This window comes from Schistocerca gregaria, chromosome 4, assembly GCF_023897955.1.
Source record: "Schistocerca gregaria isolate iqSchGreg1 chromosome 4, iqSchGreg1.2, whole genome shotgun sequence".
NCBI lineage: Eukaryota > Metazoa > Arthropoda > Insecta > Orthoptera > Acrididae > Schistocerca > Schistocerca gregaria.
The window spans coordinates 224,289,908-224,361,996 of NC_064923.1; the positions used below are offsets into that span (position 1 = coordinate 224,289,908).

Sequence of the window (72,089 nt, forward strand, 5' to 3'; positions counted from 1 at the left end):
CCCTTTCGAAAGCGTAGAGTGCCCTCTACTAGACTCCCTGTAAGGCTCCCTGTAACAGTACCTTATTTGCCTCATCAGTCTGCGTCAGTTCATACGTATAAACATTAATTTTTCTAATCTTGTCCACAAAGTCCTCTATGGGTCATTAGACCTCTCAGTAATTACGCTTGACTGCTCATGGAAAAACTGCTCACTATTCTGCTTCTTACATCCACCAACCCTTGCCTGAGCTACTCAAAATTTTCCGCCTTGCCGAGTGTCTCTGTGCAACATACAAAGGACTTGGCTTCTCCAGAAAGCTGCAGTCATACTATTTGCAGCAACCGCTTGTCTGACCATCCCCATACGTGAGACCATTGTCTCTGGAAATGGTAACAAATTCTTGGACAACTTGCCAGATGAATCTATCCCTAGACTCTGTGATTTAGACAACGCCAGGCCATCATCCCTTTTTGCAAGCTTACAATTCACAGATGTACTCTCTGCTCTTAACCGCAATACTTGATCAACTATTCATTCCATTGCTTGCTGACCAGCGACACTTTGTGTGTCTGATTTTGCCATTGTCTCACCTTCACTCATATTTACGAATTCCACAATAATAATGCAACAATAAAGAGAACATGATATGTGTTAGTTAATAACACTAGTACACTGACTTCTGATCATGATCCACCTGGACATCCTTCGTTGCCTCTCCATATGGCCAAAAGACGACTTGTAAAACAAACAACTGTCATATATTCGGCACAAGGGGCAGAACACCAAAGTAAATTACACTGTGCACGTGGTATGGACTCTTTTCAAAGATCCTAAACCTTAAACTGGGAAACATCCACTGATTCCTCGAGCCTCACAAAAATAAATTTGTAATTGTGTTCTCATTCACCTGACAATGAAGACACCACAGATTGCGGTTCAGACATTGTGCTGTGGGTGGGCTGGTACACGCTCCGCTGTCCACTGGTAGCATCATCAGCTCTGTTCACACCACTCTGTAGGAGTGTTGACGACTTCAGGTGCGACGCCGTGGGGTGAGCGATGGAATGATGAGTTGGTGGCGTCCAGTGACAGACTGCTTGTCTACAGAGATATTTTATTAGATTTCACTTACAATCTTGTCACTGATAATGCGGGGAAAACATGCCCCACACACAGCAGATGACTGGCTTCTGCCCCAGAACAGAGGTACACGCATCAGTGCTTTGCGATGCTGATGTCAGGCTTGCAGCAATCCAGTGGTGCATCAGTCAGACAAGGTCCTGGAATCAGCAGTGCACTCTTCCTTGTGCTGTGATTGCATCCTGTGGCAGACGCCCACAGACCAGGCGATTCAGTCTAGGCTTTCTTCCACCATGGTGATAATGGAAGACAGCGAGATATGAGCACAACATGCCGCTCCCCGGCTGGAGTCTGTGATGACAGGTGCAGCTGGCGGGTCAGCAGGGCTGTGACACCAAGTCCCACAGGGTAGACCTGGTGCGATAGGAAACCATCCTGACCCAGTCTCGAAACCATAGCTGCTGGTGGTCATGCACAGTCATTTCAACATATAGCATAGCGTTGGCATGGGGGTGGAGGGGGGTGGTGGTGGTGGGTTCTACCGTACTCTAAATGCACCTGTCTCAAAATTCAAAGCTATTTATGTGGGTATGGGGCACATTTGTTGTATTATTACCCAGCCCCCCAGTCACATAGCTCACTACACATTGTTGCCATGGGGTGGTGTCACTGTCCTGCCCACTCTGGATGATACCACTAAGCAGTGCGAGTTTTCTTGAGAACAGCTACCCCTCTCATGATCCTTTTGTATACATGTTGCTATAATATATATTTTGCCACACTGCACTTATTGGCCAGCGGTAGCTGATACAATACGTACTGTGGCTTTCTTACAAATTCCCACAAGTTTCCCTTAAAACAAGGCAACAACAATACACCACCAAACGAAATAGGTTTCAAAAAGTACCTGAAATGCCTGGAAGACAGTGAAGAAATTAAGGGTGAAAATGAGGGCAAAGAGGAAAACATTAGACAGGCTGTTCAAGACGATTATATTTTAGTAGAGTTTTCTGGCAACAACACAGTTCAGCATGTATCTAAAGTGAAAAGTAAAAAAATTTAAATTTTTTCGGAAAAACTAAATATGTACTTTGTTAAGTATTTAATTGTAGTTTGTATTCCGAAACAGTTTAAGAATACAAGTTACACTAACATGACTGTAATTCTTCATGCTTACTACACTGTACCACAGTGTGGGTAACATTCTGCCATTCACTGGGGCTCATTGTAACAATTTACATTCATATGTAATATTAAATACCCTAGTTTCGAAGCCACACAGTCTATGAGCTTGAAATGATTAAGGGACCATTAAGGGAAAAAAAAGAACAATATCTTCACAAACATATATTTAAAAATGTAAGAAAATAATTTTATCTGTTACAGTGCGCCCAACATTCCTCTATTCTTCCTTCCTGTCTTAAATCATAAATACACATTAACCTACTTGACACTTAAAACATACATAATAATCGAATATCATGTACAAAACTAAAGACTAATAGCGTGTACTTGCTTATAATTCTTTTGTTATAAGTTAATTCAATATAGAACTATCAAATTAACATGAAATCGTAGTAATCTTTAAGAACATGTAATGTAGTATCCACAACTACAACACTGTTTATACAGTACTGCCTCACTATTTTTATTACAGTATACAGAATAATTAAATCATTGTAGTATACCAAGTAGCTGTCACAATATTTAAAATGGTATTCACTGGCATAACATTTCTCTGTGCAGCACAGTCTGACATCAGTTGTTTCAAATAATGCTCATCCAGCAGTCACTGCATGTAAATCATTTGTCAAATTTCTCCTATAAATAACTAACCGATGTGTTATTTGAAATTATTTCACAATAGAATGTCTAAAATAGCGCTTGTACAATTATGAAAATGTTTTCAAAAAATGTTGTTGCATAGATCCATTAAATAGTAAAGACAATGTTGTAGGCGACTTGCCTACAACAAATAATTGTATAGCCGTCCGGTATAATGAGTTAACGAAAAAAGATTTATTCGTGAACACTCACAATGAGAAGAAACTAAAAAAAAACAGAGAGGTAACAAACTAGGAGATTCTATAGTCTAACAGAAAAGATGAAAAACACATGACAAAAAAACCTCTCGCGCACTTTTGTTATCACTTTGCACCAGACATGAAGAATATCACTGGCACAATGTAATTGCCGTTCCACAGAGCTCACATAAACTGTATTATTCACGCTTCATGAACTTATGTAATATTTATATCAAGGTGATAACAACTCTGGCATACATTACATTTAGCATAGGTATTTTTTTTTTTTTTGTCAGCCGTTACATTAGTGCACAAATGTCCCTGTGATCGAGGTCCCGAGGTGAGAATGTGCCACTGTTAACTCCAAAGCCAGAAGAGTGTCTGTTGTACCTTACTATTCTGAGAAATGTGAAATCCAACAGCAGACATCAGTCACGAAAAATTGGCATTAAGATTTTCGAGGTAAATATCACAAGATGATAATTTTGTCTTCATGCACAGGTGTTTATCTTATTTTGGTTCGTTATTACGTGTGTTACAAATACGGTACAAATCCATTCTTCTTCTAATACTGGGCCTTCCTATAGGCCGACACCACCCTAGAATGCCTCACAAAACCACTAACGTCTCGTAGCTGGTATGTGTAATTAACACAAAAGAAATGTGAAAACAAACAATTGAATTTGAATCTCATGGTTCAAAGTAAGTAAAGGTGCCACATTTTAATACATAAAATATTTAATAGTGGCTTGTTTCTGGTTTTACTTTCAGTATGAGTCCACCTTTATACGAGTAGAATTCTACAGTTACATAGCCACACAAGAGAAGTTGGAAGATATTTTTGAAAAATACTGCATATTTCTTAAATTGTACCACAGTGGAGACAAGTAGTGTGTCGTTCATGTGCATGTATTAGAATAGTACGTAAAGCTGTGGCAAACATGTGGATTTTATTTGTATTGTTTGTTCCGTGTGATTCACGCCTTTCATTGTCAGTGTAACCTAGGGAAGACTGATACTTGACACGGATACACAGGTAAGCATTTACGTGGAAGATATGAACTTCTAAAGGTGGTGCCTCTGAAATGGAAGGAATTTATCCATTCAACAACCAAGACCATTGCTTCGCCCAATAAAACTCGACTAGCTTACTCTTCTAAAACCACCTACACAAGGTAATGGATGGAAGAGGGTGTTCCAGCCCAGGTACCACCCGATGAAAATCCTACAGTTAGTTGTAATGATACGTTTGCGTAATACTTGCAAATCATAAGAGCAAAGAAATTTCCGCTAACTGCTCTCGTGAATCAAAACCAGAAGCATTCAAGAGATAGCTCATGTGTGAAGATGTATAGGTATCGCCATTTTAAAATTACTAAAGTGTGCATAGGAGGCAGTGGTCGAGGTGGTTGCTTGAAAAGGTCATACACGTTCCAAGAGGGTGTGGGCCTATCTTGAACCATTGTCACAAACGTTCTCAGGTGGAGGCAGCAGATGCCATTTTAACTAACGTAACTGAGCTGTGTAGACGGGAAAAACATACGCTGATGTTTCCCCATGCGAAGGGTTGGAAATGATAGTCGAGCGATACTTTCATTTTCGTGGTACTAGACGCTCCGTTATTAACTGAGTCTTCCGTCGTTTCACCCAAATTTCCTTTTTCTCGTTTTTTTTTTACCCAGAGGGAATAGCTCTCAATTTGTTTTTAAGTCTATTAAGAATTATATTTTATGGAATAAGTACGTTCTTGAAGCTCATCTTCTTGAAAACTAGCTTTGTTATAGTTCCTTTCGTTAAGTCAAATCTTGAATGTTGACAACGTTTCAGTTTCCATACCGTAGCAACAACCAACGATAATAATTTATTGCGCTTCCTCCAGCGGCTACAGTTCGATTCAAGCGTGCTTCAGAATGTGTTCTTAATCCGTTAGTCTTCTCTAGAAAATTAGTTTAATCTTGAAGTGCTCGTGGTTGAAGAAGATCCATCAAAGACTCCTCATCTCAAGGTTAACATCACGAAATACATCTCATGGAATGGGAAGATACGTTTCGGTTGGTTAAGCCAGGACCAGACGAGAGTTGAGCACTTTTTCCTTTGTGTAGGAAACATTTTAGTAAGTCTCATGGTAGACAAACAGACACGAAGCAACATACGCACACAATACAAAAGATATCACATTAACGAAAAGTGTTATTCTTTTAGTGCAAATAAACTATTGAGCTATTTAGTTGCTTAAGCAATAAAGTAGCGTTTCTTTTATCAACGTACTGCTTGTGACCTTGATTTAGTGTGTCTTGCAGTGGAACATAAACTACGTTATTCGTATCTGGACGGGAAACATAAACCTGTGTCCCATTTTTTAATGAGTCTATAATTGCTTCCAAACTTTCATACGCACGCACTGAAGCGGAAATGGTTGTGTAGAACGTGTTGCTTTTGAAAGTGGTGATGACTTTCTGTCTGTTTTAATGTATCCCAAAAAGACAAACTTTTTCTCATCGGCAAGCGATAAATTAAATAAAGGAAATCGAAAAATGTTCCCCGGTTGCATCCTGTACTTCAACTCTTTAAATAGAGTGCAAAATATTCTTCAGATTTTGTTGAAAGTACTGAAGAAACATCTATGTCAGTAACTGATGTGGTACTGCGAAGCTTAAAAAACACAATTTATATGTTAATTTGTCTCCTTACGGTGCAGACAATGCCAATATGAACTTTCTAAAATAAATAAATAAATCCCTATTTTATTAGCTGAGAAAGAAAGATCTCTAGCTTCCTGAAAGGTAACTGTTATAATCATGCCATGCATCACACAATTAAATCTGCAACTGACAGATTAGGTACTGATGAAAACGTAGTCTTTAAGAGATATAATGACTTCTCTCTCCCAGCCAAAAGAAGAGAAGAATTAAAATGTCCTTTGAATTTGTGATGTGGAGTGGACTGAAATTTTGAGGCATGGTCCCACAAGGTAGCTCTTCAGGAAGGGCTTGAGTTATAAGATTTTGAAAAATTTGTAGAACTTTTTCCCTTAGTGAAAATATTTGCTTAGATGACTTACGTGGGGAGTTCAGTAGTCATTGAGATTGTTTTAGCAACAGTATAAACAAAGATTGTGATTATGTTGCGAAGTGGCTTAAAAATCTTTCCTTTTTTTCGTACCTGAACCAGGTATATCAAATATTTCCAAAGTTGTAGGATTTTTGCTCAGTAATCCTGGCCACAGTGCCTTTTTGGAGCGAATCTTTTCATCCGTGAGGAATAAGAGTTGTGACGCAAGAAACAAGTACTCAACAGGTGTAGTGAAGGCAGCACTTCAGCTGACAGACAACTATGGAAGCATGCCTTGTTCAGAATTTTTGAAATTGGAAAAGAGAAACACTCAGCTGTTAAAAAGCGCCAAAATTTCAGTGAAATACAATTAGAACCGATTTGAATCTGATTGACTAGTCCTTGAAAATGATAAATAAGTACTTTTTGTGTTTTTTAGATGCTTGGTTCTGCACTATTAGTATTTCATGCACTCTATTAAATATATGGCAGAGCTATGTAATTTTTTGTGTGATATAATATTGTATATTTGTGTATTTTAGTTCTAAAAATATTGTTATAAACAAGTAATAAGCCATCATTCCTTTTTTTTAATTTTTCAAAATCTGGCAACCACATCTTATTTGCATAATAATAACCACTGGTCGAGGGAGCACCTTTGTTGGGTTAAAATCACACCAGGTAGCTACTTATTACCTATGAAATATGCAATGCCTGTAACAAAGTAAATAACTTGAAGTATGCAAAAATTTGTTTATTATTCGTAATGGACTATTTTATGCGTAATATTTCGTACTACGTCTTGTAACAGTTATTACGGTTATGTTCATTACGTAAGGTTCTCGTTTCAAGAAATAAATCTCTAGCCTTATCATGAAACTCGAATAAAAATAGACAACGTAAATCTCTTACGTTGATCAGCTGATTGCATAAAGCATTTCAAGTGAAATATGGCGTTTTGGTAAATGTTTATCTAATGCATTATTTTTGTAAGGATTGATACTCGCAGCAAGAGCTCATATGTCCTGTAATTGCGCTACACATGTGCCCCCCTCCTATCCATATACATTCTGCTTATCACCATTGTTACTGGTTTGCTCTGCACTTGATTGTAACCTAATGGTAAAAAGTGACGCACAAATAAATTAAACTGTCGCAACTGAAGCTGACGTTCTTCTACTTATGCAAATATTTTCTCACTGGAGAGTCCATACTCTATTCTGTCTCAAAATTAGTGCATAATTAATCTTCTACTGGAAGAATCTCAAAAGTATTCGGTTCGATATCGTAATAATATGGGGGTGAACATTTTCTTTAGTTCGTTACTCCTTCTGACATTTTATTCCACTCCATAAAACAATAAGTTCTTAGAAAGAGAAAAGGGGATTAATTTTGGAACTTGGCATATAATGCGCACATCTAGCTCATTTGCTTCGCATCTGCTGTGTTTTTATTCACTAATTTATATTACAATATGCTTGATGCACACGCTGAAATTATTCAAAATAGGTAGAGACATTCCAGCAAATTCCAGCAACAAAACGTGCGTCTCTTCACCTTTGTTAATCCTTTATGGGTCAGAAAGATCAGCAGTGGGACAACTTTCTCCCCTGAGGCCTACGACGATGATTCGCCAAACTCATTGTTTGCGCAGCTAACACAAGCTAAGAACGGTTCAAGGTAAGAGCCCAGCGGTTAAAAGCGAAAGAACGCCTCACTGCGGTTCTCAGTCCAGCTCACGCACCCACATGGCCAAGCTACTGGTGAGCGTCCATTTTGTTACCTATTTCATGTTATGCTGCTTCTTTCCCAAGTGTGTTTTTCTAATTTAGTCGAAAATTTGAGGATTCGGTTTATATGAACGTTTTTTTTAATTTAACTTTTCCCTGCAGTTTTTTGAAATAGCATAGGAAACACTAACTTATTTCCTTTAAATTCGTGTGTCTACCCGCCACCCGAACCTTCCTTCCCTCCCTCCCCCTTCCTCCCTCCTATGGCGTGCACTAGTCCTCTCGCTCGACGACGTTTATTACAACTTTACGTCAACTAGTGTCACACAATTGATTTCAGTTTACTTACTATTCGTCTATCTGTTTTGATATGAGTTGATTCTGCTCTTGGCTACTTTTATTATTTGGCTTTAAGGCTACATCTGCTATTGAGTCAGTAATAATTATAGCCGCACAGGTTTAACATAAATATTGAATTTAAGTAGATTGATAGAACAAGCTTAGCATTATCAATAGTACAATATACTAGGGAGATAAATTATACGGCCGGCCGTGGTGGCCGAGCGGTTCTAGGCGCAACAGTCGGGAACCACGCGACCACTACGGTCGCAGGATAGAATACTGCCTCGGGCATGGATGTGTGTGATGTCCTTAGGTTAGTTAGATTTAAGTAGTTCCAAGTTCTAGGAGACTGATGACCTTAGAAGTCCCATAGCGCTCAGAGGCAATTGAACCATTAATTATACTCCGGATTACACTTCGAATAAGTTTATTTTTAGAAGGGTTTCGCAAGGAGTATGTGACACTAGCTAGTATCAAATAAAAGTTTACAAGCTTACAGTAGTTCGAGTTGTCACATATAAATAAAAGTTTTTAATGTTTTAAAATATATACAAAGATGCACCGCATTATTCCAGATGCTGAGCTGTTTCCGTAAGATTACTATCAAATCCTTAGGGTAAAGAGTCAACACTGGTAGGAAGAAGAAAACCTCTTGCTACCATTTTGATATGAGGAACAAGGGCTTACTTGAACTTTGTGCATGCGGTACTAAACGATTCAGCTCGGCTTCATCGGCCAGATCCTCATTACAGCTTCCAGAGATTAGAATTTTTATTCGTTGTAAATGTGCTGGGTGGCATGTGAGTCCTAGCTTCGTATGAATAATGGACGGTCACGTGATGCTTAGCTTCACATAATCGAACTAAAGTAGCAGGAGACAGCAATTCGTTTGCCTCACCCGATACTGTTACTGAAATAATGAAATATTAGAACGGTAAGGGGAAAACAAAACGTCGACCAGTTTCATAAACAAAAAAAGATCCGTGGGATGTATAGTTGTCTTAAAGTTGAAATACCAAATTTCCCTGAAGCAACTTTTGTTATATGTGATGGTAAACGTTATTAGTCTTCAAGAATCAAGTTTCCCAGGATCGCTAGTAACTCTTTTTATCACTCTTACCAGTTTCGATAGATCTACACTGCCATCATCGGATGTTGGCAGCGTGGATCTGTCGAAACCTGCAATAGTAATATTACGAGTTACTTGGGATCTGGGCAAACTTGATTTTTTACATCGCCACCAGGGACTGACGCAATCTCAAATACATTTATCAGCTGCCACATGACTTATTAGTGATCATTCGAAGTTCAGCTAGTTTCGAAAATAAAGTATTTGTGACACATGTTTTTCTGTTGTTGAAGAAATACTGATCAAATGGTTCAAATAGCTCTGAGCACTATGGGACTTAACTGCTGAGGTCATCAGTCCCCTAGAACTTAGAACTACTTAAACCTAACTAACCTAAGGACATCACAAACATCCATGTCCGAGGCAGCATTCGAACCTGCGACCGTATCGGTCGCGTGGTTCCAGACTGTAGCGCCTAGAAACACTCGGTCATCCTGGCCGGCAAATGCTGATCAGTCATGATATTTCGTAATACGTATATTGCTGATTAATTTAAAATATTTTATTGTAAACTTCATTTACACTGAGAAAACAAGTACTCCATACACATTTTACATTAGTTTACGATTCTTGATAAATTTAGTCTGAAGTCAGTTCAGAGTTATATGTACAGTGTTACAGCACTCAAAACACGGTAAATCGCGAATAGGAATTATTGCAGTGACGTATCCACCACTCTTTGTTTATGCTCAGTTATCATAACACTCTGTACCTATGTAAGTGAAAAAAAAAGAATTAGTATCCAAGTCCTCAGACCTTAGCACGACAAATCAAATTTTTAAGGCAAATTAAATTTCTGTAGTGTCATACCTGCGAGCAGATGCGAAACACATTACACTGTTTCTTCCGTACTGAGCGGTCATTGACTAAAAGTACTAAACGAAACAGTAAATGCGTTACAAAAGACTCATTGCAGCAATTATTATAGTAATGTAATTTCACTTGTTAGTTCCTCTAAGATATTTATACTCTCTTCTATGTCTCATTATGTGCTAAACCTAATTTTTCGTTGCTTCCAACTTGATTTTTTTCTTGGATTTTCTTCTGTCTTTTCGGATACTTGGTAAAACTTCGTTGCCTTCAAATCTTTTACTTCTAGTAGTATGAATGCCTTTTTCCACTCCTTCTGTGTCACAGTAGTCTGTTTTTAATGACGACGCTCCGTATTCATGTCGACATCACACGTGTCCTTGCTTAAGAACAGAGGCAACCCTATGAAATACATTTTGCTGCAGAAATACGTCGGAAGAGTGGTAAACAAAGCCTCGCGATGTACGTCCGTGAAAATAACGTATTAGCAGCACCTAACTCCGCTTTAGTTCTTCAGTGTGATTATGAAACTTGCTCCATTAGAAAAACAGAGTAGAAAATGATCATTAAGTAGATTTCTTGAGTTACGCTGCTAGAGAGGTTTGTGGCGAAATTATTAGCTGGAGACCAGAAAGGTGAAGAAGAAACGATAGCTTATTTACTGTTTCATCAACAGTTCCTTAAATTACACGACCTCGTGTCATTGTGAAACAACTTCAAGTGTGCGAGAAATCTTCGGAGGAATACGCTTCAAACAAATGTCACTGGAATGTAATGTAACAAACTTTGATAGCAGTTATGCTTCATGTTTCAAATGGGACCGTTTTCCCTCTACAGACATTGTTAACGTGAAACATGATATTACCGGAAGTTGTCATAATACTACTTTGCACTAAAAATAGTTAATAAGAACCGAAAACTGAATATTCAAAGCCGATCTAGAAAACATAAGTGTTTAAAAATGGATTCGTATTTGTATATTTTCTTGTGCACTTTGCTTTTTTGCGAATGATGAATTCACACATACATGACAAATTCTCACGTCCGAGTTACACTCCTTTGTACTCACAACTATGAAATGCCAGGAGCACGAGAACCCAAGGACAATAAAGAAGATTATAGAGGTTGGCGAGCGACTCCACAAGCAACTGTCCCTAAGCAAAATCGCAGGGGTATCTGTAACAAAATGACTTGGAACGTTTCTGTCCGTCAACTGGCAGATCGGCTCCAGCCAGAGTCTCTGAATACCTCGAGCTTTTCGGTTTTCTCTGATATTTCCCTGACTTATCAAATACATTCTATTTCTCTTGAATTTCCAATTTTCTAAGTTTTTCAGATAAGTCACCTGTCGATTATCTCTTGGAAACTGTCTTAGTAGAAGCTCAGGTAAACATTTTAGCGGCCTCGAATGTGTTGTTCAATGCTTGACGGCGGGGCTAGAATAAACATAGGACTCAGCTTGGATATGAGGAATCTTTCTTCCGGTGGTGCTTTTCAGAATGAATTAAGCACAGCTTTTGGTAGAGCTAACAGTCACGTAAATGTACGTAGAGTGTAGATGTACAATCGGCGTAGAAGTCGAATCTAAATGAGTCTACAAATTACCACAGAGTGAACAAGAAACGCTACAGAACAATTAGTGTCACTTGCAAGTTTCTGGAGCAAAGAAAGTACTTATACCTTTCCTCATGTCGCACTACTTGACAAGTGGTCGAATTATCTCATACGACAAATGAATCCAGAGATTGCGGTGCCATTGTCTTCATCCCATTAGAGCACGATGCGTCCAAACACTGAGATTCAGCCTAAAAGATCGTAGCGTATAATCAGTCCTGTTACCTTCTGGTATATTTCACATGTGCAGCTGGTGGCAGTCCAGGCTCTGTATAAGATTGCAGACCCCATACAAGAGAACAGTCGCATTCGCTACAACACTTCACTGATGTCCTTGTTTACAGTACAAGGTACACGGTAGAGGTAAACAAATTTTATATCAATGTCCACTCCTGAGGTATGCGTCATTTTTACTTTCGATGATACAACAAACTAAGGTCAGTAGTTCAGCAATTCTGAAGTTTATAACAGTCTTACTGTTTATATACTTTTTAAACTTCATTCGTTTTCCAATGGCTTTTTGTAAAAATACACACTGCTTGACAAAAAAAGTGCATCCTGAAGAGGAGGAGAGAAAGAAATGAAACTCATCGGGTTGATAGAGCCTATCCTCTCATTTCGATTATTACAAACTCGGCTCAGTTTACAAAGAAACAGGCAGTGCGAACACACTTATCAGTATAACGTTGCACATCTCTGGTTTGGATGTATGCACTGATCCGGCTGGTAAGGGCGTTATACAGCCGTTGTGTTCACCCCGAGGCAAGCTTGTCCACAAGTGTTGGAAGTGATTCTTGACATGCAGCATGGCACGGTTCGCATGTAAAAGTTTCCGACGCGGCGCCGTTATTTCTGCGTCACTCAGATTTTGAGGGCCTAGTGACTCACCACCAGTTACGTGTCTGCGATTACGCAATGGGTTCATTCCTCCAGCCGCTCACGTTCTCACAAAGACAGCGTTCTCTGAAGGCAAGTTTTCAGGTCTGCCATCCAGTCGGCAGGCAGAAGCAAATTGTCAAGACTAATCATTATAAAGAATACTCTGCACTGAGTCCGAGATTCTGGTCTCACATAAGGTCGGTCAAATGTGTCCAAGCATCCAACGTGCAAGCGATCTTGACTCGGATTAAAAAGGATAGCTGAAGGGTTAATTCTGACCCTTCTGCAATACTCTCAGATCTATCACTCATTAAATAGACTTTTCCCTCTCTGATCAAAAAACATGAATCGGGGCTACAACAGTCAGTAGCATAATCAGCAACAGCTTGCAAAACGGCTACTTGATTATACTTGTATAGAACTAACATGATTGCGAAAAGATACTAACCGCGCGGTATTAAGGTACCATGGATTCCAATATTAAAGTCAGTACGATTAAAGGCCACTATGACGTAATATGACACGGAGTCCTCGAGCTTTAAGACCCTTCAAAATGCCAATTTCAGATTTTGGTTTGTACAGTTAGTTTCTCATCCTTGAAGCTGTTACCGATTGAAGCATTTTGTTAGATTACATTAGTAACAAAATTGAGTAATAAATGTTTCCTTTTTACAGTAAAGTGTACACAAACATAATTGCAAACTAAACGAACAACCGGCCTTTTGAAAACGGCGGCTTACAATTAGCAGACAAATATTACGGATAACAAAATTGTTTGTTCTTACATGTGCCAGCTACATACGACCGTCGCCTCTTCAGAAACGACTTTATTATGCGAGACACGATAGCAGAAAGGTAAACATAAACAAAGCATCCTAGGATGTACAACCCGTTTTCGTCAAGTTCTATTCGTATTTAGGAACGCACATTTCTTTATAGCCACGACATGGTTAGGTATTACGACACACAGATTAACGAGAAGAGAAATCAGAGTGTGTGAATGCATTCACAGGAACCAAAGACCCAAGCTGTGATAAGCGACAATCGTACATGTTCACAGAGATTAAACTCCTCTATGTGATGTACCTTTTATAGTACGAGAGCTAATTCGATTTCAAAATACATTGTGAAATTTGGAACCAAAATAAGGATGCGCTTTAATAGTTCCGTATGTAAACATAAACCTCCTTGACAGCTCATGTCCGAACTTAACCTTGAATTGCCAATCTGATATTCCGTCCACTTGATCCAACATACAACACACCAAAAAGAAACACTTTTGCATAAAGAAAAAGCAATTCATCACGCGTCCACAGATTTTGAAACTGTTGAAAGTTTTGTCTTTATGCAGTGAAGAGTGCAGCTGTGGCCCCAATGCGTTCCATTACATTGTGAGAAAGCATCAATACGTATTAATTTATTTGCTGCAAAAGCCGTGTAAGAGATGATACGCAACGTTAGTGATCTTATAAATTTGAGGCAAGCTGCAAGTTAATGTCCCTAAAATCAAAACCAAGATGGAATTTTACGCAATCTCTTTAGGACAATGCGATATCATAATCTCAAGTATATAGGCTTTAGTGCTTCTATCTATGTTAAACAGGGAGTTTTCTGGCCAAATAGATACGCAGCTTAGAAGAATGAAAGTCTTTGCCCGTTGCAGTTAAATGGATTTGTATTAAGGAATTGGACGACTATATAAGTATTCCACGAAGTGTAATGAACTCGTATGAAAGGAATGATCAATTTCTGCTGTCAATACAAACGAAAGTACTGCTGAAACTTTTTATTTAAACGTGTCGAAAGATCACTAATCCAGAACCAATATATGGGGATAGATATTATTTATGCAGAACTGCTCGCTGTGATGGATATCTCAGTCGTTCCTGGACGACCAACGCGAGGAGCAATGTCGCAATACGATAAACAGCAATCCCGATACGCTACAGTCCGACCTTTATCAAAGTCGGAGACGTGATGGTACGCGTTTCTCCTCCTCACACGAGGCATCACAACAACGTTTCACCAGGCAACGCCGGGCAACTGCTGTCTGTGTATGAGAAATTGGTTTGAAACTTTCCTCATGTCAGCACGTTGTAGGTGTCGCCACCGGCGCCAACCTTGTGTGAATGCTCTGAAAAACTAATCACTTGCATATCACAGCATCTTCTTCCTGTCGGTTAAATTTCGCATCTGTAGGACGTCATCTTCGTGGTGTAGCAATTTTAATGGCCAGTAGTGTACTTTCCCACAGGCGAGTGTCGTTCAATAAATGATGCAACTAACTTGTTTCTGAAAGCAGGTTGGCTTTATTGAGAGTACCAACACGCCACATAATGACTCACTCTTTCGCGCTACAAATCTCAATTTTTTAACATATACTCCGTTCCATGCGACGGTCTTGCACGACATTACTGGGAGGGCATGTATGCCTGCATGGTACCACTCTAATGGTCGACGTCGGAACCGGGGTCGTGCTGCATCAATAAACTCCCCATCACCCACGCACTGCTTCCCGTGGAATGCATCCTTCATTGGGCCAATGGAAATCGGAAGATAAGAGATCCGGGCTGTAGGCTGAAAGAGGAGCAAGAGTCCGATAAAGTTCTGTGAGCTCTTATCAGGCTCGTAGACTTGTCTGAGGCCTTGCGTTACCATGGAGAAGGAGAAGTTCTTTTGCATTTTTGTGTTGAGGAAAACGTTGAGATCATTTTTCAATTTCCTGAAAGTAACACAATACACTTTAGAGTTGATTGTTGCATCATGTGGGAGGACATCAAACGTAATGGTCCGTTCAGAGTCGAAGAAAACCATTTCTAGGATTAGACGAGCGGTCTAGGGCGCTGCACTCATGGACTGTGCGGCTGGTCCTGGCGGAGGTTCGAGTCCTCCTTTGGGGTACGGGTGTGTGTGATTGTCCTTAGAATAATTTAGGTTAACTAGTGTGTAAGCTTAGGGACTGATGACCTCAGCAGTTAAGTCCCATAAGATTTGACTCGCATTGGAACATGTTTTGAAAACCGTTGCCATGACTTTACCGGCTGAGGGTGCAGCTTTGAACCATTTCTTCGGGGGAGAGGTGGTATGGTGCCTCTTTATGGATTGCAATTTCGTTTCCGGTTCAAAGTGATGAACCCTCGTTTCACGCATGTGACGATGTTAAACAAAAAATTGTCACGGTCAGCTTCGTAATGCGCCAGCAACTCCGCACAGATGGTCCTTCGTTGCTCTCTTTGGTCTGCTGTGTAAGGGATAGCCCAGACAGTAGGAGATTTTACTTTATTATATGAACTTTCAAACGGCAACTTAATTTTTCCATTACGGCCAAGCCACGACCGGCATTGCTAGGTGCCTGTAAATTCTTTCGTCCCACGATTTAGCAACAGGAAGTCAGCACCGAGGAAGGGCACCTTGGCCGCGCGCCTCTCTCACGTGCTGACGAGGTAACGCCGCCCCAGGCGTCGCTTAGCAGGCGGGGATCTGGAAAATTCCATCCGTCCGCACGGTTTTCTCGATCCCGACCAATCAGGGCGGAGGAAGCCGCGTGGTCCGTCGAATATACCCGGCCGCCCGTCGTGGGGCCCACTCTCTTGTATTCTCGCTTACCAGCGAGTCGGATGCGCGCCCTGTAGCATTGAACATCTCCCGCCTCCCCCGATGCTGCGGCACTGTGGCCTTAGTTTTGGCAGACAACATCTTTCGATAGCTTCGTGAACTACACTCCTGAAAATTAAAATAAGAACACCGTGAATTCATTGTCCCAGGAAGGGGAAACTTTATTGACACATTCCTGGGGTCAGATACATCACATGATCACACTGACAGAACCACAGGCACATAGACACAGGCAACAGAGCATGCACAATGTAGGCACTAGTACAGTGTATATCCACCTTTCGCAGCAATACAGGCTGCTATTCTCCCTTGGAGACGATCGTAGAGATGCTGGATGTAGTCCTGTGGAACGGCTTGCCATGCCATTTCCACCTGGCCCCTCTGTTGGACCAGCGTTCGTGCTGGACGTGCAGCCCGCGTGGGACGACGCTTCATCCAGTCCCAAACATGCTCAATGGGGGACAGATCCGGAGATCTTGCTGGCCAGGGTAGTTGACTTACACCTTCTAGAGCACGTTGGGTGGCACGGGATACATGCGGACGTGCATTGTCCTGTTGGAACAGCAAGTTCCCTTGCCGGTCTAGGAATAGTAGAACGATGGGTTCGATGACGGTTTGGATGTACCGTGCACTATTCACTGTCCCCTCGACGATCACCAGAGGTGTACGACCAGTGTAGGAGATCACTCCCCACACCATGATGCCGGGTGTTGGCCCTGTGTGCCTCGGTATGCAGTCCTGATTGTGGCGTTCACCTGCACGGGCCAAACACGCATACGACCATCATTGGCACCAAGGCAGAAGCGACTCTCATCGTTGAAGACGACACGTCTCCATTCGTCCCTCCATTCACGCCTGTCGCGACACCACTGGAGGCGGGCTGCACGATGTTGGGGCGTGAACGGAAGACGGCCTAACGGTGTGCGGGACCGTAGCCCAGCTTCATGGAGACGGTTGCGAATGGTCCTCGCAGATACCCCAGGAGCAACAGTGTCCCTAATTTGCTGGGAAGTGGCGGTGCGGTCCCCTACGTCTCTGCGTAGGATCCTACGGTCTTGGCGTGCATCCGTGCGTCGCTGCGGTGCGGTCCCAGGTCGACGGGCACGTGCACCTTCCGCCGACCACTGGCGACAACATCGATGTACTGTGGAGACCTCACGCCCCACGTGTTGAGCAATTCGGCGGTACGTCCACCCGGCCTCCCGCATGCCCACTATACGCTCTCGCTCAAAGTCCGTCAACTGCACATACGGTTCACGTCCACACTGTCGCGGCATGCTACCAATGTTAAAGACTGCGAAGGAGCTCCGTATGCCACGGCAAACTGGCTGACACTGACGGCGGCGGTGCACAAATGCTGCGCAGCTAGCGCCATTCGACGGCCAACACCGCGGTTCCTGGTGTGTCCGCTGTGCCGTGCGTGTGATCATTGCTTGTACAGCCCTCTCGCAGTGTCCGGAGCAAGTATGGTGGGTCTGACACACCGGTGTCAATGTGTTCTTTTTTCCATTTCCAGGAGTGTATGTTTCGCCAAACTCTACGCTCTGGCTCACCCTCACCTCCCTTGTCCAAGTGACCCCTTTTTAACATGCTTCCGCCAATAAATGACCTTTGTCTAAATTTTGTCCTATTCATTTCATAACGCCCACCGCCTGCCCATACGCCTATCCTGTACAGTTGTTAGGCAGTGAGGAACCCAGCGGACAAACGTCTTTGAGTGCGAAAACTGGTTGTCGAGTATGTCAACACTACCAACAGAGACATCCAGTTGAACACTGAGATGTCTGATGTGATTCGTCGATCACCTCGAACGATAGTCTCCACATTTACCAATACTGCAGGAGTCAGCTGCATGAGGCCGGCCAGCACGCTGGAGATAGGATAGATTTGCGCAACCTTGATGTGATGATGACAGACGCCTCGCCTCAGTTCTCCGCAGACATTCTGCAAGCGCCAATGAACATCTGCGATTCTCTGGTTTTCCACCAAAAGAAACCCAATGAGAGCTGTCTGCTTGGAACGCACCTCCGCTACAGACAACAGTCTGAAGGCTATGTATAGCTCCACAACGTATCGAAACTTTACGAAACTGTAGGCGCTGAAGTGGGAGTTTTCCACTATGTCCCACACCAACTTCCTCATTTTTTCAACCGGTACTGGTCGACCAGAACGTGACATTGCCTTTCATTACTTATTGAAAACCCCCGTACTTTTTAACCATTCTACACAACTGGCCATTAAAATTAGTACACCACAAAGATGAACGTGCTACAGACAGGAAATTTAACCGACAGGAAGAAGATGCTGTGATATGCAAATTATTAGCTTTTCAGAGCATTCACAAGAGGTTGGCGCCAGTGCCGTCACCTACAACGTGCTAACATGAGGAAAGTTTCCAACCGATTTCTCATACACAATCAGCATTTCACAGGTGTTGCCTGGTGAAACGTGGTTGTGATGCCTCGTGTAAGGAGGAGAAACGCGTACCATCACGTATCCGACATTGATAAAGGTCGGATTGTAGCCTAACACGATTGCGGTTTATCGTATCGCGACATTGCTGCTCGTGTTGGTCGAGATCCAACCACTGTTGGCAGAATATGGAATCGGTGGGTTCCGGAGAGTAAGACGGAATGCCACGCTGGATCCCAACGGCCTCGTATTACTAGCAGCCGAGATAGCAGGCATCTTATCCGCATGGCTGTAACGGATCGTGCAGACACGTCTCGATCCCTGAGTCAACAGAGGGAGACGTTTGCAAGACAACAACAATCTTCACTAACAATTTGACGACGTTTGCAGCAGCATGGGCTATCAGCTCGGAGATCATGGCTGTGAGTGATTTCCCTAAATCGTTTCAGGCAAATGCCGGGATGGTTCCTCTGAAAGTTCACGGCCGATTTCCTTCCCAATCCTTCCCTAACCCGCGCTTGCGCTCCATCTCTAATGACTTCGTTGTCGACGGGACGTTAAACACTAACCACCACCACCATGGCTGTGGTTAACCCTTACACTGCATCACAGAGAGGAGCGCCTGCGATGATGTACTCAGCGACGAACCTGGGTGCACGAATGGCAAAACGTCATTTTTCCGGACGAATCCATGTTCTGTTTACAGCATCATGATGGTCGCAGCCGTGTTTGGCAACATCGCGGTGAATGCACATTGGAAGCGTGTATTCGTCATCGCCATAATGGCGTACCACCCGGCGTGATGGTATGGGGTGCCATTGGTTACACGTCTCGGTCACCTCTTGTTCGCATTGACTGCACTTTCAACGGTGGACGTTACTTTTCAGATGTGTTACGACCCGTTGCTCTACCCTTCATTCGATCCCTTCGAAACATTTCATCAGGATAATGCACGACCGCATGTTGCAGGTCCTGTACTGGCCTTTCTGGATACAGAAAATGTTCGAGTGCTGCCCTGGTCAGCACATTCTCCAGATCTCTCACCAATTGGGAACGTCTGGTCAATAGTGGCTGAGCAACTGGCTCCTCACAATACGCCAGTCACTACTCTCGATGAACTGTGGGATCGCGTTGAAGCTGTATGGGCAGCCTGTACACGCCATCCAAGCTCTGTTTGACTCAATGCCCAGGCGTATCAAGGCCGTTATTACGGCCAGAGGTGTTTGTTCTGGGTACTGATGTCTCAGGATCTATGCACCCAATTGCGTGAAAATGTAATCACATGTCAGTTCAAATATTTGTCCTATGAGTACCCGTTAATCATCTTCATTTCTTCTTGGTGTAGCAGTTTTAATGGCCAGTAGTGTACTATAACCCCGCTGTCTCATAGGCTGTATGTCTATGTTTCATTTTCCAGCGTTGTCGAACATAGAGGAATACATATTTCACAGCGAGCTGAGATGATACTGATTGACAAATGAGATATTTAACAGTCACGTATCAAGCTGTCGGGCCACCATAGTGTCATAACTGCATTTGTCAATGTCTCCGAAAGCGTTAAACTGGCTGAAGATAGACTGCGTCGATCCTTCTTGATACGCAGACTGAAAAACTGGAAATTTAAGGTGTCTTTATCACAGATGACAAGCAATTTGAATCATTTTACACTGTGTTTTCCAGTATAAAGGAGGGAACGTGAAAGTCTCTATAGAGAAACATGACGTCATTTGTACCTCAAGGTTTAGTGTAGGAGTATTACTCATAATAATGGAATATGTTTATGTTTCCACTTTGTGCATGTAGCTGAACGATCTTAAACTACACCTTAGCACTACGCTACACCAGAAAATCGAACCGCTTCTTTTGATTCAATTAACGAAGATGTTCAACTTGTGTATGAAGACCAACAAAACAATGCTTAAGATAAAGTCTGCTGACTCAAAGGCATACCCAAAGTCCCTCAATAAAACACCAATTAACAACTGACAGAATCATTTCCTTACGTTGTTGTAACTAGTGCAATAAGCCCTTCCAGTTGCTCGTTTCAAGATTTTCTTTTATAGAGCGAACTGATGAGTAGGTGTAACCGTCAATTTACGGTTACTGTAAGCTTGTATATCTATTATTTTACCAAAATGTAGAAGACATATAGGGAGGGATGTGGAGAAAATTATACACTGAAGTGGCAAAGAAACTCGTATTGTCATGCGTATTCAAATATAGAGTTATGTAAACAGGCAGAATAAGGCGCTGCGGTCGGCAACGCCATTGTAAGACAAGTGTCTGGCTCAGTTGTTATATCGGTTACTGCTGCTACAATGGCAGGTTAGCAAGATTTAAGTGACTTTTAACGTGGTGTTACTGTCGGCGCACGAGCGATGGGACACAGAATTTACGAGGAAACGAGAGATAGAGATTTTCCGGTACGACCATATCACGAATATAGCGTGAATATGAGGAATCCGGTGTAATATCAAACCTCCGATATCGTAGCAGCCGGAAAAAGATCCTACAACAACGGGACAACTAAAGACAATCTTCCACAAATTTCTGCAGATTTCAATGCTGGGCCATCGACAAGTGTCAACGAAACATCACCGATATAGGCTTTCGGAGCCGAAGGCCCACTCGTGTACCCTTGATGACTGCTCGACACAAAACTTTGCACCTCGCCTGGGCCCGTCGACACCGACATTGGACTGTTGATGACTGGAAACATATTGCCTGGTCGGACGAGTCTCGCTTCAAATTGTATCGAGAATATGGGAGTGTACTGGTATGGAGACCACCTCATGAATCCATGGACACAGCACGTCTGCAGGTGATTGTTCAAGCTGATGGATGCTCTGTTATGGTGTGAGATGTGTGCAGTTGAAGTGATATGGGACCCCTCAAACGTCTAGATACGACCCTGACAGGTGACACGTACGTAAGCATTCTGTCTAACCAGCTGCATCCATTCATGTCCATTGTGCATTCCGGTGGACTTGGGAAATTCCAGCAGGACAATTCGGCATCCCACACGTCCAGAATTGCTCCAGAGTGGCTCCAGAAACACTCTTCTGAGTTTAAACACTTCCTTTGGCCACCAAACTAAAAAAATGGTTCAAATGGCTCTGAGCACTACGGGACTTAACATCTTTGGTCATCAGTCCCCTAGAACGTAGAACTACTTAAACCTAACTAACCTAAGGACATCACACACATCCATGCCCAAGGCAGGATTCGAACCTGCGACCGTAGCAGTCGCCCGGTTCCGGACTGAGCGCCTAGAACCGCTAGACCACCGCGGCCGCGCCACCAAACTCCCCAGACATTAACATTATTGAGCATAACTGTGATGCTTTGTAACGTGCTGTTCAGAAGAGATCTTCACCCCCTCGTACTGCTACGGATTTAAGGGCAGCTCTGCAGGATTCATGGTGTCAGTTCCCTCCAGCACAACTTTTAGTCGGGTCCATGCCGCGTCGTGTTGCGGCACTTCTGCATGCTCTCTGGGGCTCTACACGATATTAGGCAGGTGCACCAGTTTCTTCGGTTCTTAAAGGTGTTTGTATGATGGTATTGCTGCAATGACAATATTGTCGTAGATTGGCAAATTTCAGTTTACAATTGGAACTACATTTCATTTTAAAGAGAAAACAGGCACTGTATTACTTTTGAATCTGAGGGTGTGATCTGATTTAGCAGTCTTTCAAGAATTTCAGCATTGTTTACACCTCACTTTGTTGCAGGATTTCGATATGTGTTATGTATTAGCAGAAGGAAAAAATAAATATCCTGTGCAGTTGTAGCTGTCGTCGTAAGCTTGATGTAGAGAAATTGAAGTTCAATAAAGTGCTGGATTTTGAAATACGCGGCACTGACGTATTTATGGAATATATTCTTGTGTACTACGTATTACTCCGTGGCACTTGTGACACAGCTCCCGATCAGTAATTGGCTGATACGAAACAATTCAAGGCTTATTCACATGAAAGCAAATGATCAAACCTAATATCGTGCTCACGCATTTTTTCACCAGTCACCCATCGGATTGTTTCTATCGCACGGGGGAACACTGTTTTAGTTCATCGACGCATAAAAGCGGAGTGCACAGTTTGCAGCTTATTCTTTTCTTTCTGCAGTTCAAACGATACAGTGCACAGGTTGTTTATTTTTATTTGCGAGTAAGCCCATTATGACTACGCAAAGTACTTAGAGTTAGTCAGTGCCTTCTTTGGTGAAATGTTTCTTTCGTTCTCTTCCTGTGTGCTCCCTTTCTCTCTTCAGACCAAGTCTTTTACTTTGGATTTTCCTCTCGCTAACTTGTCACGTGTGAATTCTGGGCCTGAAGATTTTATCGTCTGGCTGTCTTCTGGAGTAATTCTTGGCAATTGTAGATCAGTTTTAATCTCGCCAACCCACTTCATCCCGTTTTCGCTTTACTTCTACTGTAAAAACAAAATAGACCATTGCCGGCCGATGTGGCCGAGCGGTTCGTTCCTTCCTCGAGCATGGATATGTGTGATGTCCTTAGGTTAGTTAGGTTTAAGTAGTTCTAAGTCTATGGGACGTCGACCTCAGGTGTTAAGTCTCATAGTGCTTAGGGCCATTTGAACCATTTGAAAATAGGCTATTTGTAAGTTAGTCTGGGTTCATTTTTGTGATCTTAGCCTGCGTTTCAAATGTCTCTATGGATATTTGTGTTTTTTTTTCTAACGGCTTCTCAGTGGGTATGTTTCGTCTATAAGTCTTGGAAATAGAATTTTTCTTACGATTGTTCGTTCTTTTTCCTCACTGTTTTCAATGTCTGTTTCCCCTTTTAGGGTAAGTGTTTTTAATCCATAGAGGCATTCTGAATTAATTTCTGTTTTGTAATGTGTTAATTTTGTGCCTGAAGATACAGCTCTTGTTGTAGATGTTTTAGCTGAGTCGATATGCAGGTTTCATCTTTTGTCAGATTACTATTGTTTCAGTTTCATTTTCTTAATGGCTGCACTGAGATATTTAAAATGTGGAAGCCTTATCACTTGCCTAAAGCATCATTCGACGGCAGCAAGGGTCCATTTGCTCTCCCTGCTATTCATGCGCTAATAGTCTTTCCTCGTATGTCATAACGTGGCGAATTAATTACTCCCTTCTCCCCGTTCTCCTCTTTCCTTATCCATTCTCTCTCGCAGCAAAATTCTCTAATAGTACCCGTAATCGAAACAGGATTTGCTGTGTACCAATAACGCACGCTCTAACGCGCACTAGCGACTTAACCCCAGAGGTTCACTAGTCATAAAAGAGTGCAGGTATTCCAGCCAAATTATGTAGAACATTTCAGTTTTTGGGTTATTTAAACATGGTTAGCTTGTGTGTGGCTGGCCTTTTACTGATTATCAAACAGCACAGCAGCTGAAATTTAATTAAAACTAACATAATAGTCTTCGCAATTTCCCATGTTACTACTGAAGCGCACTTAAATTTAACTTGAAAGTTGACACGTCGGTCTACTACACTACGCTTTTTACTGGTTCTTAATGAAACATTCATTTATAGTGGAATGAATATCCAGAAGTAAAGTGATCATACGATCTACTACCAGATTCGTTTTTTGCTATATTTTCTCTTCAGATTTGAATCACGTCGATAGCTAAAATTTTGGCTTTGACTGTGGTATCATTGAAAGAATTTATTCGTAAATTCAGTTTTTTCCCCAATTTCTTCAAAAATTATGTTACTGAATCCATAATCTCCAGATGGATAAAATATATCAAGACAGTAGAAAGGTAATATCTACATTGTTTGTTTCTTAGTTTAGAACCTTCATACTAAAAGGAAAATTAGTTTAATATAGCACCTACAGTATTTCATCTGTTGTTTCAGATGGTTATAGCGACGGTGGCATGGTTTGCCACCACCTCAAACGCACAGTTTGGAGGAGGTAAACGACCTCTAGACCCCGGATTTAGCAAGCCTGCCAAAGATCCAAACTATGACAGACCAGCCAGTGTAGGAGATCCAGGTTTCACCAGGCCTGTCAAGGACCCAGAATACAACAGACCAGCCAGTATTGGGGACCCAGGTTTCACCAGGCCTGTCAAAGATCCAAACTATGACAGACCAGCCAGTGTAGGAGATCCAGGCTTCACAAGGCCTATCAAGGACCCAGAATACAACAGACCAGCCAATGTAGGGGATCCAGGATTCACCAGGCCAATCAAGGACCCAGGATACAACAGACCAGCCAATGTAGGGGACCCAGGCTTCACCAGGCCAATCAAGGACCCAGAATACAACAGACCAGCCAGTGAAGGAGACCCAGGCTTCACCAGACCTGGAAATGTAAACTCTGGACTCTTGCGACCAATTGGTCAATGATCTGGCAGGAAAAAATTAGCTCATCATTGACTTTCTTCGCCTGCCTGCGACTAAACAATGCATATTATGTTAATTGACTGTAACTTTCATTATGTACAATAACATAATAAATATTTTGCAAAATCACTTACTCCGACTGTTTGTTTCACTGTGGTTACTTTAATCAAACTAGAAGCTCAAAAAGATAGATCACACTCCAATCTCATAGCAGCCATACTATCTTTTATAATTAAATGCAACAATACTACAAAACCCTCTTATCAAATTATTATACTTTCTCCCTTCTCCCTTTTCCTTTCCTCACTCTATACACGCATTCTACTTTAGTGCTAATATAAACTATTTGAAAGGCATCCTGATGGAAGAAATGTGGAATCTCTCCATAAAATATGGTTGAAAGCTACCAGTCCCGCAATAGTCCTGATGGAAGAAATGTGGAATCTCTCCATAAAATATGCTTGAAAGCTACCAGTCCCGCAATAGTAGTAATGAAAACACACTGAACTCAGGACAAATCGATCCCATTATGTGTTATACCTCAGTGTTAACAGCTCTGAACATAGTTTGTTCATACATAATGTAAAATACTGTTTACTGTCAGACTGGATAGTACTTTTACTTTTCTTCGTTGACAGTTTTAGTAAAGGATAGCAATCATCAGATATATGTTACATCAGTCACATTGTAAGTCGTCAGTTTTTCATGTTATATGCGTTTAATCACTGAATTCATCGTGTCATGTGTTATACAAAAGTCATAATACAATACTCATTACCAAACACAATGGAATTTCTAGTTTCCTGTTTAATTTCTTGTTGACAAGTTACAGTATCTGCAAAAGTTTTCCACGACGGTTTCTGTTACCTGAAAGGTTACTTGATTATTATGCTGTAATAAAGTAATGCCTCCTTGTTTGCTGGAATAACCTTTTTATTTTTTATATACAATTGCTAATTATTTGTCACAGAATTTTGTTAGCACTTTTTAAGCACGGACACCTATGTAGTGACCCATTAACTAAGCAGATACGAGAACAAAGAAAATGTGAATATAAAATCTTGGATCCCTAGAAACGTAGTTTAGGTAAGCCGTAGGCTACACATCTAATATTCGTACTAGCTTAATAGATTTTGCTAGGAGTCTGTTGTAATTCTGGGGTTAATAAATGATGCCACAAGAAAATTGCTTTTTATTAAAAAAAGTGAAGCACAGTAATAAAGTGTTGTAGCAATTAACAAAATACTGACGAAATAGTAGATAAAGTGACTTCTTTTTGAGACTACAAGTACTTAGGTCCCCCGAACTGTTCCATAGTTGAATACTTGCAACCTCTGAAATTACTCGTTTTCGAGTAATTGGCTGTCTTCTCATGCTCTCTCTTCCTCACACACACACACACATATATATATATATATATATTAAAGATTCCAAGACTTACCAAGCGGGAAAGCGCCGATAGATAGGCACAACTAATAAAACAGACACACAGAATTTCGAGCTTTCGCAACCGGCGGCTGCTTCGTCAGGAAAGAGGGCAGGAAAAGGAAAGATGAAAGGATGTGGGTTTTAAGGGAGAGGGTAAGGAGTCATTCCAATCCCGGGAGCGGAAAGACTTACCTTAGGGGGAAAAAAGGATAGGTACATACTCGCACACACACACACACACACACACACACACACACATATCCATCCATACATACACAGACACAAGCAGACATATTTAAAGGCAGTCTCTTTGCCTTTAAATATGTCTGCTTGTGTCTGTGTATGTATGGATGGATATATATATATATGTGTGTGTGTGTGTGTGTGTGTGTGTGTGTGTGTGTGTGTGTGTGTGTGTGCGAATATATACCTATCCTTTTTTCCCCCTAAGGTAAGTCTTTCCGCTCCTGGGATTGGAATGACTCCTTACCCTCTCCCTTAAAACCCACATCCTTTCATCTTTCCATTTCCTTCCCTCTTACCTGACGAAGCAGCCGCCGGTTGCGAAAGCTCGAAATTCTGTGTGTGTGTTTGTGTTTTATTCATTGTGCCTATCTACCGGCGCTTTCCCGCTTGGTAAGTCTGTATCATGACGAATTACCAACTATTCAGCTGCATAAGGGAACTAAAGTAATTTTTCGGCGTTCTGCTGACCAAGTGTCACGAGTCGCTGCAAAGCTGTTTCGTTCAACAGTGGACCACTCTATACAGCGATAATCGAAAATACGATATAGCAATAACGAACACACATCTCTTTCTCAATTTTCTCCACCCAAGGACTGGGTGTTGTGCTGTCATCATCATCATCATCATCTTATCATCATCATCGACTGCACGTCGACGACGTGGTGTCAAATTGAAAGACCGGCACCTGGTGAACGGTCTGCCGACGGGGGACCCTAGCCATACGATTAAATAAATAAATCTATTTCTCACATTGAAATGGTGATTGCGTTCATCTCCGCCTCATATGGGTCCAACACCGAAAACGACTCAGCTGGTGTAACCAGTGTTTCAACTGGTCAGTGAGAACTGGTTAAAGTGCTGTTAAAGTGCTGTTTACTCCATTACAGGGACAGACGTTTATAACCCTCAGCATTCAACAGAGCCGTGCTGTCGTGATCCTGTGCCCTTTGCAGAACTGCCAAGGCCGCACCTCCTCCTCCCCCTCCACCCTCAGAGAAACGTCTATTGGAATTTTTCTACATACCTTTAGGAAATTTTGTGATTTGTAGAGCACGTTTAATAAAAATTAAGAATTATTTGAAAATATTACCTAAATGAGCTGTGCGGATTAAAAGATACAGATAGCCACGTCATTGGTGCAACCACAGCGAAGGAGTATCTGTGAAGAGTCAGCACTAATTCTTGGTTCCCGAAGCGGGGCAGCAGCCTTTTCAGTAGTTACCGGGGCAACAATCAAAATGATTGCTCTGACCTTGCAACATCAGCCAACATTGTCTTGCTGTAATGCGAAAGGCTGAAAGCAAGGCAAAACTATGGACCTGACTTTATTCTCCCAAGGACAGGCTGCTGCACTTACTGTTAAATGTTGATGGCATCCTCTCGCGCAAAGTATTCTAGAGGTAGTGATTTCTCATTTGGATCTCTGGACTGGGACTCTTCAGGAGGATGTCGTCCTCAGGAAAAGCCAAGGGTCGCGCGGGGTTAGCCGAGCGGTCTAGGCGCTGCAGTCACGGACTGTGCGGCTGGTCCCGGCGGAGGTTCGAGTCCTCCCTCGGACATGGGTGTGTGTGTGTTTGTCCTTAGGATAATTTAGGTAAACTAGTGTGTAAGCTTAGGGACTGATGACCTTAGCAGTTATGTCCCATAAGATTTCACACACATTTGAACATTTTCTGAAAAGCCAAGAAATTCGATGGGTCGGAACGTAGGATATTACCTCTCTTAATAAGGCAGGTAGGTTAGAGGATTTAAAAAGGAGAACGGGAGGTTGAAGCTAGGTATAGTAAGAGTAAAGTGCAGCAGCTGGAACATCAAGTTCTTCTGGTCATTTTAGTACAAAGATATCAACACAAAATCGGACAGGAGTCTCAAGCAGGTGTAAAAATAAATAAGAAAACAGAAGTGCCGATTAGCTACTACGAACAGCATACCGAATGCATTATCGTAGCCAAGACAGTCACAAAGCCAACATACACCACAGAAGTACAAGTTTATATGGGTGCTAGTTCTGCAGATGATGAAGAAAGTTACAGAACGTACGATGAGACAAAGGAAATTGCTCAGCTAGTTGTGATAAGTGGCTGGAATTCGGTAGTAGAAAAGGAATAGATGGAAGAATAGTAGGAGAACATGGACCATCGACTGTGGGAGGGGGAGGAGGGGGGGGGGAGGGGGATGAAAGAGGAAGCTGCCTTTAGAATTCTGCACAGAGCATAAATGGATCCACACTAACGTTTAAGAATTATGTAAAACGTCGTGTAAGTGGAGGACACTTGAGGACATCGAGACGTTTCAGAAATACACTACTGGCCATTAAAATTGCTACACCAAGAAGAAATGCACATGACAAACGGGTATTCATTGGATAAATATATTATACTTGAACTGAAATGTGATTAAATTTTCACGCAATTTGGGTGTATAGATCCTGATAAATAAGTACCCAGAACAACCACCTCTGGCCGTAATAACGGCCTTGATAAGCCTGGTCATTGCTTGAAACAGAGCTTGGATGGCTTGTACCGGTACAGCTGCCCATGCAGCTTCAACACGATACAACAGTTCATCAGGAGTAGTGACTGGCGTATTGTGACGAGCCAGTTGCTCGACCACCATTGAACAGACGCTTTCAATTGGTGAGAGATCTGGAGAATGTGCTGGCCAGGGCAGCAGTCAAACATTTTCTGTATCCAGGACCTGCAACACGCGGTCGTGCACTATCCTGCTGAAATGTAGGGTTTCGCAAGGATCGAATGAAGGGTAGAGCCACGGGTCGTAACACATCTGAAATGTAACGTCCACTGTTCAAAGTGCCGTCAATGCGAACAAAAGGTGACTGGGACGTGTAACCAATGGCACCCCATACCATCACGCCGGGTGATACGCCAGTATGGCGATGACGAATACACGCTTCCAATGTGCGTTCACCGGGATGTTGCCAAACACGGATGCGACCATCATGATGCTGTAAACAGAACCTGGATTCGTCCGGAAAAATGACGTTTTGCCGTTCGTGCACCCAGGTTCGTCGTTGAGTACATCATCGCAGGCGCTCCTCTTTGTGATGCAGCGTCAAGGGACTTTCTGGGGACTCCAACCATAACTTATCGGTTATGAACTGCATTGCAAAATTGAGGAATTTTGAGGAAGGTGAGAAATTAAAGAGATGGAACCTGGCTAAGTCGAAAGAACCACAGGTTGTTAAGGGTATCAGAAGGAGCATTAGACAACGTTTGACAGAAATAGGGGAAAGGAAGACCACAGAAAACGGCTGGGTAACTTTGAGAGATGAAATAGGGTTCAAATGGTTCAAATAGCTCTGAGCACTATGCGACTTAACGTCTGCGGTCATCAGTCTCCTAGAACGTAGAACTACTTAAACATAACTAAACTAAGGACATCACACACACCCGTGACAAAGGTAGGAGGAGTCGAACCTGTGACCGTAGCGGTCGCGCGGTTCCAGACTGTAGGGCCTAGAACAGCTCGGCCACCCCTGCCGACATGAAATAGCGATGGCATCAAAGAACTACATAGGAGAAAAGACAAGGCAGTAGCAAACTTTGGATTACACATGAGATACTGAATTTAACTGACGAAAGGGGAAAATATGAAAAGCTGGCAAATGAAGCAAAAGGGAATAAAGAGAGTGTAAAAAATGAGATTGAAAGACAATGCCAGAAGATTAAGCGGGAAGGTATAGGGGATAAATGAAAGGCTGTAGAACCACACAAAACTAGACGAGAGATAGATGCTGCCTACAGGAAAATTGGAGAAAACAGAAGCCACATTATGAATCTCATGAGCTCAGATAGCAAACCAGTGCTATGCAAAGAAGGGAAAGCTGAAAAATGAGAAGATATATAGGGACTCTACAAGGGAAATGAACTTTAAGACACGGCTGGTCCCGGCGGAGGTTAGAGTCCTCCCACGGGCATGGGTATGTGTGTTTGTCCTTAGGATAATATAGATTAAGTAGTGTGTAAGCTTAGGGACTGATGACCTTAGCAGTTAAGTCCCATTAGACTTCACACATTCGAAAATTTTTCAACTTTAAGACAATATCATACAAGGGGAGAACAGAGTTTCCGTTTGAAGGCGTTACTGTAGTGTGTATGCAACGTAGCGCGACTACGATGGGGGTTCATTTGCACCAACATGTAAGCAAAGGGATCAGTGTGGTATTCAGTTCTTTCCAAGGTGCTTGCGATAAATACGAAAACGTGAACTACGATGACATTATTACCAAATATGTCCAATCAGGACCAACGTTATGTTATTCTTTTCTTAGCTGCCGAAGGACAAACACTGGTAGACAACTATCGGATGATGAAGAATGTGTATGGGGGAGGGGGTGGGGCAGCATGGCTGCCGAAAACCGCCAAGGTGGGATGGTGAGTGACAACGGGTGCTGCTGCTCCCATTCTAACTCACTGCCCCACATCGCAAATGTCGTAACGCGTAAGTTAGGCCAACTGAAGTGTGAGATACACGAACACCATCGCTATAGTCCTGATCTCTCCCCATGCGATAATCACGCCTTTGGCTCCTTAAAAAGGCCTTGATAGGTCGATAATTCCTGTTTGACGAGGATGTGCAACAGGCAGTTACGGACTTCTTCACGCAGCAGTACACCCTGTTTTACCTAACGCCTATTCTTGAGAAAGCCACCCAAAATTATTCTACCTGAGACTCGGACTTCAGACATGTGTGTTTGTAGTTATCAGTTTTCAATTTTTCAGTGGAGGTTTTGTCTTATAAAGTTGCGGGCCATTTATTTGACGGTTCCATAAGTTTCAGGGAGTGAAGAGGTGAAATGGAAGGAGAATATGTTTTTAAAGTTTTTCAAAGATCTGAATTATTATTTCTGCTTTGATGACAGAGACTCATAAGGTTTCGTGAAGGTGAGGGAAGCAAAAGTGTATGTAGAGAATGAAATATCGAATTTAAATGTTGTGAAAACGCGCTAAAATAGTTGGGATCAAGGTAAAAGATAAATGAATGGAGAAAGGATATGGTGTTCACAAGGCATTTTTGAATAGAGCAACTTGCATCCAAAATCAGTGAAGACGACCAACAAGCCGGCCGGGGTGGCAGTCTGGAACCGCGCGACCACTACAGTTGCAGGTTCGAATCCTGCCTCGGGCATGGATGTGTGTGATGTCCTTAGGTTAGTTAGGTTTAAGTAGTTCTAATTTCGAGGGGACTGATGACCTCAGAAGTAATGTCTCATAGTGCTCAGAGCCATTTGAACCAACCACGACCTACAAACGTGTTTTTCAAATTGTAAGTGACGTAAAACGTTTCGGCGACGCAGCAACAAACAGGGAGGTGGAGGTGAAGAGTTATGGATCGGGAATGGTGTTGACGATAACACTGCTTATAAGATGATCAGCAGAGATTCTCTCTACAAATAATAAGTGAAGCTTGAACGCAGGAGCGAGTAGATGTAAGAAAAAAAGGGAGAGAACGTGGGTTTGGATGAAGCAACTGAAGGTGCTGGACTGTTCTGATGCTATTTGAATTGTATGAACTCTTTTACATAGCTTCTTGAGTTTCCCATAACTTTGACTTGCAATACTTCAAGCACACTTTAATCCGGAGCAACTAGTAATAGGGAGCTAGCAATCTGAGTGCTACTTAACCCAGCGACTTACTTTATAATGGGCAGAACAGTTTTCCTTAAATATTTTAAAAGTGAAAAATAATGAAAAAATTCCAAACCTTTGGTGAATTTTTACATGTGATACGTACTTCATTCTTTTGGGATTACGGACATAAATAAATAGTAAATGTTGCCCTCATTACATTAGTGATTGTTTTTATTAAACAACACGGAACTATCTCTTGTACAGCGCAGCGAAATCGACTTTTGCAGTAGGAAAAAAAATTAATAATTCCAGTTAAAGTTATAAACAGAATGCGTGAGGACAATTTGAACTACACCATTTTTCATTGTTTCTGCACTATCTAAAAACAGCACATGACGTTTTGTACAAAGCATTTGCCTCTAAGTTGAATAGAAATGAAGAAAACTTGTTTTGTGTAACGCTTCACAAATAGAGAGCTACACTAATCAATCTGTTAAGGCAGATGCCGGGATGTCTCCTTTCGAAAGGAAATGGCTGATTTCCTTCCCCATTCTCCTTCAATACGTTTGTGGTAAGTCTCCAACAATCCCCTCAGCCATGGGACGTTAAATTCTCATTTCCTTTTAGTACCCTGAGTAGCTATTGCTATATCAGGAAGTGACGTAGTCAGGTGCTTCTAGATGGGCACAAATACGAGTATCGAAATCCACGCTGTATGAAGTGTGTTACGCAGCCGTTAAATAATGCATCGCGGAGAATTCTTACAGGTATCATGATCTTCTTTAAGGTTACACTCCGAGGCATTCTACACCCAAGAAAACAGTTTGAATTTTTTAACCTGTTCATCCAATCACACGAAGACAATTCTATGGATGTTGCAAACTGTAATATCTTCCTAAGATTGCCTATCCTCTCCAAGACAGATAATCATTACTTGGTGCCGAATGTGAATTCCGAGAACGGCTTCGTAAACAAAAGAGAGGTGTAGTCATAAAATGAACGAATAATCCTAGTGGAGGCCACTAGAGCATGCGCTAGACCTCTCTCCATCAGATGTTTTCGCGTAATAATTTAAAATAGTAATGTTTCTTTACTCTCATGAGCATGGGTCCATAGCGCATACCTCGAAGACCCCTTTTGTTTACTTGTTATCCTGGATCCAAGTGAAGTTGTTCCATGTGTTACTTGGGCTGTGGTATGTTCCAATGTAGGAAGACAGTTAGCCTTCATGTCCTATAGTAGCCGACGTTCAATTCGAACGTCAGAAGTACGTTTAGCTCTACAGCATCACAGTACTGTCATTGTGCGACGGGCGTTCATTAACTAATGCAACACACTTTTTCTGAAAGTAGGTTGGTTTTATTGGGGATTCCAATACACTATGTTGTTCCCAACTCTTTTGGCTACAAAACTCCATTTTTCAACATAATCTGCGCTCAATACGGTGGCGTTACGTCATCTTTGCTGGAGGGCCTGTATGTACCACCTGATGGTCGACCTCGTTGCCAACATCTTGCTGAATCAATAACATACCCATCATCCATGTACTGCTTCACGCGAAGTGCATACTCCATTGGGTCAAACAGATACAAGTCGGAAGGTGCGAAATCCGGGTTGTAAGAGAGAACACGAGGACCGATCCATTGTTGAGATAATGACAGATGCCTTGCACGCCGACTCACCGTGCTTTTGCTCACTGCCAGGTCTCCGTAGACATCCTGCAAGCGCCTATGAATATCTATGATTCTGTGGTTTACCAACAAAAGAAACTCAATGACAGCTCTTTTGCTTGGAAGGCATCTCCGTTATAAAAGCATTTCGAAGGCTACGTATAGCGCCGTCACCCATCGAAACCTCATGAAACTATAGGGGCTGAAGCGGAAATATTCCACAAAGTCCCAAAATAATTTCTACATTTTTCAACGGGAATTGGCCGAGTAAAAGAATAATGTGTTGGGTTACGTACTGAACGCTCCTCTTACATTCATGGCACTCTTTTATAGTACAGTAAATGCTTTCACACTTCGTTATTTAGAAATATACTGCTCCATTAGCCTCCAGGCCCACGATTTCTGTTACAAACTCAGACAAATCACTTAGTTAATCCAGAAGTGGACAAGATGTGCACAGGCAGTCCCATTGTACATCACGTAACGTTACCTTGGAATGTGAGTGAGCAGTGTACATTTTGTGAGCCGCCATTATATGCTCATAAATTTGGTTGAAGGCCATGGAGGCACTTCGCACTTTGTAACTATTTGGCTACGTATACATGTGCCTCGATATTGACTGAGTGTTCACCTACAATCGAGGTACATTTCCATCAAAGGTTCCTTTCCAAAATAAAATGAGTTACTATATCCACTGAACATTTATACTATATGCAGACAATTGATGTGAATCGGACCTTTGTTATAAATATGTTTAGTTGTTAAACTCCTCCTAACTGTTATAGAGTGAAAGATTGAATTAAATTTTCTCTGCTCCTGTCTGTAGTTTTCACAGTTGAGTTCAGTGGTTGACGCAAAACTCCACATGCGAGCTTGAAGTTGCTTTTGATTTCTCCTCGAAAATGTTGAGCCATTGAAACAACAATAAATGAACGTCCTGCATATCTGATGACTACATAACGTTAGTAAATATCTTCACAGTTTCTCATTTGGATTAGAAAACAGTAGTATCGCAGTGATGTAATGTCTGTTTCGAGCCATGTTTAAGAGCAGAATATAATCGTTTCGCAAGTGTTTCTTCATGCGTTTCTAATAACGTTGCATTATATTTTTGCACAATTAGTGACAATGTAACCGTTATACTAGCAGAGCATACAGCTACAACTTTGCCACGGTGTCACATTCACTCATGGAGCTATTGTGGTTGTCAGCTAGAAAACGTGTAATTTGTTCCTAGAATTTTGTTTAAAACTAAACAGAAACTTTGTTAACATACTTGTGTGCATTAACAAAGACTAACAAATTTTTCTGTCATTCCAGATAATCGCAGAGGTGTTCGCATTCTATGTCATTATAGTGCGTGCACAACATAATGAAGGTGATCGCCACGGAGTTTCAGAGCCAAGCGACTTTGCCACTGGAAGTGATTCGGGCTTTAGACGACACAGTGAAAAAATACATGAAGATTATTACATTTCTAAGCACATCAATCAACAAGATCTCCAGGGAGCAAGTGATGATATAGCTCCCCATTTCATCAACCATATTGTCAAAACTTCGCGCTCCAGTTCATATGGCCCATCTGCAATCTTAGACAGGAGTGCTAGATCGGCTCCTATAGCACCAAATGTACGGCCCCTTCCTGACAATCCCAGTCTGAGAATACCCTCCGACCCTAACCTTCATCCCATAACCTCAAGTCCCATTGGTAGTCGGGTCCCTTCAGACCCAAACTTGAAACCGATACCTTCAGATCCAAATCTTAGGCCTATACCCTCTGACCCTAGCTTGCGTCCCATACCCTCAGACCCCAATGTCCAGCAAATCCCATCAGATCCAAATTTAAAACCTATTCCTTCAGATTCCAATCTTAGACCGATACCCTCTGACCCTAACCTCCGCCCCATACCGTCAGATCCGAATTTAAAACCCATCCCTTCAGATCCTAATCTTAGACCTATAACCTCTGACCCTAATCTTCGTCCAATACCCTCAGATCTCAATGTCCAGCCTCTACCTTCAGATCCAAACTTAAGGCCCATCAGTTGAGATCCTGATGTATGACTAGTTTTTTCATATTCAGATTTAAGATCAGTGGTCCCCTATCCCAGTAACTTACTAATATCTAGATATCCAAATTCAAAGTTAATATCCTTCCTGTGTAATATTATAAATATAACTTTGCCCTCATCGCTCCACATCCCATATTGAGGCCTCTAGCCATAATTCTTACAAAGGACCAATTTCGTTGGCTCCCTGCGCCCATTCTACACCCCAAGCCAGTACACCTGACCATTACACTCTATACCCATGTTCGTCCATAATTTAGTGACTTCACAAACTACTGCGTTCTATGTAGACTATTTTAAACTGTGTGACACTTTTAATATTTTCAGAAATGTTGTGTGATGTACCACATTAATAATTTTAACTTTATGCCGTTTAAACAATGCTTGAGTAAATATTTTATTACACACCTCACCTTTTCCTTGAATACAGTTTAAGGTATTAGTGCAGGCCCGCCAAACAGCGCTCCATGTGTGCGAGTGTTCCGAATGTGCTCCTGCACAGCGCTCTGGGCCCAGCAGTGACGGCGGCTGAGGGGTGAGGAGGAAGAGCAAATAGCAAAATGAAGGCTGCAGCCAGTCGACACTTGAGTAAAACATTCGCCTTCTCAGACACCAATTAGTTTTCTGGCAATACTACTTAAGTAAAATTTCATTTACGTATTACTTTAGCAGTACTACGGCATCTGTGCAGTTGTCTAAAAAATAACAAGTGGAGAAGCCACATCATTCAATGCCTAATCGGAATTCCCTTACTAGACAATCTGTATTGTGACGGTCGCCAGTTGTATTGGTTAATAAAAAAGAAAAAGAGAAGAGAAAAGAAATGATTCGGAAAGAAAAGAAAAGATTGAAAATGTGGTGAGAAATCGTAAATGGAAAGGTTTTTTTTGTTTTTTGTTTTTTTTTTTGTTTTTTTAATCGTTAATGACCGTGAGAAAGGGAAAGAATGAAAAGCAAACCGGACTTCGTGATTCGGAAAAGCTATTGTTGGGGTGGTCCTTGTGGCGTTTTTGAGCAAAAGTTAAACCAATTTCCACTACATAAATTATTGAAAAAGAACAGAGAATAACAAAATTTATCTGACAGTGGGAAATGGCGTAGATAAGAGTTCATCCTTTACCAGGTTAACTTGTCTTCTTTCGTGCGGCGTCCAGGTCTTCAAAAATCTCCTTCATTTCTGGGTGAAAAGCGTGCTCCGAAATCTTGCAATCATCCAGGAACCACTAATTTATACCAATTAAAATCATCTTGATACTGTATGCAATTTAATTTACTTTGCTACTTCCATCCTCCGAATTTCTTAACAACTTCCACAATATGTCTACACATTAATATCAGATCAAGACTAGCTAATAAGTTTCTGTTTTTTTTTTTTTTTTTACGTCTTCATCAGATCACATCTGCCTTAAGCTTCGGCTATCAAGAGACAATAAAAAAACAAAAAAAATTACTCTCTGCCGTCGAGCGCTCATACCGCTGCGGCGGTATAGTTTTTATCTGAGGGAACGAGTGTAGCGCGGCGAAATTCAAAGTCCCGCTACACCATCTGTGCAGTTGTCTAAAAAATAAAAAGTGGAGAAGCCACATCGTTCAATGCGGAATCGGAATTCCCTTACTTTTTGTATCGCTTAAAGACCATGCAAAGCACTTAATATTCCATCGGCCTGCTATAGGCTAGAAAAAACACTTACTAGAACATTATGACACCAACCAGAAAGTTGATACTATGCACTTGTCTTCTGACGAACGGCAGTGAATGCTGACGGAACTGAAGGGAGCCTTTAGGACAAAAACTGAGGCAAAGGTAAGTACAGTAGTGACAAAATCACGTATTATTTGAATCCATGAAATGTCTTAATGCAAGGGAAGAATCATTTAGTAATGTGTGGTGGACAAACTGACGCCATCAAACAAAAAGAACTCCTAGGGAAAACATCAGCTTTCGATTCATGACATGGAACATTTTCCATAAGTTAAGGTAGTCATTTGTGGACTTGGCATGACTGTCTACGTTTTAGTAATTCTAACTTTTCATCACAATTTCGCAAAGAAATTCAAAGAAATTTCGGAACAGAAGACTGTCAGATCGTTTCCGCTGGCTCTTAATGTACCTCATTACTTCCAACGTGACCTGATAGACATACAACGTAGCACCCAATTCAACAAAATGGTTCAAATGGCTCTGAGCACTATGGGACTTAACATCTATCGTCATCAGTCCCCTAGAACTTAGAACTACGTAAACCTAACTAACCTAAGGACATCACACAACACCCAGCCATCACGAGGCAGAGAAAATCCCTGACTCCGCCGTGAATCGAACCCGGGAACCCGGGCGTGGAAAGCGAGAACGCTACCGCACGACCACTAGATGCGGGCCCCAGTTCAACAACCTGTTTGTTATGTCCAGGTGTTTAAAAGACACTGATAAAATGCCACCTTAAGACTAATATCTTCGACTGCACACAGACATGTCACTAAAGTTATTTCAATGTTTGGTTCAATACAGGTGTTTTCCCTCGTGAAACTGACGTCTCACCAGCGTTCAGGTTTAGCAGATTTTAATCTGCGTAACTCCATGTGTTTGACCACATCATGAACAACAGTCCACGACGTATTACATATTATAAACGAAAATTTGTAAACGTGATAACTTGATATTAAACGGCTGTAGGTAAAGCTTTTTGCAGTTCCGCTCACTGTGTTAGCACTACCAAATGTATACTTCTTTAATCAAGTAATTAATTATTGTTTTGGCAGAAAAGAAAAAGTTGAAATTAATTACGTGTGATAAAATCTTCTTGTAAAAGTATGATGCAGTTTTCGCTCTTAGAAACAGTTATACTATGTTGAAATCACGTCTTCTTAAGTTTCCTGCGTGCGCAACCTTCAGCATATAGGCGTCTCAACGCACACCCGCTAGGAATAGCACAGTGGCGAGGAAAGCCGGAGTGCTGACCAGAATTGGCTGCGTTCGTGGAGCGCAAATCTTGGCCTGCCTTAGTGTATTTCCCTGGACACTTGTACCACATTGGAATCCGAATCAGTAATATTCCTGTGCTCTTTCTCGTGTCTTGGAATGCAACCATCCTATGGTTATATTTTTTCGCTATATATCCTTTTCAATCATCACGTTATTAGTGGGGCAGGGTGCTTTCTGCCTAAGATAATGATCTTGGTAACCCACCCACGTCCCTCAGGCAATTGCGTGTGGTACACTCCAGGTCAGGATGCAACCTGAAACATGTCAACTGTCCCCTCCTTGGTCACCCATCCACTGTGCGGGTCCTAAGACCAAAACGAAGGTCACCTTTCCCCCATTGACCTAGGCCAATAGGAAGATTTACAAGAGGGCAAGTAAACCTGTCTTCCTTACCTCTTTACGCCCATAAGATTAGTTGGAACAAATTTCCAGTCTTCCCCTTTCATTTATATTCCAGTCGACTGAATGTTTGTTTTTCTTTGTCTGTTCACTGTAGTGGACGGATCATTGCAGAGATTTGCCACTGCCCCCTAGGCACAAAAAAAAAAAATAATCTTCACAGTTAAATGCAAACATTATTAAAGCCTTCCAATCATTACTACCAATTACTGCTACTTACAGTTTTGTGAGTGTTTGCTCTAATTTGTTACAGTAGTGCCGATTTGCTCCCAATATTCAAAAACACTACTTTTAACGTCTTTTCAAGAATAATATTACGTAATTTACACAGATGTACTCTGTTTAAGAAATATCACAGTGTAACATTTAAACAAATGCACTCTTGCCGCTTTGAGCCACCTCCATGAACCCACTCATGGTCCTATGTTATATATAGATAAGTCTGTTGCTGCAGTTTGTTGTAATTTAACCCATTTTCCCCAGAATTCCACAAATACCCACCTTTCAAGAAGGCACCTATAGATAAAACGCTTTTAATGTTTAACAATTACCACCACTGTGCATTATTTAAACAAATAATCAATTTCTGCATGCCAAGTCCGCGAGGGACTTATCCATGCATCATTAATGTGTTAAAAAACAATAACATCACTAGAAGGTTGCCTTACAAAGATATGACACCAAAGGATAAAGGTAGACTCACAAAAAACAGTAGAGAAAATCCTAGTAGTATTATTTCTACAGGCACAACACACTGATAAATTGCACACTAAAACATTTTCCCATCAGTGGATGGGAACGGTAGATAAATCCTCTTTATTTGAAATACCTCGTTCAAAAATATCACGCTCCAAATAGCAAGCATGAAGTTAGGGTACGGTGTTCCTTACCGGTCATGGGTCAACCTTCAGGTTGAATGATGACAGGAGAGAATGTGAAATGGCGCAGTGGTTAGCACACTGGACTCGCATTCGAAAGGACGACAGTTCAAACCTGCGTTCGGCCATACAGATTTAGGTTCTCCGTGATTTCCCTAAATCGCTCCAGGCCAATGCCAGGATGCTTCCTTTGAAAGAGCACGGACGATTTCCCTGCCCATCCTTGAAACAATTCAAGCTTGTGCTCCGAATGGTGATTATGTAGAAAATAGCTTAAGGGTGTCCCCTTAAAATGCATGTCATAAAATTTGTTTTATCCATATTTTTTATTTTTTTATTTTAAAACGTCTGTGTCTTTCTGGATACTCCTCGTAAGACGAGGCCGTGAAAAGACTAAATGGTCCTATCCTGTGGATGGATGAAGCAGCCATCAAAGGAAAATGGTGTCTATAATATAGCTGCAATATTTGTATTATAATTCTCTCCGATTTCTGAAAATATTTCCAGTAATTCATATTACTCTCTTAGAAAAACTCATGTTTTATGTAACTGATCGCTTTGCACACAGCTGGTTTGAATACTTAATAAACAGAATTCAAACTGTTTTGCTGTATAATTCAAGCAATGCCGACAGGACAGAAAATTTTAGTGACTAGGGAGAAATCACACAGAGAATCGCAAAAGGTTTAATTCTGGTTCCACTCCTATTTCTTATGTATGTGAATGCCCTTCCACCTAACATTCAACAAGCAGAATTGGTCCTTTTTGCAGACGACACATGTGTTATATGTAATCTCCATAAATTTTGGAAAAAAACACACTATATTCAGTTCTGTACAGTAGTCATACCAGCAACTCATGTAACACAGGAGCACGAGTCGGTAAATAGGGTGGAACGAACGTAGTTTTTCGGTGTACATACGGATGGAAATTTTAACTGGAAAAAGTGTATTGCTGTGCTTCTCAAATAATTCAGATATTTTTGCTCTTCGTATCATTACTAATCTTGGAAACAAACGATTCAACTACCGGACAGATTCTGAATATTTCCACTCAATAATTTCTTATGGAATAATATTCTGCGGTAATCCATCATTTAAAAATAAAGTATTGATTGGACACAAGCGAGCAGTAAGAATAACATACGATGTTCAGCCACGGACATCATGTGGGTACCTCTTCAAGGAGAAGGCATTTTAACTGCGCTGTCACATTACACATATTCGCTAATGAAATTCGTTGTAAATAATCCATCACAATTTGAGAAGAACACTTGAAGTCCACACGTACAACACTAGACGGAAAATTGGCTTTCATTACGAATTATTAAAGGTTTCATTGGCCCAGAAAGAAGTTGGTTATGCAGAAACAAAATTTTTTGATCATTTACCCAACAACATAAAATGTGTGACAGGTTGCAAAGCCAATTTTCAGTCAACTTAAAATCATTTCAATTGAACACTTAACTTCTATCTCACTCAGGAATTTCTACTTAAAAACTGGAAGCCAAAAAGAACCTTGTTTATTTTATACGGTCTAGAATCTTCACACGTGTCGTGGGGGCAGAACCATATGACACACATCCACATGCCATAATGCTGCTTAAGCAGTTTATGCGTGTATATGACATATGTTATACGTCACATGTACTGAGAATTTGACGCCCAAGAGATCAACGGTGCGTTGGGAGAAATCATGCTAGGTTTTCTGGTCCCTATTTTAGTATCCGCAGCAGGGCTTTTTTTGTGATACGTTAGAATAAAGCATCACCAGTCTTATGCGTTCTAACTGTGTTGGTGAGGCAGTAAATTTATCCACAGGGCAGTGACACTGCGTCACTGCAATTCACTTTGGAGGTGTGGCCTTTATCCGGACGAACTACGGGACGAACATGAAGTCTTGGCAGCAGTTGCACCTTTCCGCAACCGCCCTCCCCAGTCCCAGCGCCTGTATACCCGCACGGTAAAATTCTGGACCAACCTGTTGGAGCCACTGTTTGGCAGCATGCACAAGGGAGACATCATCTTCAAACCTTGTTCCACGAAGAGAATCTTTCAGTTTCCCAAAGAGATGATAGTCACATGGAGCCAGGTCAGGACTGTAAGGCGGGTGTTTCAGTGTTGTCCATCCGAGTTTTGTGATCGCTTCCACTGTTTTTTGACTGACATGTGGCCGTGCGTTGTCGTGCAACAGCAAAACATCCTGCTTTTGCCAATGTGGTCAAACACAACTAAGTCGAGCTTGAAGTTTCTTCAATGTTGTCACATATGCATCACAATTTATGGTGGGTCCACTTGGCATGATGTCCACAGGCAAGAGTCCTTCGGAATCGAAAAACACCGTAGCCGTAACTTTTCCAGCAGAAGGTGTGGCTTTTAATTTTTTTTCTTGGGTGAATTTGAATGATGCCACTCCATTGGTTGCCTCTTCGTCTCTGGTGAAAAATGATGGTGCCATGTTTCATGACCTGTCACAATTATTCCAAAAAATTCATCTCCACCATTCTTGTACTGTTCCAAAGTTTGCTCCACACCGTTTTTGTTGTTTGTTTGAAGCCACTGTCAACATCCTGGGAACCCACCTGGCACAAACCTTTTTTAACATCAACACTTTCAGTATTCTGTAAACACTTCCTTCCCCTATCCCAATGTAGCGTGACAATTCTTTCAGTGTGAAGTATCTGACAGCAGTCACCAATTCATTAACTCTCTGCACATTGACTGGAATGTGTGCAATATGAGGCCTGCTGCTGCGAGGACAATCCTCAATACTGCTGAGCCCCCTTTCATCACGTACCATGGTTGACCACCGACTAACTGTACTGCGATCGACAGCAGCATCTCCATTCACCTTTTTCAACCTCTTGTGGATATTTCCCACTGTCGCGATTTCACAGCACAGGAAGTCTATGACAGCAGATTGGTTCTGACGAACGGCAAGTGTAGCAGCCATCTTGAAGACATGCTGTGATGGTGCCACTCACACGAACAGGTTGAACTAAGTTTGAAAAGAAGCAGGAAGGATGTGTCTACATACCGTAAAACTGTCACACATGCACAATGAAAACTGTGTTTTTACAAAAATAGTGTGTATTTCTTTTGGAGTGGCCCTCATATCAGTTAACAATATTGACACAGATGTGGAATTTTTCATATATGCATGTAACAGGCAAGAGAAAAAATCTAAGCAAAAATAAGATGGTGACAAATAAGACAGGGAAGACAAATAAACCAAAAATGTGACTCATAGTGATGAGATGGACACTAGCTTACTAAAGGAAGACTGTGACCTGACTTTCAAAGGGATTTTGTGGAAGCAATAAACAACATAATGATGTGCAGAGACACGTGCAAGATGTCCCAAAAGTCTGTTACCATTTGAAAATTCAGTACTTCATGGAATAACGTAGGTAGGGTGTTAAAAACTGACACACATGCTTAAAATGTAACAGGGTTTTATTGACAGAAAACGCATACAAAATGACTTACAGATGGCGTCTCTTACGATACAAAAGCAATAATTAGCATCAATTGATTTTTAGGAAATACAATGTTCCTTATAGCAAATGTTCAACATATCAGCCTCATTCTTCAACAATAATTGTAGTTGGAAGACAACATTATGAACATCACTGTAGAGCATAGTGGCAGGTATGTTGAGAAATTGCTGTTGGATCTAGTCTTTTAGAGTCCCTAACGAGGTCAAATGATCACAGTAGACTTGTGAGTTCAGGTAGCCCAACAATCAATCACACGGCTTGAGGTCTGAGGAAGACTGCACTGTAGTTCCTTCTCTAGATTGTCGCACAGATGACAAAATGGTAGATATCGGAATAGACGACAGAGGGATAGAAAAACAATTAAAATCGTTCAAAAGAGGAAAGGCCGCTGGACCTGATGGGATACCAGTTCGATTTTACACAGAGTACGCGAAGGAACTTGCTCCCCTTCTTGCAGCGGTGTACCGTAGGTCTCTAGAAGAGCGTAGCGTTCCAAAGAATTGGCAAAGGGCACAGTTCATCCCCGTTTTCAAGAAGGGACGTCGAACAGATGTGCAGAACTACAGACCTATATCTCTAACGTCTATCAGTTGTATAATTTTGGAACACGTATCATGTTCGAGTATAATGACTTTTCTGGAGACTATCAATCTACTCGGTAGGAATCAGCATGGGTTTCGAAAAAGACGGTCATGTGAAACCCAGCTCGCGCTATTAGTCCACGAGACTCAGAGGGCCATAGACACGGTTTCCGGGTAGATGCCGTGTTTCTTGACTTCCGCAAGGCGTTCGTTACAGTTCCCCACAGTCGCTTAACGAACAAAGTAAGAGTATATGGAATATCACACCAATTGTGTGATTGGATTGAAGAGTTCCTAGATAACAGAACGCAGCATTTCATTTTCAATGGAGAGAAGTCTTCCGAAGTCTTCCGAAGTAAGAGTGATTTCAGGTGTGCCGCAGGGCAATATACATAAATCACCTTGTGGATGACATCGGAAGTTCACTGAGGCTTTTTGAGGATGATGCTGTGGTATATCGAGAGGTTGTAACAATGAAAAATTGTACTGAAATGCAGGAGGATCCGCAGAAAATTGACGCATGGAGTAGGGAATGGCAATTGAATCTCAATGTAGACAAGTGTAATGTGCTGCGAATACATAGAAAGAAAGATCCCTTATCATTTAGCTACAATATAGTAGGTCAGCAACTGGAAGCAGTTAATTCCATAAATTATCTGGCAGTACACATTAGGAGTGATTTAAAATGGAACGATCATATAAAGTTGATCGTCTGTAAAGCAGATGCCAGACTGAGATTCATTGGAAGAATCCTAAGGAAATGCAATCCGAAAACAAAGAAAGTAGGTTACAGTACACTTGTTCGCCCACTGCTTGAATAAAGCTCAGCAGTGTGGGATCCGTACCAGATAGGGTTGATAGAAGAGATAGAGAAGATCCAACGGAGAGCAGCGCTTCGTTACAGGATCATTTAGCAATCGCAAAAGCATTACGGAGATGATAGAAAAACTCCAGTGGAAGACTTTGCAGGAGAGACGCTCAGTAGTTCCGTTCGGGCTTTTCTTGAAGTTTCGAGAACATACCTCCGCCGAGGAGTCAAGCAGTATATTGCTCCCTCCTTCGCATATCTCGCAAAGAGACCATGAGGATAAAATCAGAGAGATTAGAGCGCACACAAAGGCATACCGACAATCCTATTTCCATGAACAATACGAGACTGGAATAGAAGGGAGAACCGATAGAGGTACTCAAGGTACCCTCCACCACACACTGTCAGGTGGCTTGCAAAATATGGATGTAGATGTAGTTGTAGACCTGGAAGGCCAAGCATGATGGTAGTGATAGCTCAGCATGTCATATCCACCAGATGGTCTGCACATGAGGTCTTTCCATGTGCAGCAAAATACCATGGAGTGCCATTTGCATAAGAATCAAACCTCCTTTCAGTTGGTGTTTATCAGACAGGCTAGGGACAATGCAATTCTGTAACATATGAGCATTACTCGCACCTGTTGTGCCGACTGTCTGCAAAGCAATGCCCCACATTTCCTTGAAGTAAAAGAGACTGCTCATGAATGATGTGATAAATCCACACTACCCTGTGGCTTTCTTGTCATGCACTGGGGTATCAGTGACAGTTCTAGGATTTTCAGCCGCCCACATTCTGCAGCTGTGAGTGTTGACAGATGCTCGAAGTGTCAAATGGGCTTCATCGGTCCACAACACATCAGACAAACATTGTCATTTTCCTCCATTTTTTGAAGTGCTCACACAGCATATGTTCTCAGCATCACAGAACTGATGGATAACAGTTTCTGGCAAAGTCTACATGACAAGATTGCTGGTGCATGTGACTCCCTCTCTCACTATAGCTCATAAAAAACAATTCTCATTCAGTGTCACTGATCTGTTGCTGTCCTGTACCATATGTGGGTCAGTTTTTACACTTGTTTTCGTCATTTCAGGCATTGTATCAAGTAACACCTCTCTACCTACATTATTCAGTGAATTAGTTCATTTTCATATGTTAACATGACTTTTTGGTCACCCTGTATAGTAATGTATGGGTGAAATCAGCAATAACATCCTAAGCCTTCTGAGCACTTTTGGTGTGTCACAAATGGTAAACACTACTAATAGGATATCAAAAGTTCAGTGTCAGTTTTAGACCAGATAACACAGGGAAAACTGTAATGTATTTATAAGAGACCTTGGCCATCCTGATCATTACTGTCAAATAATACAGATAAAGGCACCCTTGATAAAACCTGCAGAACAGCAGGCCTACAAAAAGATTATCTTTGAATGTAAAATACATACTTTTCCTAGGGCACTAGCAACTAAAACCTGGAATGAAGTATATACGGAAAACATTGTAGGTGTTGGGTTCTTTAATTTTGCACACTGTCTAAATTAATTTATGATGAGGCTTTTTGAAAAGTTGCCACTTCTGCAGAAGAAGCTAAAGAAAACAGACTTACAGCTGCAGGTTTTAGAAAGTCTTCCCAGACACTTAAATTTCTCAGTTCTCTACAAAGTCACTACATTAATCCACAGTTCCTTGGTTATTATCAAAGGTACAAAGAAATATGTAGGAGATTACTGCTTGCTGCCAAACAATAATGCCAAATCAGAGAAAAGTAGTGTGGGATGACATAAAACAAGCATCTGGGAAATGCAGACACAACTATGACAACATACAAATCAAAGATGGTGGTAGAGTAATGGAACAAACTCATGGACTGGCAAATTTTGTAAGTGAGTATTTCTCTGGCGTTGTAGTGAAGCTGCAACAAAATCTTTCTAAAACACATGTAGCATCCACGATGACTTTCATGGTACAATGATGCTGCTTCCTACAACAGAGTTTGGAAGTCAGGAAGACTACACAGAAATTAAAAAATAAGAAGTTGGCAGGTATATGTGAAGTTAAAGTCTCTGTTCTAAAGGCATGCATAGAGAGCAAACAGGTCCCATTAACAACTGAAGCCAATGAGCCCTGTAGTTCAGATATTTCATCAGAGTATCTAGAGCATGCAGAAGTTGAGCTCTTATTAAAGGAAAGTAATGCAAAGAGTATTTAAATCAACAGCCCAGATTCATTACTGTCTGCATTCTCAAAACTAACTGAAACAATCATGAAAGATAGGCTAATAAATGACGTGAATAGATACAACCTTATAAGCACAGTTCAATTTCCAAAGAGGAGAAGTATAATATCAGTCACTACAGGTTTCACAAAAATGTTACATGAAACTCTTGGCAAGGATGGCTGCTTTACAGACACGTCTGTAGCATTGTCCAAGGCTTTTGATACCACTGCTTATCATAATATAGTATTAAACATGCTAGAAACACTAGGTGTAAGGGAAATAGAACATGAGTAGTTTCAGTCTTACATAGAGTGATTTCAAACATCTGATGAAAATTTTTTAGTAAAGCATTTGCCAGGTTACAAACATATAGGTGTCCCTCAGTGAAGTGCATTGGCTCCAATTCTATTCATAACATATATAAATAATTTTACAGGCATTATTAGATACAGATAAACATTTCTCCTTGCTGATGACAGCAACATCACAGTCACTGTTGAAACACCAAAGTTCCTATTAGAGAAAGTTAATGAAATTCACAGGGATATCTACGATTGCACAGGATGTAATAAATTAATATTGGACATAAAGAAAACAAACAGTATGCACTTCAGTGCAAAGAGTGAACAGTATTCTGTCACATTAAACACAGATGAAAAATTTATAGACTGTGTAACAAATACCAAATTTTTGGGGCGTTATTGATTGACAAACTGCTTATTTGCTTCTGTCTCGGGTTCTTCGGCCGACGTTCGTGTGATGATTTTGCTGACGTTTCGCCAGCACGAGTGGCTGGCATTGTCAAAGCTTCACCCTCTTTTGACAATGCCAGCCACTCGTGCTGGCGAAACGTCAGCAAAATCATCACACGAACGTCGGCCGAAGAACCCGAGACAGAAGCAAATAAGCAGTTTGTCAACAAGTGGCCACGAAAGTCTTAACAATTGCGTTATTGATTGTCAATTAACATGGACTGAACACACAAAGATGCTGGTAAGAAGTAAGTCATCATAATCTTTTGCTCTTACAGTTCTAGTATCAGTTTGCAACAGCTGATGTCCTAATACTACATACACTCATTTACTAGTTACAGTATTATTTTCTGGAGATCTGAGACACAAAACATGGGTAAAATTTTTAAAGTGCAGAATAGGGGAAATAAGAGTAATAACCAGAAGCAGTAGTCAGCCCTACCTTAAGGAACTTTTACAAAAAATTGGTATCCTTACTCAACAGGTGAGTACATCTACTAAACTGTATTATATGTCAGGGAAAATATTACTAAGCATTTTACTAATATTTCTATGCATAAATACATAATCATGGAACAAGAGCCAATCAGGATTTAAATTAAATAATAAAAAAAAGAAGCAAGAAGCTCAAAATGACATTTTCTATCAGGGATAAAACTGTGTAATAAATTTCCTGATGAGTTGAAAAAGGTAGTGACATACATCTTGTATAAATTACTATTATATGACCTAGGTTTGTGGTTAAATATCCATTTTCTAGAAAATGGCTGCTCCCAAAGATGGAGATAAACATAACAACTACCATATTTAATCTGTTGCTTCTTCCTCAAAATGTAAAAGTTACTTCTGTGGACAACTGTGACACAGTCATGTTTGTGTTCTAGAACATTCATTAGGACTCCATTTACAACAAGTATGAATAAATGTAAACGGATGTAGACATACTTGCATAGGAGTGGGAACTTCTGTCATTATCTATTTATGAATGATGGCACCAAGGTTCTTGTCCTATGTTGAGGTTGTACCATTGTCTGAAATGGGTGAATAATTGAACTGTTTGCTCATTCAGTAGTAAATGTGAGGACTGCACACTTGTTATTTAATTTCTAATGTTTCTAATTGAGTGAGCGTTGCACCCTTTCATTCCATTTGTAGGATTTGTGCATATTCTGGTATTACATACTAGCTGTACCCAGCCATGCTTTGCTGAGGCCCAATCTGCTTAAATGGAAAAGAAAAAGCACACATTGCTAAAATGTGTGGAAATGGAATATATGTCCTAACCCCCTTGTCTCCCTTGTTTCACTTTCTTTGTCCATCTCCTCCTTCTCCTTCCCCCTTTTCTGTCCACCACCTCCTCCCCCTCCCTCTGTCCACCTTCTCCACCCCCCCTCTCTCTCATTCCACCACCACCTTCACCCCCTCCCATCTCCATCTGTCCTCTACTCCCCCCCCCCCCATCTCCATCTTCTCCTGTCCCCTCCCTCTGTCCATCTCCTCCTTCCCATTTTCTTTGTCCATTTCTTCCCACCCCTCAGTCCATACCCTCTTCCCCCTCTCCCTGACCTTGAGCCTTGTTTATTGTTATTGGGAATTCAGATTCTGTAGTGGTATTCCAATCGTAAAACAGTAAGCCATGACTGCAACTATCGTGCATGTGATTGTTTATCACAGTAACACAGAAAAATTTGAAGTAAATTACAAAGGTATAGTTGGGATCTTTTGTAACCATATTTCCCTATTATATATTACATGTATATCTTTAGCAATGTAAACAATCAATTTTTGACAAAATAATTTCATCTATAAATGGTAAACTGCACCATTTCCTTTCTGGTCTATCTACATTGCGTACTTGCTTTTTTTTATTATTGAGACTGTTGTCAATCATGTTGGATTTAAATTCATTTTTTGCAGCTATTCTTTTTGTTGTTTTAGGTTTCTGGTCATAGTTTTCTTGTAATATAGGCATAGAAAAAGAGATGGTAGCTCCTGAGGTGGAATGCTGAATGTTTGTAGGCTATTAAATGTTGAGAGGAAGCTGGGATGCATGTGTCAGTAAAGGAGTCTTTCTGGTAAAGTTTAAATATGTGGCTACTGTTTTCTATATGTAAGTTGGTGTCTAGGAAATTAATGGAGGAATCCCATAACTCCATACTGATCTTTATGTTAGTATGCCACTGGTTTATGTTTTCCAAGAACTTCTGGAGTTTCCTAGTGTAACCTTTCCAAATACAGAGAATATCACTGATATCTATGCACCAATACAGAACATGTTTTGCCAGTGTTTCACCCTTAAGAATATCAGTCTCTAACTTGTCTCTTAATATTTCTCCTAGCAAGGGGTATAAAGGTGAATCCATTGTGAGACCATCTGCTTGCTTATAATAGTTCCCCAGAAAGCAGAAACAGTTTTGATTTGAATCACATTTTACTGTATGATACACAGCTGTTCTTCTAGATTAATGTTGAGTAAACAGAATGACTGTGACACAATATGTATACAGTCTTTCACATGAATGCTTAACAAAAAGCTGTGTACATTAAGAGAGACTAATTTGATTTTGTTGAGATGTTATAAACTGGTAACTTGTTTACAAAATCTAAACTGTTCTTAATGCTGTATTTCTCTTTGAAGTATTCTTCAAATGAATCTTAGGGTCACATTGCTGTATGGCATACCCAAACTTGTCATGATACTAAGTACAGGAATTTAAAAGACAACCTCCTGAATATTAGCTCAGGAGCACAGTCAAATATAAGTTGCAGTGTTAACTATTAGAGTAGGTTTCAAATATGTTACAATGATACTCATTTTTAGTGTGTTTTGTGAGTGCTGCAATAACTGTATGAAACTAAAGTTAACATATGTCATAACTGACAACATTGACCACTCAGATTGTTTTGTTGGTGGATATTGGTTAGGTGATTGCATAGATCATAAGTATACATCAGACCATATGATTAAGTAATTTGCAAATACAGTATTTTGAAAATCTAAGAAACAAGGAAGTGTTACAAAGTATTCTACTTTTGCTGAGTCTGTAACATTGTCAGAAGTTGTCACTCAGATTAAGAGAATTCTAGACACTTTTGAGTATTTTTTATGCAAAGTTAGATGAGCCACTTAAAGTACATGAAGAAAATTCAGGAGCAGTCAGTACCGGTAGATATGTTAACTTTACTAAAATTTCAAAGTATATAGAAGTATATCACCATTTTGTGAATGAAATTACAGACATTTATAAAGTACATGCAGAAGACAATGTAGCAGCCATTTTAACAAATATTTGAGCAAGCATAAATTTATAAAATTTCAAGAAATACTGAATGTAATTTGACTGCAACATAAATGTTGGATTGTGGCACACTTATGTCAGTAGCATCTACAGGGTTGAGAGGACTCTCAACAGTGAGTGCATATGTGTGTACAACAGTCGGGCCGTTCTGTTCTGTGTGTATGTTCACTGTGTAAAGATAAATGTACATTTTGTTTGCCTAGCCATTGCAATAGTTTAAACAATAACATCCTGTCACTCTCCTGAGTACGACATCTCACTCACAATAGAGATGGGGAGGGGGGATGCTAGCTCAGTTTTCCAGGCAGACTGAAGGGAGGATCTGAAGTTGTGTGTGACACATGGTACACATGTTGTGGTCCTGGAATCAGTTTTATATATGTACTAATGGGAGCACAAAGAGCGTAGCAGGATGTTCATCAACCTGGAGTCAGAAGCACATGTTCATAGTGTGAGCAGTGACAGTGCAGAGAGATGTGACAAAACTATTTTTCATATTACAACTTATATAGTGGCAACTGCGTATGAACTAAAGAATATTGTACAATACGGGTAAATGGATGAGACAGTACAGTTGTTATGACACAGTTTCTTGTAATTGGGAGAATAGTGTTTCTTCTCTGTCTGGTCATCCTGATTGTGGATTTCCAAAGTTTTCCTAAGAAACTTCAGGAAAATCTTGAGATGGTTCCTTCATCAAGGGCCTGGCTGACCACCTGTTTTCTCCTCATAAAGTTCACCTATTCCATATGAAAGCACAGCACCAATTCCATAAGAAGGAACGTCAACTTGCAACACAGTGGTTTGTCAGGATCAAAGTGAACGAAACATTGATCACTGTGCTCAGTGATCGATTCTTCATTCACTTTGATCTTAAAGTTTTTGAAAATCTTCTTGACACTCATCTTTCCAAACAAAGGGGACATTCTTGTGATGAAATGGAGCTGCAATTTGTGCACCATTCAGTACGAACCGAATATAATAGTTCATTTTCACTAAAACAAACTGCAATTCTGTGACATTGCGAGGAACTGGCAGGTCATGTATGGCTAACAAACATGACTGAAGAGGATGTACACCTTGACTGTTTATGACATGACCAAGATACTGCAACTCAGATTTTAAAAGGTCACACTTATCCAGTCTACACTTTAGGCCTGCATCAGATAACACACAAAACAGAGCATGCAAATTTGTATTGTGTTCTTCAGATGTATGACCTGATATGACAATATTGTCCAAATAGTTACAACAGTTTGGTACTTGAGCAGTCAGCTGTTACAAATATCATTGGAAAATGGCAGGTGCAGAAACACTGCCAAAAGGCAAACACAAATATTCAAACAAGCTCAAATGAGTGTTCACAACACACTTGGTTTTAGATCCTTTATCTAGTGGTATTTGAAGATATGCCTCATGCAAATCAGCGCCTAATCTGTCCATGAAATCCTCTATGTGTGACAATGGGTAAGCATAAATCACAGTTTGTGGGTTGACTGTAGACAAAGTCAAAAAGAGGCGAATGCAACCTGATGTTTTGGAGAGCAAAACCAGTGGACTTGTCCATTGACTAGCTTCTATGGGTGCAATAGTTCTGCTGTCTTGCAGTTCTTTGAGTTCATGAGTGAATTTGTCCTGTATTGCAATGGAAACAGTTCTGGTGCTGCAAAATTTTCGCTGAGCAATGTCTTTCATAACAATATGCGCAACAACATTGTTAGTCTTGCCTAAGCCTTCAGAGAAGAGATGAGGAAATTTTTCAGTAAGCTAGTTACACTGTTGTTGGCATTGAATGCAGTCACTGACAACACATTGTCCTGAATCTGAAAGCTAATTAAATCAAACAAATCAAGGCCAAATATGTTTTCACACTCAAGTGATTGTAGCACAGTGAAAGCTGCAGCTCATGTATATGAGTGATACATGGCAGACAAAGTACATTTTCTGAGAATGGGAATGTCTTGGCCATTATAAGCCATCAAGGGCATGCTAGTTTTACACAGGCATGGGGAGTCTAACAGTTTATATGTGTTACGTAACAGAGGCACCCATCTCCAACTGAAATTTCACACATTTTCCATAAAGATGCAAATGAACAAAAAGTTTGTTGGACTGGCATGACACTGAAGAAATTATATGCTTTTTAATTTTGATAATGTCTGCAAAAGACTTTGAATACATGGCATTGATTACATGGGCCTTGTGACTAGATTTTTGTGAATGGGCAGAATTTGTATGTTTGTCCCTTTGCAAGCATATGGGTTGTACGTGATCTTTCTTGTCACAAGCATATCACTGTGCTTGTCTGGATGGGCAATATTGGCATTTGTGCTGTGAATGGCACCAAGGGCATGACTTAATTCTATTCGCCTGTTTATAGAACAGTTTATGCGACTTGGTGCACATGTGCTGTTGCTGCCTACTGGGCCAATCATGAGCAAAAGATGACTCCAACTGACGAATTGGTGGCTGCTCAAATTTATCGGTCACTGTGGCACCTGAATCACACCGATCTAGAATTTACACAATGTGATAGAATGATGGATCTGACTGTTTCAAAATCTTTTCTCTAAGTTTGACATCAGTTACATTGTACACTATTGCATCACACAAAGTAACTTCTGAATATAAAGCACCACAAGCACATTTGAATTAACATTTCCTCATCATACCCTGCAAATCTATTACCCACTCCTGATATGTCTGTTGTGACCTTTTCTTTTAACAAACTGACTTGTACCTAGCTGCCACCAAGTTCACTTGTTGGTCATAATAGTTAGTTTGATAATGTATAACACAACCATAGGAAAGTTCACTCGGAGTGGTGTTAAGGAACAATTTCTGAATGAGGCAAAAGACTGCACTTCCTACTATTGACAAAATGTAATGTAAGATTCATTGTCCCTTATACTTTGTGAGCAGTGATGTAGACTTCATAATGTCGCAACCACTGGAGCCATTCCTCTTCTTTTTCATTATACTGGTGAAAAGGTGGTATGACCCCTGGAGCTATAGTTATTGCATGTTGGATTGCACTTGTGGTTCGGTTTGTGAGGAACTGCTGTACCATATTGAAAAGGATTGCAATCTGCTGCATCTGAAACTGAAACATCTGTGTTAGCTGTGCTGCATCTATTGCTTGTGGCTCAAGTGCCTGAAAAGAAGGTGAGAGAGGTGGGTTACTCATTTTGGAAAACGCAAACACAATAAACAGGCAAGCAAAGAAAATCTCTGCAACGCCCAACTGAAAACACTAAATAGAAAAATTACTATACGAGAAACTATCAAAACATGTAAACACACCCATGCAAAGAAAAGACAAGGCAGAATTAAGGTGCCAGCAAAACACAAAAGCCCACGACAAAACAAAATCTGTGGCAGCCAGTTTGCTCTGGTAACAGGTTGTCGTGATGGTAATTGTTCACCTCATCGCCAATCTTTCATCCAGCCTCGTTGTCAATCTTGTTGTGACTAAGAAGCCTGCACACTTGGTTTGCTACACAAACAATCAAACAACTCATATTCATGAGTTTCATTACAATAAGAACAATTACAATACTTAACTTTGGAACCACACAGATGTGTTCCAAGCAATGGGTGACATGAAATAATCAGTCTTTGCAGTTACCGCTGATCTCTAACTGATGAAAGTCTGTCCTGAACTGCTATTGAAGTGGCTAATCTTGAAGCTCCTATCCAAGTCACTAATCTTGAAGCTGCTATCGAAGTGGGCTGCACCAGACGGGTACGGTGCTTATGTCCACTTCACATACTGGCCAGGCTGTCGTGTTGTCATCCCATCCCGCAAGGAAGGTCAGTCAGCATGTGACTGGCTGACTTCTTCTCACAACCTTCTCTTCCATGTTGCTCCTGACAGGAATGCTGGCATTTGACTTTACACTGTAACATAAAGGATCTCACACTAACAGAGAAATTGCAGACTTATCAGAGACAGTATCATTAGAAGTACTATCAGTTACCCAAATAACAAGGCTTAACAAATTCAAAATCTAGAACATTTGTGCAACCATTTCATTCTTTGTTCCTGGAACCAGTGACAAAGCAGGAACTTATAAAACCTATTCAGAGACTAAAATACAAGGAATCTATAAGATAGGACGAAATATCTAATCAGATTATAAAGCATGTGAGTGAGGAAATAACAGAAGCTCTTTTGAATGTAGCAAACTGCTCAGTCCAAAAAAATTAAAAATAAGCAAAGTGGTGCCAATATACAAGAATGGCACCTACATCCCATTGTCTTTAATACTTGGTTTGTCAAAAATATTAGTAAAACTAATACAGTAGGTAAATCAAATTCCTTGAAAAAAAACAATATTCTTAATCTGACACAACACAGTTTTCAAAAGGTAGAATTAGACATTTCAGACAAAAGAAACTCTGAATCTACTATATTTCTGGATTTGTCTACAGCTTCTGACACAATCGCCCACGTGGCTCTAATTGAAAAACTTACAAGCTATGGCATACATCATATTATTATGATTATTTAGTGCAAAAAGATTTTTGTAGTTACAGGCAGTAATTCAGAAATAATGAGCAATGTTTTATTATCAATATATATTTAATTGCAGTTATCTGTATGCAATATGCATGAAAATAATGTTTTTGTACTACTGTGCCTGTCACCTGATTTAAAGAGCATTTAAATACACTGCCTGATGAAAAGATGAAACATCCTTAAGTAAAGAAGGGAAAAAATGAAATTTCACCTATTGAGAGAGTATATGGTGTTATTTTAGTGATTACAATGTCAAGTGAAACTTACAAAGAATATGGCAGTACACCACTTAATAGTACATGTTACACTGCTCTCAGCCCTGGATGCATGCACTGATTCAATTGGAAAGGCTGTCATAAAACAGTTTTATCCTTTTCTGAGACAAGGTGGCCCACACCTATTGTAAATGGTCCTTGATTCCCTACATAGCATTGGGATGGAGTCGAAATCTGAGCTGGTAACACACATGTGCTATCAGGTACAGCTCTGGGAATCTTGCTGGCCATGGGAGCACCTCAATATGTCGGAGACAGTTCATAGACACACATGCCCTATATGGATGAGCATTCCATTAATAAAAATTGTCATTTGATAGGTAACACATAAGGATTCAGGATGTTTGTGATGTACCATTCCAGCATCAGAGTCCCATCAATCATTACCAGCCATGACCTGAACTCACATCTGATGGCTCCACACACCACAAAACCACATACTGTGATGCTATTTATCAGAAGTCCATGCTTCTAGGTCATGCCACCATGTCAGATGCAGCTCCTTATTTTGCAGTGTTAATGGCAGCCTATCTATGCGATGGTAATCACCTAGTCCATTTACTGCTAGTCATTGAACAATGTTGTGGGATGATACAGAATGTTGCAGGTATTCTATTACTTATTCTCAGATGGCAGGCACAGAGGTGAAGGTGTTACAATGTACTTGGTGCACAATAAGACAATCCTCCCTTATAGTGGACAGACTACAAACTTGAACCTTGACGGTGAGTATGCCTACTTTCAAATACCCCATCACACCATTGTTGCATCTGAAAGCCCCACTATTTTGGATATACATGATTAGATCAGGTGATGAAATGGAGGCTCTCAGTAAGGCCAATTTCAAACTTTGTCTGGTGATAACAACACTGCCTCACATGAATATGTTTCATTTCCATTTGCTTTACAGTACTCTCTCAACATCTCATGTGTTCATATCATTTATATACCCTACCAGGCTTGTTAACAACACTAAATATGAAAGACACTAATGTACTCTCTTGGTCATTCTCTCTGTCTTGGAGAACTGCAACTGTCATCATTGGCATACCAAGCAATGCTGTGTATGTGTACAATGTCACATTGACATCTGAGCATGTCTCAAGGGCACTTCACTTTTTTGTGAAACAGTGTAATTTTAAGAATTGATGCAAACATTGTCATGTCATAACTAGCATCATGTCCAAATCTGAAAGCAGAGTCATCAGTGAAAACAGAACAACTATCACTGAAAGTACATTTATTACAAACACCAGTATCTGGCCAGACAGAATTGAGCCACCAGTGAAGAGTGCAGCTATTTATAAAAACTTTGAATATTCGAGAATGCTGGTATTTAGGCACACATTGAATATTCTAGAATATACAAACATTACAGACATAATATATTTCAACAAACTTCCAAAACTTACAAATACTTAGTGACAAATAATTCCTTGTGGTATGGTTTGAACTGGTGCCCTGCAGCATGCCAGCCAGCAATACTAACCACTACATCACTAGTGTGTGCATCACAGTACATGGCAATATGGAGGCAAATGTATGTACAAAGTTATTATCATATTCACCAAATTTTTGTTTTAAGCTCTAACATGTAGGTATAATATTTTAAAACATTAGATTAAGCTGATATGTTACCTATTACAAGTACACACTATACATGATGTAGTCAAATTGCACCAAATAAAAATCAGTCAATTAAGCCAAAAGTCACTTGCCTTATACAGGTAACATTTCCATATTCTACAGAAAGATTGTGTGAAGTGTGTTTTTTGACCACTGTCAAAGATTAGGGCACTTTTAGTGACTGTAAAAGATGATCTTTGTATGTGTAATGCAGATGTCTGCATATCCTATGCAACTGTGGCCTGTCATATTTTGATCAGACATTTGGGATCTTGGAGGACTGCTGTATAGAGTGCATGAATTAAACATGCTTATAACAGCCAAGTAAGTCTGCTATTGCAAAACGTTGTCTCCCTATTGGTCATTCCAACTGATTATAACAACCCACAGATTCTGATATGAACTTCCATCTGTTGGGACAGTGTTATTAAGGAATCCAGATGAAAGTAGCAAAAGATCTTGTAAACAGAGACAGAAGTTTTTGCTTCGGTTCTGCTTGGACTCTTGTTCTCTCCCTCTCAGCTGTTGGTAAACTTAAATGCTAACTAATGGATTTACAGTGAAATCATTGCAGGTTTTTGAGACCTAAATAAATTTTCAGTGGCTGCAGCACTATGGTACATCTTTCAGTCTTCAAAGGGAATTTTCCAGTGCCAAACAATTCAGGGTTGGATGTCAACAACTCTAGGTGTACTTAATCAAGACTACTTGACAGAAACTCAACATTAAAGACTTCACAAAGAACAATGCAGTAGTTAGTCTGAATAACCTTATTAAAACTGTTTTAAGTTGCTTTATGAAGTTCAAAATACTTGCTGCTGGCAGCTTGTAAACTCAGCACTACAGCTTAAGTATTTCCAGATCTTCATTTGGTCTTACAGATAGAATTTTTAGCAGATTATTATATTCTTCTACAGTAATAGGCCTATATTATGAATACAGTATATCACTTCACTGTGGAGGGTATTAACCCTGAAACATGTTCCACAGAATCTCATGAATTGTGTAAGAGCATACTCAAGAAAAACCATAAGGAAATGTGGGTAGTCTGAGAAATTTGTTGATAGGAATATACACACAAATTACCTTCCCATTTAACAGTGCAAGTGAGAAACTTCAGAAACTAATGAAGACTCATGCAATTGTCATAAGAAAATAATGAATTATATTAAAGGTGTTGCAGACTGTGGGTTCTATTTTCCACAACATGAATTCAGGCAAAGGTGCTGATTATGACAGTGACATAGAAACTAGGCAATCCACAACCAATCAGGTGTTAACGTAAGTGAACCAACTGTTACATGGAGTTCAACAAAATAAAGAATAGTAGCACTATCCACAACTCAAGTATTCTGTATTGCAGTCAGTCAGGCATTTAAAGAGATTGTCTGACTTACAAGTCTGCTTACAGATTTCCTTTTTTTCCACTATCTTAAGGCAATTTTGACTACTGACAACGTGATCACTATGAAAATTACTGAAAACCAGAGTACCACCAGAGAAGTAAGTGCACTGATATGAATTACCATTACATGTGTCAAAGATTCAAAGAACATGATCTTAGATTGAAATATCTTCCATTCAGTGATCCAACATTCTGATTAAGCAACATTTCCAAAGACTGAAAGAGTGTGAGTGACATTAATTTGAAGCTACTTATTTACTAGTCACAAAAACATTACAGGTTCTCAGATACGGCCCTGGTAGCTGAGTGGTCAGCGTGACAGACTGTCAATCCTAAGGTCCCAGGTTCGATTCCCAGCTGGGTCAGAGATTTTCTCCGTTCAGGGACTGGGTGTTGTGTTGTCCTAATCATCATCATTTCATCCCCATCAACACGCAGGTTGCCAAAGTGGCGTCAACTCGAAAGACCTGCACCAGGCGAATGGTCTACCCGACGGGAGGCCCTAGCTACACGACATTTCATTTCATTTCAGATACGGCATGGGTTAGTTGCTGTTCATAAATAGATGGAAAATTCTCTGACTACTGCCAAGCAATGTGTAACTGTAACAAATTTGTGTGTTCATTGAACTACCCATGGAAACTGTCTTCTCATAAGTATACACACTGAAGTGCCACACAAACTGGTACACCTGTCTAAAACTATGTAGGGCCCCCTTGAGCATGTAGAAGTGCTGCAATATGATGGCATGGACTAGACAAATGTCTGAATTAGTGCTGGAAGGAACTGAAATCATGAATCCTGCAGGGCTGTCTATAAATCTCTAAAAGAACGAGAGGTGGACATCTCTTCTGAAGAGCACGTTGCAAGGTATCCCAGATAATGAATAATGTTCATGTCTGGGGAGTTTGGTGGCCAGTGGAACCATTTAAACTCTGAAGAGTGTTCCTGGCTCCACTCTGTAGCAATTGTGGACATGTGGAGTGTTGCACTGTCCTGCTGGAATTGCAGAAGTCCGTCAGAATGCACAATGGACATGAATGGATGCAGGTAATCAGTCAGGATGCTTATGTACGTATCACACTGATATTTAGACATCTCAGGGGTCCCATATCACTCCAACTGCACATGCCGCAAACCATTACAGAGCCTCCACCAGCTTGAACAGTCCCCTGATAACATGCACAGTCCATGGATTCATGAGGTTTCTCCATACCTGTACATGTCCATCTGCACTATACAATTTGAAACAAGATTTGGCTAACCAGGCTCGTTTCCAGTCATCAACAGTCCAATGTCAGTGCTGATGGGCCCAGGCGAGGCATAAAGCATTGTGTCATGCAGTCATCAAGGGTACACCAGTGGCCCTTCAGCTTCAAAAGCCCATATCAATGATGTTTTGTTGAGAGGTTTGCAGACTGACACTTGCTGATGGCTCAGCATTGAAATCTGTAGCAATCTGTGAAAGCATTGCACTTCTGTCATGCTGAATGATTCTCTTCAGTCATAATTGGTGCCATTCTTGCAGGTTCTTCTTCTGGTCGCAGCAATGTTGGAGATTTTAAGTTTTACTGGATTCCTGATATTCATGGTACACTTGTGAAAAGGTTGTATGAAGAAGTCCCCACTTTATCGCTAACTTGGAGATGTTGTGTCGCATTGCTCATGTGCTGACTGTAACACCATGTTCAAACTCACTTAAATCTTGATAATCTGCCATTTTAGCAGCAGCAACCAATCTAACAATTGTGGCAGACACTTGTTGTCTTATACAGTCATTGCCGATCATAGTGCTGTATTCTGCTTGTTTACATATCTCTGTATGTGAATACACATGTCTACATCAATTTCTTTGGCTTCAGTGTATATTTCCCATCAGTACTTGTCAACATGACTGAGTGGTGAGCCAGTGGTAGGTCTGAGACCCATTTACAGGGGAAACAGAGACCAGGGAGAATGAGATCAAGATGCTCTTTCCAACTGACACTGCAACTCAGACACTGAAACCCACTTCACCTGTTGAGAAGCCTGCTGTCCACTGAGGAAGGAAGTGCAGTACTATAGGGGTCTGCTGGTGGTTGGCAGTTAGAACATCCAGTGAAAAGTAGGACCCCTTCAGGAAACAATCATCTTGAGCACTCTTTGCGTATGCCTGGCGATTTCAGTCAACATGTTAAGAAACTGATCAGGCATCTCTTGACAGAATCAGGTGCAAGCACCTGCAGACTGTGGTGTATATTGGAACAATTGATGCCTGCTGCCTGAGATTCAATATCATATTTGAGGTATTCCATTGACTAACATAGTAGATTCGTAAGACCAGCACTACATATTGGATTTCAATGAAACTCACAATCTGTAGCACTGTCACAAGAACCAATATAGGTCCCATAGTTTGAAGCTGAGTAGCTGGATTGAACCACAGAATTTGAAGATTCTATGACATGCTAGGCTGTGACTTTCTATATGTGTATCATCTGACTGAGATCTCTAGGTTTCTGTAAGAGCCTCAAGGATGCAGTATGCATTAGAGGCTGGTACACTGGTGGCTGGGTGTGTGTGGGGCACATACAAAAGTTTTTCAGGTAGGTGGCTCTACCTGGTACCCATAATGATAGAGGTACAAGATCCTGAATTAATAGTCTAAGAACAACAAAAGGCCCTCCACCCTCACTTTCAGATTCAGATACACTATTAGATTCATAGTTACCAAATGCCAATACATTCAGAATGAAGTTTCTATAAAGAAGCACTCCAAAAAGGTAGTGGAGCTCACATAATAGCAGGTACAGAAATCTGGCTGAAGATTAGGCCAGAATTTACAGTTGGGTTCTCTCATTGACCATTACACTCATTAATCAACACCTTTTCAGCTTGCTTGAATGTATAGGGCACCCAGAGCACAAAGGAATCAAGTCAATTTTTTGTTATTTTAAACTTATTCCACTTTTAACACGCCGTTACTCAGACAGATGACACTCGTCATCCACATGAATATCCCAGTCAATTTTGTCTGACAGGGCAGGATTGAGATCATGCCATTTTCGGTACCTTTCTGTTAACTCTCCAGCAGTTAGCTCCAATCATTGTTGGCTTTCAGTTACAAAAGATACATTGTTTATGAAATGTTATTATAGTCTCTAGGACACCAGTCATCTGTGTGAGGTCTGCTGCCACAATCTGAAACAAATTAAGTCTGTATTACTTTATTGCTTTCCTAGATTCAATCGATCTTCATGTGCGTAAATTTGAGCATATTGAAACTGACTGCAGTTACCTTCCATCTTACCTAGTATTCCCATTATTTTTAGATTGTGGAAGAAATGTCAAAAGCAAAAAAAAAAAAAAAAAAAAAAAAAAAAAAAAGAAAAAGAAAAAAACCTCTGACAGAGTTTAATAGAGATTCTAATGTGTGGTTGGAATGGTTCAATGAATTGAGTGATGAAGATGCTCACTGTGATAGCGCTGACTCAGAGACTGAGGACTGTGTTCATGGAAGCGGATATGATTCAGGAACAGAACAAGAAGTGCCAGAGAATGATGAATATGAGTCACAGGAGGAAGTAACTCAAGAGGTGGCATTTCTTTTAGGGAAAGATGGAGTAACTAAATGGAGAAAAAAATAAGTGTCCTATCATTGTTAGAAGCAAATCTTGTAATATTATTATGCATTTGCCCGGACCAAAAAATCAAGCTCGTATAAAGAGAGACAGAAAAGGAAATTCTGAATTTGTTCTTGACTGAAAACATAATAAGCATTATTGCAAGATGCAGCAATATATCCATCACTGAAGTTCATGGTAACTTCTCTAGGGAAAGGAATGCTAAAGAAACAGATGCAATAGAGATCAGAAATTTCATTGGTTTGTTGCATCTGTGTGGATCTTTGAAATGTTCTAGGAACAGTATATCGAAATTGTGGGATAACTCAAAGGAAAATGGACTTGAATCATGTTATTTATGCACAAGTGAAAACCAATTCAGGTTTCTTTTGAGATGTCTTAGGTTGGATAATATCCATGATAGAGGTGTTCACAGAGAGGGACTTGAACTATTCATGAACAATTGCCAAAACTATTTTTCACCTAATGAATATCTTATTGCTGACAAACAGCTCTTGGCATTTAGTGGAAACTTCCCATTCCATTCAGGCAATATATACCTAGCGAACTAGCAAAGTGTGGGTTAGAAGTGTTTGCTTTGACTGATGTATAAACAGCTTACACTTTGAATTTAGAACCGTACGTCAGTAGGCAACAAGAGGGACCATGTAATGCCAGTAATTCAGCTGAAGATATTGTTGTTCTAGTTTTTGAACTGTTTCAAATGTTAGAATATATTATACTGTGCATGAATATTAAGTGTATTAAATTTAGATTTAATAAAAAACCATAAAATCAGTCATAAAGACCGTTCAAATCATACAAATAGAACGCTTGCTTTGTGGATGACACCTGTCATGCATGCAAGTGACCATGTCACAAATTTTTGCACAAGTAATGGAGGGTTAAGTACTATTTATGAAGCTGCTTTCAAAACATGAAATTCTCATGTCCAGATATTGTAAATTGCCCTTGGATTGGCAAAACTATTGAGCATAAAGGTAAGTGGTCTTTTGTTTGGAGGACAATGGGAATATGTCCATTGTCGCAGTTTGCATGGTTTGTTTTGTCAGTATATGAGTTCCGATTAAAGTGGAATGATGATTGTGAGTAATTTGTCTGAAGATACTGAAGTTATCATAACATCAGCATTCTAGTGTAGGTAAGCCAATAATTACTTTGTAGAGCTGGATAATGAGAATTAACAAAAGAGCTAATCAACAGATTGGGGCAATGAGCTTAAATGTGTGATAACAACACTTTATGATACTTACACAGTTATTGCATGTTATGTTAGTACATTTTTCATTTAATGCAGGAGAGTACACAGTTGTTGAGGAAGGCAGGACTTTTGCAGCAGCTGAAACTAATGTCTGCAATGAAGGTGGAGCAGAGAACATAGGAAGAAGATGTTCTAGACATCCTGAGAAGTGGAATAGGAGTATTATGCTATGGTAGTGGAACTGTGGGCATGAGTATACTACAAGAAAGTGCATACGATTCCAACTAAAGGCCTTGTTGCTAACAGCCCTGCTCCAAGTTGCCATGCCACAATCAAATCAAAGATGATGAGAGAAAGAAAACATCCCATCTGATTGATTACTTGAAATATTTATTCATCTGTAGAACAATATAAATTGTATGGATGTCATCAATTGTTGGTAATATTTGAAATATTGGGACTTAGTAACTACATTTGCAAAATGTGTACCTTTGGGAATTTTTTTAGTTAAATCCAATTATGAGGTCTAAGGAGACAACTGGTTCCAGAAATCCTAAAGGTGTTAGGTCCATACATTTCTTAAGGACTGAAGAGAGATCTGTAAGGGTGTGTAGCCTCAAAAAATAATGAAATAATCTTATGTTGAGACACTTGTACTGGCCAAAACAAGATCTCCCTTGAACTTTTGTCAAAATCTGAGGATGAAGTCTGAGCTGTTGATCCAAATTCTTAGTACCTGGAATTCTTAGTTACATAATGAAGTGATTTTGGTTTTGCCAGGGAAAGCCAGTAGGAAAATTTTGCACATTTAAACACCAAATGACTGGATGGTTATCATCAGACAAGGAAAAAAAAAAAAATCGACCCCCAAAAATCTGATATCAATGAAATGAAATTCTCAGGCTTGTTATAGTCTAGAAAGTCAGAGAATTCAGTAACTAACAGCAAAATTGGTCAATGGTTGTGGCATTATCTGTATGACTGTGAGATGGTTACATTATAAAATAGTCTCCTTTTACCCTAATGTTTAAGCAGAATCTGAACTCTGCTATGCAATTTGCACTTGAGGTGTGATCCAAGCAAGTATTCTGTGAAGTACCATAAAAGAAAGCCACACAAATTTCCAGTTAGATGTTAAGAATTCAAACTGTTGTACAAATTGGCTACTTGCTTTATCTGTTCAGAAATGTAGAACTGTAGGCATGTATCAAACCACAAATCATAGTACTCTATGACTACAATATCAAGGAGTCAGAACTGGAACCACTAAACTCATATTAATACATAAATGTAACAGTTCATGGGGATAGGAAATAGAATAACCACATAGACTCTATTGTAAAGAAAGCAGGTGGCAGACTTCAGTTCATCAGTAGTAAACCAGGAAAATGCAGCTAATATACTAGGGAGGCTGCTTACAAATCACTAGCATGAGTCATCCTAGAATATTGCTCAATTGTCCTTTAAAATTGAGTGAGTACAATGCAGGAATAATAAGGGATATTAAATGTACACAAAGAAGAACTGCATGAATAATCACAGGTTTATTTGATTCACAGTGTAGTGTTATAGAAATGATGAAAACCTTGAACACAGCATTTGTTGTGCTTGAAGACAGACATCAACTCTCCTGCGAAGTTCTTAGAACCAGTGTTAAGCATACCTGCAGGAGTAATGTTAACACATATACATATACATATCCTATAGCCTATCTCAATCCATATCAGTTTGATAAGAGAATCTTTCAAATTATCTGTGGAACAGGAAACAAACTAAGTGCCAACACACATATGATAAAGCTTCTTTATAGCATATTCACTAATACTGAAGGGTGAAACTGTATAAACCAGATGTACTCCACACTCAACTAAACATGTACTAAAATATTAATGGCAATTTTTTTCTTACTTCCTGTTGATTGAACATAATTGAGCAACAAATTCTGACTTACTGTTTGCTATTACGATCAAATTACATGATATTCCTTTAATTAATTCAAGTGGTGGATGGGCATCTGAATATTTTACTTAATGTGAGATTGGTGAACCTAAGAGTGGAACATATTTTTATATTAAGTCACTACAATTAGTTCACAGAAGGCTTTTGAGATTACTTTTGTGAAGTATCATGGACATTATGTGCGTTACTCTTTAGATAAAAATAAAATATAGATTGAGGATATCCTTGCTAAATTTAAAGATAATGCATTGATACTTCTTTCAACTATGAATCTGACAAAGAAACTATAGCAGAACTCATTCAACTGAAAGAGCACATTATACCATTAAAATGTCTTTTCATATTGCCATTGTGTTTTTGGAGAGTTAATTTGAAGGTGAGGAGACTGGAAGGCAGAAAACAGAGTTACAAAGAAAAAGAATGTCTATATGTTACTGACAAAAGTCCACTGAGAAAAAAATTCAGGTTTCCAAAATACAACTTTTTTTCAGAAGTGACATTGTTGGATGAAATTACCTTTATTATGTTGTTATATTACTGTTCTAAAATTTCTAAAAAGACTGATAAATGAAATTTTAAATCAAGCACAGTCATAAAACACAGCTATAGAAACCCCATGTTTGAAATGAATTGTCCTCTATCATTCACTGCTGCTCCAGGTACTGAGCATCAACCAGACAGTACAGTCCTACATCTAAATCTACATTTGTATCCTGCAAACCACTGTGAACTGCACATCAAGTGATACTTCCCATTCAAGTACACCCAGACTCTCAGCAAAAGGAAAAAGGTTGTGTATTCAGATGTTTTTCTTTCAAGAAAATAATGGTCAGTATTACATTGGTTTTTAACGTGGTCAGATCTGAATTTTTTTTATCATTTATCTTGCAAAATATTAATCATATAGAATGCCCCAAGCTATAGACCCTCTCCTCCCCTACAAACTATTATATAGGTGCCCTTGTTCCCATTGTACCACACAATACAGTTTGTTTCCATTCCACTTGCGTATGGAGTGTAGGAAGAATTTTAAAGTACTGCTGCCTATGCCAGAATTAGTCTTGTCAAAGTATTCATAACAAAGTTCCTGAATTTACTACCTTCTAGGAAATTTATCATGGCCAAATTAGTCTTGGGACTTAGAGCTCACTCAAATTGGTAGTAGAAAGCTCTGAAATATTTAGTAATTCACGGGATGTATATCAGAGACACAGATTAGACACCATAGGAATTGAAGTTTCATTGCAACTGACAGAAATATTGTCTCTGTTGGGTTCAAATTAGAGTGCGACAATGAAGTTATCTGGATGTGTGTAGCAGGCCTAAGCAAAATCAACATAATTGTTGAATGTTGTTACCAGCCACCAAATTCCTCTGTGAGTCTTAGAGTCATTCAAGGAAAGACTATGGTCAGTATTGCAGAAATATCCAGATCATGCAATATTAGGTGGAGGTGACTTTAATGTGCTGTGTATAGACTGCAACATCTATAGATTCACCACAGGTTGTACTGCCAGACAGTCTTCCAAAGTACTTCCAAACACATTTTCCAAAATCTGCCTTGAACAGTTAGACAATCCACACGCAATGGAAATATTTTAGACCTTGTAGCTACAAGAGGCCTGACCTTATTGACTGAGTCAGTATAGAAACAGGGATCAGTGATAATGATGTCATCATAGTGACAATTATTACTAAAGCTGATAAATCCATCAAGAGAACCAGGAGAGTGTTCACACTAGGGAAAGCAGATATGTAATCACTAGCTTCTACTTAGACAAGAAATGGACATCATTTTGCTTCAGTGTGATGGACATAGAGCAATTATGCTCACAGTTTAAACTGATTGTAAATCACACTTTGGAGACCTACATGCCAAGTAAGTCAATTAAGGATGGAAGGGACCCTCTGAGGATTAACAATCAAATTTTGAACATGCAGTTATGCTGAGCACACAGAGACTAGCACTCTCAGTTCAAAAAAGGGTGCACAAATGTTTACAGGCAAACGTAATTAGAAAAAGTAAGTAAAAATTTGGGCATCCTTAAGAAGATCAATGTGCAAAGCATACAACTTCCACTGTCATACATTAGTAAAATATCTGGCTGAGAATCCAAGAAAATTCTGATCATATATGAAATCACTAAGTGGCTCCAACACCTCTATCCAGTCACTTGCCAACCAGCCTGGGGTGGCAACCGAAGACAGCAAAAGGAAAGCTTAATTTTTAAATTCCATGTTGAAGTAACCACTCACACCACAGAACTATACAAACAAACCTACGTTTGACTGTTGTACAGACTCCTACATGAAGGACACAGAAATTGACATCCACAGCATACAGAGGGAACTGAAAGAGTTGAAAACGAGTAAGTCAGCAGGTCCAAATGAAATCCCACTCTGGTGTTACAGAGAGTACTTTGCAACACTGGCCCCTTACTCAGCCTGCAGTTATTGCAAATCTTTCACCCAGTGAAAAGTCCCAAGTCAATAGAAAAAAGTTCAAGTGACTTCTGTATATAAGACAGGTAAAAGAACTGGTCTGCTTATTTACAGATAAATATGCTTAACATCGATTATAAAAATTCTAAGTTCATAGATAAAATATTTCCATGAGATAGAAAAGCTGCTGTCCACAAATCTGCAAGGACTTACAAAACATCACTTGCCTGAAACCCGGATAGCCCTTTCCTTGCATGATATCATAACTATGGATGGAGAGCAACAAGTAGAGTCCATATTCCTAGATTTCTGGAAAGCACGTGCCCCACTGCAGACTGTTAATGAAGGTATGAGCATACTGTTTAGGTCACCAGATAAGTGAGTGGCTGGAAGACTTTTTAAATAATAGAACCCAATACATGGTCCTCAATAACAAGTACTCATCAAAGGCAAGTGTATCATCAGGAGTGACTCATGGAAGACTAATATGACTACTTTTATTCTCTATATATATGAATGACCATATAGTGTATGAAAAGCTGTCAGCATTGAGTGACTGTAGGAATACATAAGATGACTTTGACAAAATTTCTAGTTGGTATGATGCTGGCAGCTTGTTCTAAATGTAGAAGAAATTAAATTAATGCAGATGAGAGGAAAAGCAGTCAAGTAGTATTCAAATAAAGCATTAGTAGGGTGCACACTGACACAGTCACTTCAATTAAATATCTAGACATAACATTGCAGAGTGATATGAAATGAAATGGCCACACTATGTTGGTAGTACAGTACTGAACCTCATTTTATTGAGAGAATTTTGGGAAGTGTAGCTCACCCATAAAAGAGAAGATGTATAGACCATTAGTGCAATGCATTTTTGAGTATTGGTCTAGTGTATGGGATCCCAGCCAGGTCAGATAAAAGGGAGATATCAAAACAATTCAGAGGTATGTTCCTACTTTTGTTACAAGTAGGTTTATCAGCAAGCAAGTATTACGGACATGCTTCATGAGCTCAAATGGAAATCCCAGGAGGAAAGACAACGCTCTTTCTCCAAGGCACTATTCCACAATTTGGAAAACCTTCTTCTGAGGCCAACTATGAAATCATTCTGCTGCTGCCAATGTACATTTTACATAACAACCATGAAGATAAGATGTGAGAAATTTTGGCCTGTATGGAGACTTTTAGACTGTTGTTTAATCCCTTGCTCTGTTGGTGAGTGGAACGTGAAAGAAAATGACTAGTACTCTATTGTGCACTGTGCAGTAGTTTGCAGAGTATGTATGTAAAGGTAGTTGCAGATGTAGAACTTTTAATGAACATATTATTTTTTAGTCCTACTCATGCAACTACACTCAAAAATTACTTTAATTTTTATTTTTTACTTTATTAATTACTTTTTTTAGGCTACCGGCCAATAAATAAAAATCCATCCACAGACTAGAAGGAACTGTCCAGGAGGAATGATTTCAGGTTACATTTAAAACTTACTTTGATGCCTGTCAAACATTTAATGTTCCTGGAAAAAAGATCAAAAATTTTGCTTGTTGCATATTGAACTCCTTTCTGAGCCACTGGCATATTTCATAATTTATAATGACAGTCATTTTTTCCCTCTAGTGTTGTAAGAATGGATATCACTGTTCTTCACAAATTGTGATGGATTATTTATGACGATTTTCATTAGTGAATACATGTACTGTGATGACACAGTTAAAAAGCCTAGCTCCTTAAAAAGTACCTACATGACACCTGTGGGCGAACACCACATATTATTGTTACTGCTCATTTTTGTGCAATCAATACTTTGTTTCTAATTGGTGAGTTACCTAATAAATCTATCCCATAACACACAATTTTGTGGTAATATGCAAAATATGTCAGGAGATTGATTATTCATTTGCATGACTAGTAATTATATGAAGAACAAAACTTATGAAAACTGAAGGAGGAGGGGTGAGAAGGAAAAGGGTAGAGAAGGGTTTACTGACATCAGCTGCATCAGAACTTTGTGCAGCATCAGCAGTGATGTGTGAAAATGTGTACCAGACTGTTATTCAAAACTAGGATCTCCTACTTACTAGGAAGTTGCATTAAACACTCACCACCTGGACACAGCATCTACTGCAACTGCATGGACTATCTAGGCATGCCTCTCAGCTGACCCATATTCCCACCTAGTGCCATCTAGCTGTAGTCCCTGTCAATGTCCTCCACACTTGCTACTTACAGATTCTGGCAGGAGGTTGGACATTCGTGCATGCAGCCTGGATATGTTGGACCCATTGCCCATTGGAACAGACACTGAGCATCTTCAACACATTAAGTTCACCTACTTTTGTTCTCTATTTGAGTGTGGACCCATTGCCCATTGGAACAGACACAACACACTAAAATAAAGAACAAAAGTAGCTGAACTTAATGTGTTGAAGGTGCTCAGTAATATCTTCTTCCAATTCAAATTTTGATCAATATGTGCACTGCAGCCAAAAATTCAGATGACTTTATCCTGTTTACTGACTCCTGGTCATGTGCTTCATTTACTGTTGAAATGGCTGTATTATGTAAATTGAAGGAAGAGAGAGAGAAGAAATGAAAGGAAAGGAAATAGATTATTGATATCAGCTGCATCAGGACTTTGTGTGGCATCAGAGGCAACAACTGTGCCAACTGTACACAGTGTATTGCAACTGTGGAGACTTGGCATGCCTCCTGGCCAATGCACATTCCATCCAGTGTCACCTATCTGCAGCCCCTGTCCATGTCCTCCATTCTCAATACTGAAAACTTCCTAGAGGAGGTTGGACATAATTGTGCATCCATACTTAATGTGGTGGATCCATTGCCCATGGAGGCAGATCAGTTATATGAATTTATGGTGTTTATTCTTTCAGACATGTTTCAAAATTATTTTTAGAAACCACTTAATAACTGTTTGAAAAACATCCTTTATAATCTTTTCTGGTGTTTTTTCCCTAATGGAGTTTATTATAGAACTAGTATTACCTGGAAAAAGTACAATTTCCACTTGGAAGGTCATTCACAAAAATAAGGAATTGAACCCTATTGGCCTCCCTTTGTAATTCCTTGCCAGTCACAAAAATGTTCTACTCAACTGACATTGTTTGGATTACTCAGCCTAGCTTTTGACATTATGTATATTAAGTATGAGTCAGACCAGTTGTGTGTCAAACTATCAGTTCCATTATACAAACATTTCTAAGAGGGTAACATGCTCTATATAAAGTAATGCCCTTGAGAGATCGCAAAAAATGCCAACTGGCGATTGTCGTTTCCCCCATTTTACAATATCTAACACTGTTATCTTATTATCTGCATTATTAATATCTGGGGATAATCACACTTCTGTGTAGTTTAATAACTTTCCTTAAAATATGCCACTATTTTTTGTGGAATGTGAATAATGCCAGGTCTTGCTTTACTCTATCTCTTAAATAAATTTCACTCTTCCTCTACCATGAGATTTTTATTGTTTTAGTTATTGATGGATTACTTGTTCTTTTAAAGTACTCTCTGGATAACTTTTTAGGGAAGCTAATGTTAGCACAATCTTTCTATGGAATAAAATGAAT

At 40.2% G+C, this 72,089-nt stretch overlaps 1 protein-coding gene across 2 annotated transcripts; it reads left to right on the forward strand.

The window, feature by feature from the left end:
* The first annotated feature begins 7,817 nt into the window (after positions 1 to 7,817).
* LOC126267568 (uncharacterized) lies at positions 7,818 to 36,398 on the forward strand. 2 transcript variants are annotated; one of them, XM_049972872.1, is made up of 2 exons: positions 7,818 to 7,900; positions 24,522 to 25,142. In XM_049972872.1, exons 1-2 carry the CDS (start codon positions 7,886 to 7,888, stop codon positions 25,014 to 25,016), a joined length of 510 nt encoding a protein of 169 aa, XP_049828829.1. In that variant the 5' UTR covers positions 7,818 to 7,885; the 3' UTR covers positions 25,017 to 25,142. The 2 variants fall into 2 exon arrangements, with proteins under 2 accessions (XP_049828829.1, XP_049828828.1); XM_049972871.1 differs by lacking the exon at positions 24,522 to 25,142 and adding an exon at positions 35,269 to 36,398 and having other exon boundaries at positions 7,846 to 7,900.
* Positions 36,399 to 72,089: the final 35,691 nt, after the last annotated feature.